At 35.8% G+C, this 72,089-nt stretch overlaps 2 protein-coding genes across 2 annotated transcripts; one reads left to right on the forward strand and one right to left on the reverse strand.

Moving 5' to 3' along the window:
- Positions 1 to 11,596: 11,596 nt before the first annotated feature.
- LOC121242222 lies at positions 11,597 to 13,809 on the reverse strand. Its single transcript, XM_041140113.1, has 4 exons — positions 13,547 to 13,809; positions 12,794 to 12,929; positions 11,905 to 12,082; positions 11,597 to 11,820 (listed from the first exon to the last, which is right to left on the reverse strand). The coding sequence occupies exons 1-4, from the start codon at positions 13,807 to 13,809 to the stop codon at positions 11,597 to 11,599; spliced, it is 801 nt and encodes a 266-aa protein (XP_040996047.1).
- Positions 13,810 to 57,523: 43,714 nt separating this feature from the next.
- Positions 57,524 to 59,622, forward strand: LOC121242932 (3-ketoacyl-CoA synthase 6). The gene has a single exon (XM_041140944.1). The coding sequence runs from the start codon at positions 57,637 to 57,639 to the stop codon at positions 59,125 to 59,127; it is 1,491 nt and encodes a 496-aa protein (XP_040996878.1). The 5' UTR covers positions 57,524 to 57,636; the 3' UTR covers positions 59,128 to 59,622.
- Positions 59,623 to 72,089: the final 12,467 nt, after the last annotated feature.

Genomic DNA, 72,089 nt, shown 5'->3' on the forward strand with positions numbered 1-72,089 from the left:
ATTAACCCTCATCGCTTGGGAGGGCATCAAAGGAAATAACATGATCTTAGAGAATGACTCATTTGGCAAAGTATGTCAAATGACCGTTGCACACTCGACGAGTAAGAGTACCTACACCAATGAATCCAGCATTACACATGAAAAAAGCCTCCAAGTTGAAGGTTAAAGGTCATCCAACTGCAAGCCAACAAAAGATTTTCTATGTCCAAGCTGGAGCACCCTACTCTTAGGCTTTATTTGGATATAGAAACGATTTCATCTAATCTCATTACTATAATTTTTTCAAACTTTTATATAAAACCATCTCATTTCATTTAACTATTCAAACAGAATCTTACTCTGAGCAAAGAAGGTCAGACAAGACAAATACATCTATCTATCGATAAAGGGAAATGCAACCATAAATATAAGAGATTTTTTATTTATTTATTTTATTTTATTTAAACTGAAAGGAGCATGGACATAAGATAGGAGGGTCTTTTCCTTATTATTCAATCTATACCGGGATTAGCCCCCTTTCGAACCTCTTTTGGATGTAATTCTTGGTGACATGAATATTTCTTTCATTTATGCAGGTTTTTTTTTAGTTATGATTGTGTGATTCTTGCTCATCCACCATCTCTAGACCATTTGGTACCAACACACCCGAATTGATTTGGTTATACAGATGAGATAAAAGTTAAAAGTTGAATAAAATATTATTTTTTAATATTATTTTTGTTTTGAAATTTTAAAAATTTGAGTTGTTTATTATATTTTGTGTGTGGATTTGATAAATTATAATGATTATATGAGATGAGATGAGATTATAAGATAGTTTGTTAAAAACAAATGAGCCCTAAATTAAGTTGCCAAACAGGACTTCGTCAATTTGGCACAAAGCTATTTTTATTTTTATTTTTTTTTATAAGCGGCACAAAGCTTCTTCTACCAAACCAATAATGTAGCTTAATGAAGAAACATCCAACAAGACAACAACGATATAGCAAAAAATCCACATAAGGGTGGCGTGTTATTATGTTAAAAAAATTTCCAACTTATAACATGAACGTAAATAAAAGGAAAATAACAATCAAATTGGTTGTGCATATTCTGTTATTTTGGGCATCAGCCAAGAAAATTAATTTGAATGACCCTCCTGGACATTTCTTCATATACTCTTCGGATCATTAATTTAGAGAACACATAGCTGGACTAGCATGTAGTGTACATGATTGAGATTTGAATCCCTTAAAAGTTAGCAAATAATTTTTCTTTGAAGCTAGAAAAAAAGTGAGACCGGCCTGCCAAGGAAAACTGTTTTCTTCTTCTTCTTCTTCATCATCTTTTTTTTTTTTTTTTGAGAGTTATACTTTTGTTCAAATGGCTTGCCATTGCACGTCTAGGGTTTGCATCTAGAATTATCTCTCTTAAAGTTCTTATTTGAATTTTAGAGTCTAGAATGGAAAAAAAGATATACATATAAAGTGAGCTCGTAACATTTACTCAACAATGATTACTATTAGGGAAATTCATTCGTGCAGTTATATAATTATTGTCAAACTCATTTTCTGTGTATATTTCTCTCAAAGACTCAAACTCTAGATCCTAGAATTCATGTAAGAACTCAAAATGATAATTTGATTGGAAGCGGTTGAAGGCAAATGAAGCTTGCAAACTGGATGTACAATGGTGGGTTGTGAACCAAAGCTTGGAGGAAGCTTTGTAGGGTACTAATAATTAGCTAGCTAGGATAAAAACGGTAATACAAAAAACCATGCAATTGGCATGATACTAATCAATAGATTAGCGTTAGTTTCTTCCTTAATGAGCATTTTATCATTTTGTAATGATAATTAATTTGTCCCGATGTGATGCCCTAGATTTTTGCTAAGATTTCATTTGTAATTCTTGTGGATATTATTTATTTATTTATTTGGGTTATTGGCTAAGTGTTGGAAGAATTCTTTAGGCCACTTTCTATTTTTGTTGGATTGGATCTTGGAGTTCTAAGTTAAAAAGCCCACAAGAGAAAAATAGAAGACAAAAGCCCATAGGAATTCGGCCCATTAAGGACTTTGGCTTTGGCTTTGGAAGGCCCAAGTTTATCCTCTAGGCAAGGAGATGGCACCACTTGGCTTCAAGAATGAGTTTTTGGTCATTTTTGGAAAATCATTTCTCATTTAGAATTTTGAAAAAAGACAAGGATGACACTTGTCAAGTATGCATTGGATATCTAGAAGAAAAAGTGAAAGAAGTAAGGGAGAATTTGGTTTTCTAGAAGAGTTGGCCAAGTGTCATGCATGCAAATGAAATGTGAAGAGTTTTATCTTGGGAAATGGCAAAATCTTGCATTGGGAAGTGAAACCTAGGGAAGAAGTACATAGGTTAGGACATTGGTGCCACTTGACAAACATGCTTGAAAGTTTATAGAAGAAGCTAAGGAGATGGAGGAGGATGTAGGGTTCGGCACACACCTAGGGCACACGCCCATAACACCTACCCACATACCATATGTCTCGCATGCATACCTCACATTTAGATACATTGAACCTGGATGTAAAAGTGGATGAGGAAAATGAGAGGACATGGTTTCGGGAACCCCAATGGATTACACAAGCACCAACAAGATTTTTGTGAGTTCCAAGGAGTTGTGCACGCCACTCACCCTCCCAAGCACCTCCACTTCACGCCACTTGTTCTTAGTGAAGAGTTCCAAGAAGATTTTGCATAGGAAAGACAAACGTGAGATTTTCTAAAGGATTTACATTGGAACACTAAGAGACTTTTGGATCCCTAAGCCACACGCTCACTCAAGTTATTTTTTGACATTTTGCCATTTTTTATTCATGCATAAGTAGAGGAAAAAATTCAAGAAGGGAGTGGAAGAGACAATGCACGATAATTATACTTGTACCCCTAGGGTTTTGGCCACCACATTGCCACATGTCATGTTTTGAGTTCTTGAGAAGTATAAGAAAGTGGGAGAGCCACCTAAGGAACATGCATAGGAAGAAGAAGTTTCTTGCTTAGGGAAGAGTAAGGGACATGCATGGAAAAAAGGAAAAAACACATGAGAAAAAGAAAAGATACTTGGGAAAAGGAAGATGCGCATGAGAAAAAGGAAAAGACACATGGGAAAAGGAAGAGGTGCATGGGGAAAGGGAAGGACGCATGGGGAACATGCACCCACATCCTACATGCCTTTTGCCACTTGGAAAGCATGTACAAGTCTACAAGGTTTAAGCCTAGAGTTAGGATTTATCAAATGTCAATTTTTCCCTAGAGATTCATTCAATCTGGACCATATGGGGGAGCATAACCAAGGAGCCTATTAAGATTTCGAATTTTGACAAGATGCCACGCCACATGTCACTCATGCAGAGGATATTTTGGATTTCCCAAAGAGAGACAAATGAGGGGCTTTGACACATGGCGTCCATGCAAGGATATTCTTAGATTTCCTAGGAAAAGCAAGGATGAGGGATATTTCGAATTTCTAAGGAGCCACGTCACTTGGCAAGATTATTCTTTTCAAAAATATTTTTGTATTCCCTATAGCCTAGCAAAAGGCACCACTTGTTCTGCATGCATCAGAGAATGTGCCACTTGTCCTACATGCATCAGAAATGGCACCACTTGTCCTTCACACAATGGGTCACTAGCAACCAATGAGATTTTGTTGGAGAACTCTATATAAAGGAAGAGGAGTCACACGCCCAATGGGCTTTTCTCTTTTGCCATTCTCGGATTTTACATGCTTTCATTTTCTCCACACTCTCTTACACGACCACTTAGAGATTTCTTCCAGTTTCTCACACGTTCCTTCATACCAAACGAGGGAGGCTTGTTTCAAGAGAGGAATTTAGACGTTTACAAAGAGAAACCATGGTAAGAACTCAGTTTTCTTTTGTTTCTACACACACATATCACATATTCAACTCAAGAAGAGATTTGAACCTCAAGGGAATTTGAATATGGTGAAACACACACAATTTTCACACTTGTTCATGGGAAATGAATTAGGGTTTTCTATAAGTGTAGAAGACTGAAAGTTTGAAGGAACAAATCGTCTACACATTCAGCCATACTCATGTATTTTCGCACTTATTCGAGATTAGTTGAATATACAAGGAAGTTGAAGGGTTTCTTGATTCAAAACCCTAGAAGCCGATTGGTTTGGGACTTCTTAAGCCTTAGTGATAACCCTAGAAACCCTCACACACTCAAGAATACGGATTAGGGTTTTGGAACCCTTATTCTAACGAGTTATATTTCAATTTACAGCTTGCTATTTATTTCATTTCTTAGATTTTTGTAAGTGTACACTCAACTTACTCTTGGTTAATATTTGTATATGATTGTGTAAATCATTCCATGGTTTTTGATTGCTTTGTTTGCTATCTCTTGGTTGTTTGTTTGAATATGCTAATATGATCTTGAGTAACTCTAAGGAAGAAAATATATGTTTCGGATTTGTGATGAAAATGTCATGAAATGCTCCTATTAAGTTTCGGCTTTCACTTGATTGAGGTTGATGGTTTATGCAATATGATGTTTTGGTTTGAACATGGTTTGGAAGTTTCGGACCTTGGTCAAAAACCTATGATTTCATGTTTGTTTCACTATGTCTTAATTTCTATATTATATACTTGAAGTTTGGAAAATGTTTAAGTGATGAATCTTCATGTTTTTGTACCTATGAGTTTCGGCCTAAGCAAGTTCTCATGATTCCATGTATGTGTTATGATATCCCGCATGGTTTATGTTATCATGCTATGAAATAAAAATGTTATGCTTGGTTATTTCATGTACGACATTCCATATGTCATATGTCAAGTACAAGTATGCATGTTTAAGTCTCATGTCACATGCATTTAGGGATAAGTGTTTTCAAAGAAAATTTTTTCGAAAAATGTTTTCAAAGAAAATCTTTTATCATGACCCCAAGTGCTAGGGCGGGGGAATTTCCTAGTGGAACTCCTCTGTCCACTTTGGAGTGTTTAAAAATGGAGTGGTAACCCTTAGGTTGACGAAGTATAGACGAAGAGCCTCGAATGGATTCTTTTTAAAAGATACCAGAGTGAGGAAGCACCTAATGCTAGTGGGTGCAAAAGGCATGTAACCCGACGAAGTAAGGTCGATTTAATATGATTCTCTGTTTATGACGTATTCATCACGATCTATGGACCGTTGATGGTGTGGTAACTAGAAAGAACACGCGGAGCAAGGAGGGGAGCCGTATTGTGTCCACCCTATGAACAATAATAAGCGCTCATAAGATAATGATCACTTGATGAAAATCTCATGATATGATAAGGTTCACTCAATGCAAATCTTGTAATATGTTCTGATAAGACAAGTTCTAAATAAGTTCATGTGAATAAGAAAAAGTTATGAAGTCTTTATGAAAAGCTAAAGTCTCTGTTACAAGTCTAGTGCATAAGTCAAGTTCTAATCAAGTGTATAAGTCAAGTTCTGGTTAAGTGTATAAGTCAAGTACATGCCAATGCACACATTTCATGATATACCTCTTGTATGTTTGTGTTAATTATTGTATATTGCGTATTTACTTGCTGAGATTTCTTGAAATCTCACCGTAGTAGTTTTCACTACCATTCCTAACCCGGAATGGTAGAACCTTTAGTAGGACCAGGAGTAGTGAGTCAGAATAATGATGAAGGCAAATGATGAGCTCAACCTGGAGGAGAGAACGGATCTGGTCATGATCAATTTGGAGATAGCCTAGATTAGAAAGATGTTTTAATGATTTCCTTGTTAAGGCCTTTTTAGACAATACTTGTTTTGTTAAAGTGTAAACAAGGAATTTGATACTCCATTGCTAAGAAATGTGGTTTAAAGATATGAATGAAGAAGTTTGGATATTAGTTTATTCTGGTACAACATTTAAATGACTTATTTCGCTACGATTTATTGCATACAACTAGTAAACATAGATATATTGCTCTTATTTTTCATGTACGAGGGGTATGTAGTCTTGTGTTGCATGTCTCGACGTTTCAGTCACTTTCCAATCCCAAGCGGAGGCTAGGGGCTCCACAGAGTATGGTATTAGACCAATTATGTCTCTGGGTAAACCCACATATCACTAAGAAACTGTACCAGAATATAGGTTTGAATTATTAGAAGAAGTGGTTTTGAACTATTAAGTGTAGGCTTATACATGAGGTATTAAAGGCTCTTGGAAATTGATGTCTTAAAGCTAGGATGTATGACAATATCCATCATAGGATGGGGACGATATGGTTTAGTCATCCTGAATCATGGAACAGATGCAGAAGTTACAAATTTAGGAAGGTTACAATCTCAGATCAAGCTGTGAGGTTTAAGTCTTTTATGAATTTTGAACTTTAAGGTATGATTTCTATTAAGATTTGAGATTATAGGTTCGACAGACCTAGTTGGGAAGTCTCACTAAATCTAAAGTTATGGAATCTGCCACCATGAGTACATAAGTTTGATTGAATCTAAGTTATGAATTTGAAGACTTTAAGAGGTGAGTCATCTTTTTGAGATTTAAAGGTATCAACTTTGCAAATCATCAATAATAATTGCATAAAAGGTTATAGTACATGCGCCATTTGGAGAATGATCTCTATCTGAACTTGAGGTTATAGATTGCGCGAACTGCAGGGCATTACTTAAGGATATAGACATGACAAGCCTTTGGAGATGATATATTTATTTGATGATGTAGGATACAATCAAGCTTACTTGGGAGTACGATTGATTAGCATGGCCAAATTTCGAGTTGTTTCAATTATGGTCATGGTAAGTTTTAGTGGTCTCCAAAATTGGTATAGGTTACCACAAGCTTTGATGCTAGTTGGAATTAAGGCAATGAGTTTTTAGGAAAAATTTATCGAATGGAAGATTATAGTTACTAATATAGGCTAGTCGAGATAGTTTTGGATCTGCTAGAGAGCAGTACCTATTTTAGATAAGAGGCATGAACTCCTAGTTAGTGCATTAGTATTGGTCTATGCATATGCATATGCAAAATCACCTCTTTTGCATATTCACTTTGTCATTCAAGCAAAATTCTCACATTGGCTTATGCATATTTGAGACAAAATAATAATAAAATATTATTATTTTATTATTATTAATTTTTTGCTAAAATCAATTTTTTTTATATATTTTTTACAATTGGCATTCACTTCATACATTTGACATTAATAATACAAATGCAATAATAAAAAATATAATTTTTTATATATTATATTAAAAATATAATAAAATGAAAAAAAATATATATGATATATTATAATAATAAAATGAATGTGCAAGTAAAGGTTTGTTGTGTTGTTGAAGGAGGGAGAAAAGGAAAGGATTATGAGAGAGAGAGTGGGAGGAGAGAGAAATAATGATTAAAATATGATTTGTAGGGTGAATAGTGGTTATCAAAATTTGGATAAACACTGTTCATAGGTAGCTAAATATTTGGATATGCATAAGCCAATGTGGAGGATTTTAGAGTCATATTATGCAAATATGACTTTGCATATGCATATGCATAGACCAATGCTAATGCCCTTAGATAGGTATATTTGACGAAACCTAGGCAATAAGTACATATATATATATATACACTCTGTTTTGTCTACTTGCTTTCTTTACTTATCTTTCGGAGAGTCTACCGTCTTGTTCAACTCGATGAAGTCATTTCAACGATGCTAGTGGTATCTATACAAGGTATCTTAGAACTATTTCGATAAACAGTTAGAGTTATAACTATTTCGTTACGACCTCCACTCTTTCTGAAAAAGATCAGATTCCATATTAGTCCTTTGGTGAAGTACGCCTGTTGAGCTAGAATGTGATTCCATTCAGTAGGTTAGTTTTCTCCTATCGATAAGAAGTATATGAATAGATTCTAGTTCTTGATACTTTATTTTGGTCCCAAGTCATATCTATCGCATGGGTTTATTTTGGTATGGGGACTTAGAATAGGCTTGGAAATGATTTGTTTGGTTTTATGAGGAAATCAAGGTCCAAGAATTTCATAAGTTCAAAACTATCAAAATGCATGTCTCGGGTTTTCTCTCTATATGTATGTCAATTTATGTGGAAGTTGATATCCTAGGATGTGATCTTATCACAACCATGTTTAGAAGAACTTGGCGCTTTAATCTTCTAAGGGCCACATGTACAAAAGAAGCAAGATACCTTGAACAATGTCTCGGTTCTTATGGTTTGATGACCAAAACATGTGTGGGATGGTGATCTTTCTTAGATTTGGTCATATGTCAAAGGATCAAAATGATGAAGACCCTTTGGAGTTCTTTCCTAGATCTAGATCGAGTGCTTTATTTCGGGTAAGGTGATTTCAAGTATGACATTTGGCCAAGTGCAGTGAATGATTTTTGGTTTCGGATGACAAAGGCATTTAGTGTCATTAGACAAGTTTAAGCTTGACAAAAGTTAGATTTTTTTTTATCATTTCCATGGTGTATATAGTTCTTGTATAAGCTTGAAACAATGTTGTTGGTTGGATGAAGCTCTTGTACAAATTTGAGGTATTAGGATGTATAATGCCATCTAGAGTCAACAATACATGTCATGGTTAGTATTTTGATGATTGACTATAAATTTAAGGATGATCTCCTAATGATTAGATTTTATAGATAATGTGATACTTGGGGACTTCTAAAATATTGGACCACCCTCTTAACAACAAGCTTTAGCCCCTGTTGTATTGATGATGTTGTTTGATGTATAGGGGTGGTTAGTACTAAGTTTCAAGGAATCAAGAATTTTGACTAGCGATACATGCGACAATTGGGGAATGCGTGTGAAAGCTCATGGTTTTGGGAGACGATCTGTGTACTACCAAGGAATGGTAAGAGTCGACTTGGTAAGTGTGGGGTTGATTTAGAGAATGATGTCTATATGGAAACTTTAGCTCTAGACATGTTGATAAGGTCACTAGAGTTCGTAACAGAAATGTTGCACTTTGTAATATGATGATTTGGGAATTTGTTTTAATGGATATTGAGGAAGCTGCTTGCGATTTGGAGACCCTCTAGGAATAATTATTACCACTCCAATCTTCCATGGGGAGATTGTTATATCATAGGATGCATCGATGATTATTAAAAGGTTGAGGTCATAGGAGCTTGCAGGTAAGCAAAAGCAAGTGTGATAATGGTTTGGATGCTAGTTTTTAGGCATCAATCATGATTAGTATGATGAGAACTATGAGGTACTATTTCATAGCATCCTTGGATGTTGTAGAATTAATTTGGTGGAATTGAAAGTTCTAATAATATCTTTGGGGTTGTAGATGACGTATGGTACTAGAGGAATTGATCATGGACTTGTCATGGGCTTAGTGATATAAGAACAATCACATTATGAACTCTTGTGTGTGATTTTGTTTGATCTCATTGTGACTTTGTATGCATCTACCATACCCTGGAAACAGAACGTGGCATGACATAGAAAAACCCCGCATATGTCTGTGTCCTTAGTGGCATAGATGAGAGAAAGGAGAGAGAGCATAGTCGCAAGAACCATTGCAGGTGAAGAGATCAGATGATGCTACTCACTTGCAACAGATGGAGAAGTTTGAGCACCATCGCACTTGTGTAAGGGACATAGACTCTCGAGGAAATATTTTTCTATGTCAAGCGTTACAATTTCTACACTAAATCATCAAACACAGAATCTTGAAAAGTCTCCACAACCAGAATTGATTTGTGAATAACCAAACTAGGTCCATCAAATCTGTCTTCAAACATGAACTTGTTTCTTCTTTCTCATATATCTGCCAAGATCACAACCTTCTCTTCTAATTTATGTTGGCTAAGTTTCTGCTGCATCATTTCCCATAACTGAAAAAAGTTACCCCTCACAACTCCATTTCTGCAGTCCACTTCTAACTTCAGCCCATACATCTCTTGTTGTTGGATAGGACCACAGAACATGCATAATAGTTTCTTCTTCAACACCACATATTGGACAAGTTGCTTCTTTTGCTATCTTCCTCTTATAATGTTTATTTGAGGAATATTCAATTTCCACACCCCCTTCCACAACAATCTTTCTTTTTGTTTATTGGAGCTTTCTCCCTCAATTTTCTCCCCTTTAGACTTTTCCACATAATAAGCACTTTTCACTGAAAAGTTTTCATTTTTTTAAACCTCCACATTGCCTTATCCTCACTCCCAAATTTGACCAAAGGAATGCTACATTTTTGTACTACTTCATCTTTTTCAAAAATTTCCTCAACTAGCTTATTGTTCCAACATTTAAGATCCCCAAAGATTAGCTCCTCCAATTTAACATTCTTTGACAACTTCCTAATAGGTGACCTTATCTTGGCAGCTGCTGTAGATGGTAACCACTTATCATACCAGATTGAAATTTGTTTCCCATTTCCCACCTTCCAAGCCAATCCATCTTTAATTAACTCTTGAACCCCCATCAAGCTTCTCCACATATATTAAGGATTAGACCCCAACTGTGCCTCAATAAATTGAATCTCCTTGAAGTATTTTCCTTTAAAAATCTTTGCCACAAGAGAGGTTGGATCCTGATGTAATTCTATGCCTGTTGAGCCAACATTGCTTTGTTAAAGTTTCCAAGATCTCTAAACCCCATACCACCATCCCCTTTACTATCTCCATCCTCTCCCACTTCCTCCAATAAATGACCCTCCCTTCTCCTTTATTTTTCCACCAGAACTTGGCTATAATAGCATTAATCTCATTGCAAAGTTTACCAGGTAGCATAAACACATTCATTGTATAAGTAGGCACTGATTGAAGCACAACTTTAATTAATACCTCTTTCCCAACAGTAAACAGGTAGCAATTCTTCCAACTACTCACCATTTTCCAAATCATTTCTTTAATTACCTTAAACGTATTGTATTTAGCCCTACCTATCATAGTTGGCAGGCCTAAATACCTACCATAATTACCACAAACCACTGTCCCAGCCTCTTATAGAATTTCGTTTTTGACATCTCCCTTAGTATTTGAATTGAACAATATTGAGGTTTTTTGTCTATTCAAAGCTTGGCTAGAAGCTTTCTCATACACCCCCAACACCTCCTGAAGTTGCTTCCAATTCTCACTTATTGCTTTACCAAAAATGACATAGTCATCTACTTTTGCAGATGACTAACTCTTGTCCCTCCCATCCCCACTGCTGCCACACCACTCAACTGACTAGTTTGCTTAGCATTACTTTTTGCTACTTAAACCCTTTGCACAAAGAATAAAGAGATAAGGTGATAATAGATCTCCTTGTCTCAATGCCCTTTTAGGTTTGAAACACTCCCCTGGCCTGCCGTTAACCATCATTGCATATGAGACAGATTCAACACAAGTCATAACCAACCTAATCCATTGTTCATCAAAACCAAGCCTTCTCATCATGCTTTTCAAAAAAATTCACTCAATTCTGTCTTAAGCCTTTGAAATGTCCAATTAAAGTGCTAAATTTCCCACACTGCCTCTTCCCCTTTTCTTCATTGAATGCAGTATTTCAAAAGCCACCATCACATTATCTGTTATGGATCTACCAGGCACAAATGCACTTTGATTGCTAGAGATTATATGAGGTAGAACAATCTTGAGTCTATTTGCTAAAGTTTTAGCAATGATCTTATAGAAGACATTACATAAAGCAAAGGTCGATACTCATGAACAATAGTAGGATTATTGTTCTTTAGTATTAAAGCAATCAAAGTATGGTTAACATTTTCAGGCATGTTACCCCCACTTAAAAGGTCAAGAATTGCTAAACTTGCCTTTCCCCGCACTGCACTCCAATGTTCTTGGTAGAAACCAGTTCCAAAACCATCCGGACCTGGTGATTTTCAAGGACTCATTTGTTTTAGGGCCACCAAGATTTCTGCAATAGTAAAAGTTGTCACTAGACCTTCATTCATACCATCTGTCACTTTTCTCTCCATTGTCTGAAAACACCTTTCTAATTCCTGACCACTTGGATTTGAAGAAGAATAGATGCTTTGAAAATGATCCATAAACGCACTAGCAATGGCCTTGTCACCTTCTCTAATAACCCCGACTGCATCTTTGACACTGCATAACTTATTATGTTTCCTTCTCTGTGTAGTAGATGCAGGAAAAAATTTTGAATTTTTGTCCCCATGCTAATACTAGTGTACTTTAGCCCTCTGTCTCCACCTCATACTTTTCTTGGCCAGTAGCAATCCTAACTCCGATCCTTTTGCAATTGCACCATTCTCTCAACATTATTTGTCCTTTCATCATCTTGTATATTTTTAAGTAATGCAATTTTATCTTTTATTTCCTTCTCAATATCAGTACCCTTATACCTTATCCACTTCGAAATAGTAGACCTGCTCCTGTTAATATACCCTCCCACTTCTTTTAAGGTAACATTCTTATCCTCTCCTTTCCCCCATTCCTCTTTTATTTTTTGCTTGCATTCTTCCTCACCCCCCAAGCCATCTCGTCTCTAAACATTCCGCAAAGATTCTTTATTCTTTCAGCTTCTTGCCCCCATAACAGGAGCAATGACCTATGGTCAGAACATCTTGCCGCTAAGACTTCCACTTGGACATCTTTAAATCTATTAATCCAATCCATGTTTGCTACCCTTCTATCCAATCTCTCTTTTGTGTAAGATGCATCATAGTGTCTATTACTCCAGGTAAATTTTGATCCTTTCTGCCTCAAATCAAACAGCTCACATCCATCTAACGCCGCCTTGAATCTTTCCATTTGTACTTTACTACACAAATCCCCCCCCCCCTCTCATTTCGATCCACAACCTCATTGAAATCTCCACAGACCATCCAAGCCAAATGATCCATTGGCTTCAAATTAAGAAGCAAACCCCAAACAAGCTGCCTTTTGCTTGCATCAAGATGCCCATACACCCCTGTGAAATACCAATCATCTCCTTCTCCTTGATCCTTAACCAGAGCACTAATGTGATGTTTTGAGTAAGACATGATTGACAAGTTAGAATCCAATTTCCAAAGCAAAGCTAATCCCCCACTTCTACCTATTGGATCCACTGCCAAACAACCATCGTACTTTAGTTTTGTTTTCAGCCAGTCCCATTTCTTTGCTACTAACTTAGTTTACATTAAAAAAACTAAGTCGGGTTTCTTTTGCTCCACCATCAAATGTGATCATGAACTACTCAAGGGTTCCCAAGCCCTTAATAGTTCCAACTTAATGTTTTTATGGCTGTTAGACAGCACTACCAACATCCATGAAAACTACCAGGCACTGCCAACTTAGTAGTTTTATCATTTGCTACCAAACTATCCTCCCCTTTTTGTTTCATATTCCATACTACCATGTCCTCTTCACACTCCTCATCCACTAAACTTCTCTTTTTCATCCCCTGTAGACCCCTATTTTCATCTCTCACACCAACCTCTCGAGCGCTTCTCTTTCAGCTTCCCCTTCCCCACCTCCACAACCTTTCCCACCATTCACACTAACAACAACCCCTGCTATCTTTTTTTTTTCAACTGAATTTTGAAAAATATCTTCCTAGTTTTTTTGTTACCATTTTATCATTTTCAACTAACCCCCTCTCCTCATTCGAAGCTCCCCCCTCTTGGTTTTCCTCCAAGTAGTTATTAGCGACATATAGAACATTACTACCAACCCAAACACCCTCCCCTTCTTCATTCTCCGTACCCACCTTATCCCTAACAACTTGAACATGCTCTTTATCATGATCCAAATCTAAATTTGAATTGAAATTGAAATTTGAAATAGACTCATCTTTACTAATATCGCCATTCAATCCGCCATTCCCCAACTGCTTCTCTCCACCGCAATCCTCCATCTTCCTTCCATTGTCATTGTCGCCATGGCCCTTATTCTTATGATTTACTACATCTACCTTCCTCCATGTTGGAAGCTAATCAATATTATCAGGAAACCTCTTCATGTTGTTATTTTCAGCTCTCAACCAAACTCCAAATTGCTGATCCTGAGTCACTCCCTTCATCAAGCAACCCTCTTCCCCATGGATCAAGCACCCACAGTCAAAGCACAGGTTAGGCAATTTCTCATATTTGAAAGAAATCCAAACATTATCACCTTTCACTCTAACTATTTTTCCTCTCGCTACCACTTTATTCAATGAGACTTCAATTTTAACTCGAAGCTATTTCCCCAACCAACACCATCATCCTGCACATCCACCACCATAACTTTACCAATGGAATTACCAATATGTAACCACATGTTCTATTCATATAGACTAATGGCAAATTGTGAAATTGTACCCAGAAGACTTCTTTGTCAAAAGGAATTTTACACAGTGGAGAAAACCCATCAAATTCCTTAAGCACGAAAATGCTACTGTCAAATAGCCAAGGCCTTCTTTCCATGAGTCTCATCTTATCAGAGCATGAGTAGCAAATGTAACAGTGAACATATTCGACCCATACTCCTTAAATTCTGTTGGCTTACTAATTCTCCAGATTTTTGCCATTGTAGCCTCAATTACGCCTTTTCCAATAACTTTGTCCATCCACAACATATCCATCACACTTTGATCACCTTTCAACTTCACTTCGTCCAGCCCCTCCTCATCCAGAACCAACACAGACGCCTTCTCCTTAGTCAACTTCTAGTTCTTCCACTTTCTTTTGGGTGCCTTCATTAGAAACCCAGCAATCACTCCTAATAAAACTCAATACATGCAAGAGACTTTCTTTAAACTCCACCTCTGTTTCTTTTGAGAGAACCAGAGAAGAGACTATCAAACTTGACTTAAGTTAAGGTATGTATTCACAACTTAACATAACGCAAATTTGACCGCAAACACAAATTACCACTCTCTAAAACAATATTATTTCGTCAGTTTTCACCACAAATTTCCTAAAATACTCTCACTTAATTTTAGTAAAAGTAACCAAAAAAAAAAAAAAAAAAAAGCAAAACTGGAGTGGCCAGTGGCCACCATGGAGGTGGCCAAGTAAAAGGAATCAAATGATTACTACGTGGAGACAAGCCTACGTAAGTACTCCTCGGGCAAGGTTGGCCTGTCCTCCCCTAAATAACTCTCTTGGGCTCAATTTGCACCAAGATCTACAATTTTGACGAATGAAACTGCAGGTGGGATCACTACTGTGAGATTTAAGAAATTTCAGTAATTTAAAATACATGATAGTACTAACAATGAGAGACAATAAAAATAATTATGTTAGAAGATCTTCCCATTAGTCGGTTTAAATATTTTACTCCACACACCCTAAGTGGTAAATCGGGTTCACTAACAAATAAAAAATCGAACTAATTCTACCCCAAAATCATCTCTCTCGCCCTAAGACTCCAATCCTACGCTCTTCTTTGTGAAATGATTCTACCACAAAATCATCTCTTACCCAAAGGATTCCTCTCTTCCCCTCTTCTTTGTGAAACGATTCTGCCCCAAAATCGATTCAGGCCTGAAACTTGCATGTAGCCTCATTTTCGAAATTTCCCCCCCCACCTCGTCCGATTTCCCACCTTGTCCGTGTTCTCCTCTCTGCCTAGAATCTCTTTGCAACATCGTCTTCCTCTTATTCTTGGTTGGGCGCCCTCTGATTTTTTGTCCACAGGTAAATTTCCAGATCTTCTTTTTTTCTTTACGACATTTTTTGTTAGGTATGACCATGTCGAAGGGAGGCTTGGGGTTTTATGATTCTGTGACATGAGTATTGAAAATTTTAGGGCTTAGGCTTGGGGATTTGTGATTCTATGAGGTTGTTATTGAAGAATGAGTGGCAATAAGTTCTACAAGCTATAACGTACCTATGCAAGCTCTGTATATGAAATTCAACCCTAATGGTTTGGGTTTTTAATAAAGAGTTGTACTAGCCATGTCTTTTTCAGACCATCAAGCTTTTGACCATTTTGTGGCATGTAATTTTTATTTTAAAATTGTTATAACCTTTTGTCACGTTTCTCCTATCTTCAAAACTTTTTGTATTACTTTTGGTGCTATTTGGACACAGATACAACCTTTTTTGTTCTTATTTGTTGCAAGCCTTTTGGTTATTTGTTCTAAGCATGAACAACCCATTAACAAATTTGTTGACGTTTTTAGCTCCAACAAATTGCATTCTCTTCTCAATGATGGTGCAGTGGACCCACAGATCTAGCATTAGTTACTGTGCACGATAATCAAGATAACACTTAAGATAAGTATACAATAATCGAGATAGCACTAAAGAGGAAGACAAAGCTGAGCAGAGGGGAGAATGCAGGTTGGAGCTAGATAGAGGGGCGAACGCGGGGGAGGTGGGGAATTTTGAAATGGGGCTAAACGTAAAATGCACGTATCAGCAAGTAAAGAAAAAAAAAGCCACACCAGATGTGTGGTGTTAGAGTGAACAGTGATTGACTAATAGAATTCCTTTAATTATGGATGCACCAGTTCGTGTAAAATAAAGTTGAGAACACACATAGTGATGCATAGTGAGGAATTACCATCCGGGCAAAACATATGTATTATTAGTCATGGCAAGGAATCACATTTTAAGCAAATCAAAAGTACATAAGTATGGCGAAAAATCACCATCTTGGAAAATCATATAGATGTATATTCATTATCATGACGAGGAATCACTCTCTTATCAAAATACATAAAATCACAAGATCTCATCATGTACATACCAACGGGAATCGCTCTGCTCATTCAACAAGGTGAATCTCTGAACCCAATCATCGTGTGAACTTATTCACCAAAACTGATGGGGAATCATTCCACCCATCCGACATGGTGAATCTCTCTACCTGGTCAACACATAAAAAAGGATACCGTGCATGATCAACCTACGCACTCTCTCTACCCATGTTATCAAGTGAGACCAATATGAAGACATTCCACCCCTATCATCATGGGAATCTCTCTACCCATATGAAACTCATAGGAATCACACGAGTACTCCTCAACTCATCCATGACTATTAGACACATTGTAAGACACAACACTTGGAATCATATTATCTCAAATCACAATGTAAAGACAACCAATAGATATGATGGGGGAAAGAATGCACTTTTATCTAAGAAAGAAGTGAGGTACAGAATATGCAAACCTTAAACATACTTGCAAACATTTACCCACATTCTCATTAAGGTCGTAGAAGCTAATCTACTTGAATAGTATCTCTAATACTAAAGTTGGGTTGGTGTCGATCCTTCCATCATGAAGCTTTGAAGCCACTTACTTTCTTGACGACTTTGATTAGAAGAACGAGTTAACAGTTTACAATCTCAAAAGGGAGATATTGACTCTTATCCAAAGCCTTTTTATATGATGGGACTATCAATCACAGTCCTAACGTTTTTCTGACTGACAGTCCTAACATTTTTCTGACTGACAATCCTAACGTTCTTCTGACTCCTGATATGCTTGAATAAGAGACATTCAATCTCAACTGTCTATTCGCCCTCTAAACTTGAAAAATTGTAGAGATGAGTGACTGATAGGACAAGGCCTTCATGTCCTTACAGCTTGGGATGGGTCCTCATGATCCTTCCCCAAGTAAAGGGTCTCCCACGTGGCACTAGATCATATATTTGAAATCAGACAATATGACGTACATGTTCATAGCATGTTTTCTCCAGGTTTACTCCAGATGTGACATCTTTGATGGAGCATGTGCCTTTGGTGCGACACCTGTTTCCCTCTAAGCAACTTTGGCTTATATCGTAAAGCTCCCATGACTCTATATCGACCTTGTCCTTGCCCATTGCTTGTCCTTGTAAGATCAACATGTTCTTTGTTCACTTCGTGTCGGGCGAACCATTGCTTGTCACCCGGTGCTGTCCAGCGTCTTCCAGATTCTCTACAACGTGCTACTGGCCTTACTCCTTGTCCGTATGCCCATTGCTCGACCAGTTGCTTCCTTACCACCAATATTTTACCTGCAGGAGGGGATATCTTTCCTCGGTTTGGTGCGGTCCTCATAGGGGGTATCCATTTACACCCTTAGATCCCATCTCTACCCGTAGTCATTTAAATTTTATCATGAACCATGCATTTCTTCACCAAAATTAAGAGAAGTATCGTCCCCTATTAGTGGAGTTAATTATGAGAAACCATAAATTTGTAGTTGTACCCATTTTATCAAGTATCATTAATAAGTGATATTTAAAGTATTAAGCATGTTTAAAGTTTTATAAGTTTTGATTTTTTTTTTTCTTTTATCATCGTAGGTAAAAAAATATTGGTCGAGTTTATTATGAGACCCAATTTTGTAGTTGAGCATAAAGAAAATTAAAATCAATTATGCAAATCCTTTTAAAAAAATAAACCACTAAAAAAAATAATGTTCTCACAATATATAAATTACTGATCATGAAAAGTAGTCCAAAATTGTTAAAGAAAATTATCTTAACTCTTAAAGTATCATAATTAGCCATTCACTCACTAGTCCAATTAAAAAAACATAATCCTATCCAAAGTGAATGAACATTAACCAACAAAGCCAACATAGAAATCATTGCGGCATATTGTTAATTTGACTTGTCTATAAATTCTAGGCTTTGTTAAGATTGGTTAATCTTTTCCATGGAGAAGACCCTTCACTCACAAAAATAGTGTACTTTTCACTTCTTTTTTTGTCCTTTGCGTTTCCCATGGTGTGGTTTTTCGACTTTCTATTATTGAAAATTCTGAAATCGAAATCTTTTCTTTGTTTTCTTTTCGTTTTTCTTTTTTTTTTTTTTTGGCATCCGAGAAGAACATTATGGTTACTTCCGAATAAAACATTATTTATTTATAGTTTATTCTATATTGGTATTTTCGAATTAAATATTTAAAGAAAAAAATAATTTCTAATTTTTCAACTTATAACCGATAATTATAATGGTGTATCTATATTGATAATTGATAGAAAATTTTGCATCACAACAAATCTAAAAAAAATTTTGTAACTAAAATTAAGAATGGTCTAATTTTTTTTATAGAACCTACTCAAAATTTATAATATTTGAATGAAATAAATTCGGAAAAAATAATGTATGGAATTTTTTAATCTCTAATTGATAATTAGAATGATGCATATTATAATAATTGATATTTTTGCGAACTATTGAATAATCAAAATTCCGGAAAAATTAATCTTATTAATTTTGTGATTTTAATTTGTTTATGCGTATTTAATTTCTTAATTGATATTAGTTAATAGAAAATATATTTATAAATAATAATTAATCATTACAAATACTATCCAATAATTGGTGGGACCCATCACTTAATTTATCAAATTCTAAAAAATGTTAAGACCATCTCATCTCATTTCTACATCCAAATAAACAAACTTTTAAAAACCAACTTATCTCATCTCATATCTTCTCATCTCAACTCAAATATCTCACTACTTAGCCATTTCATTTGTTCTCATCTCACTATCCAAATTAGGCCTTAATTAGTCAATGTCTAAAAATTGAAACTATGAATATATGAGTAACGCTATTTGTTGATGTAATGTTTCGCACACCCTTGGGCTAGGCTCGAACAACTAAGGTCTTCACAGAGGGCCCTGTAAAGAGAGAAGTGTACGCAGCTTTGAGAAAGCGGTCTAGAGGCCGGGGGAGCCTCTTATGCCAAAGTCAGTAAATGTTCTTTGAGTGTAGTAATAAGTGGGAAAGCTTAAAAGTTAGAGAGAGTATCCTCGTACCTGAGATCGGTTATTTATACTAGAAGTTCGGTGAGCGGATTAAGTTTTTCTCTATGATATCTGGAGTCTTCGTACTGCTCATTTGTTAGAATCTTTAAATATGGCGTGGTCCTACGACGATTCCATTAATGTGGCAAGCCGCTCGTGCAGCAGAGCCATTAAATGCGGCGTGGTTCTCCAGCTTCTCCCCTTGGTCTGCTTCTCCCCTGGTCTGTTCATGCTTCCTCTGTCAGCAGATCGACAATCCAATGCACGCTACACCTGCTATGTGGGAGGGCACTCGATGACTGGACATCATCCGAGGAACCTTAGACCAACGATCCCGATGAGTCCCATCTCCTGCTGCACTATCACTTCTACAGGTCGTGTGCAAGGGATCCTCTTAGTGGGTCAGGTCTATGTCTTTTCGTGTACAGGTAGGGGGAAAATTCGCCACACAGTTACCCCACTATTTCTCAACGGACGAGTACGGTGGGAATTCTATCACAAATCACCCCACCCTTCTCTCGAGGCCGGGTGATGTTTTAGATTTTCCTTTGTCTAGGATCTTATGTGGGTCGGTTGCTTCTGACAGCATCTTCTCATGATGGGCTTATCTTTTCATTACATCTTTTCAAACTTATTAGTGAAGAGTTGTTAGGCGGTTCTCCATTTTGATGTCGCTTCATAAACTACATTTCTAGAAATCAAAACAGCACGTAACCTGGCTGTGATGAATTATGGAAGTCTGCCCGTTACCTTCTTTTATAAAAAGTAGGAGTGGGCGCCGGCTTGCCCTCATTACTCTACGATTGTCCCACCATTCTTGTCCTTTCGATTCTCCTTCTTTCCAACCAGTTTCTCTGTTACTTCGCACTCCTGCAGTGATGGCCTCTAAAAAATCCTTTCAACCCAATGTTTCTGCCGACGTCGGTCTAGTGTTTCTAGGCAGTGGGTGGCATTTGTCTACAGATAAATCCACATTGGCCTCCCTAGCCCATACGTATTGAGTGCCAGCATCCGTTGCCTTCGAGGTCTTGGGTCTTGTCGAGGGTGCTGTTGACTTAGAGGGCCACTCTAGCAAAGTAGCCCTATATCCTTCCATGTTTTCATGCGGTTTGAGACTGCCATTTCCTCACCCCATCCGTGAACTCCTAGACTGCCTCGGTTTGGATCCTTTACAACTGCATCTGAACGCCTGGAGGTTACTGATCTTCTGTAGCATTATTTGGCTGGCTCTGTTGGAATCCTACCCGGAAGATGCTGACCTTACTGGTCGCGGACTCCTTCTTTCACACAGGGTGCTTCGCTTGAAAGGGAACGTGTGCAGCTTCAAGGCATCACACACCTTAGTTACCTTAGAGCAGCAGTATCGCACGGTAAAAGATTGGTCTTCCAAATTTTTCTTTGTCTTGGGCCACAATTGGGTGTTTCCAGTGGGCTAAGTGGGCTGTCGGGAGTTCCCCTTATGGACAAATTGGGGAACAGTTCTAGAGGATAAGGCCGTGCATCCAGTAACCACCCCCTATGAATCAACACGCCTCGTAATCATGTAGGAGTGGATGCAGAAACATCCTGATGGTGTTCATTCCGAGGTTCTCCTTTCTGAAGAAATTTTGGGAAGTTCTCTGCCTCCCTTAGGGCACCTCTCTTCTGGTGACAGATCGGTTGCGCGACCACAAGTCGCTCTGCCCCGTAAATATTCCTCGGACCTTCCTATTCTAGATAAAGGGAAGAAGTCTCGTAAGAAGAAGTTCTCGGCTAAGGGCAGGCCTTTTCTCAGGGTTCAGGACCCCTTGAAGCGGCATGTGGCTGCTTTGGAAATTAGTCATTTGATTACCAACGCGGCCTCTGCACTTGTTGTAGTGGGCGGACAGGCATATAGTCTTTCCACAGTGCCTCCTCTCGTGATGATTGGTAAGGTGCAGATTGAGGTTGACATGGGCAATCTCCTCTAGAGTATTTTCACGTCCCCCCTCCCATGGGGGGGGGGGGGGGAGGGACAACATTCTTCTTCTTGGATCTCTCCCCCTTCCTCATCTTGCTCTACTGTCGAGAATCACTCGCTTGAGGAGGCCGACGAGGGAGGGGGAGCTTCCTCCAGCCAACACGTGGATACAATAGGTTGCTGGGAGGTCAGTCTTCTCCCCTTGTTGAGATTCTCGAGAGTCTGATGTGTTCCGTTGCAAATTCTTTGGTCCAAGCTGATGATGGTCCGAGGATCCCTATTTCCCCTACGGTGCCTCTCCTAAGTGGCGACCCTTTCCCGGATGGTACTGTTGGCCCTCTCATGGGGCGCTTAAGTGAGGACCCGATCGCTCCTTCCGAGGTTCCCAAGGAGCTTCCCGAATTTGCTGATCTTGTGGAGGCCCTTCCTTCCTTATTCCAACTGGCCATGGAAGGGAGCTGAGATGAAGTTGTTGGGCAGGTTGTTGAGTGCCTATCGTCTTTCTTCCGCGAGGTTTGATTGCTCCTTTCCCACCTTTCTTTTGTCTCCGTTCTTCCTCCTTTCTTAGTATTGTTTTTGCATCATCGGGGCACTTCTTACCTGGCAAACTTTATTGTGGATGATCAGGAGGCGGCTGCTCTGGAGAGTTTGGATTGTGCTCATGGCGACAAGGAAGAGAATGAATGACTGAAATCCGAGCTTGAGGAGCTGAGGCAAGACTTGTTGAGTGAGTGCAAGAGGCTGAAAAAGTCGAAGTCTTGTCTTCGGAAGCATAAGCAACAGTGGGAGGAGAAAAAGGCCCAACTGGAGCGGCTCAATCAAAGTCTCTAGGCCGACCTGGGAGCAGGTGGAGAAAAAGCAGCTGTAGAAAGAGGTTGATCGACTAGAGTAGTTGTGCATGACCCTACAGGGTGCCAACCTTTCCTTACAGAAGTAGTTAAGGTGGTTCTCGGCCCTTTGTGGCAAGGCGTGGGGGCAAGGGATTAATGGGGGCCATAAATCGATGCAATCATTGCTTCTTCAAAGCTCGGAGCTACATTCAAGACCCTTTGCCAAGTACCTCTAGCGACTTGAGCCTGGCGACATCCCCACGAACGAGGCATCATTAAAATCCAACCGCAATCTAGGGACAAATGAGATGTCAACTACTTTCGTACCTTTGCCAGTGTCAAAGGACCTGGTTGACCTCGTCCCCAGTGTCGTTGAGTTGGGCGACCTTGGTTCTGCCACTGTTAAGGCCAAGGCTTCTGGAGTTGAAACATAGGTTTCTTTTTCTTTTTTTTTTTTTTTTTTTTTGAACCTGTATCTGCATTTTGTTGTTTGGCGGCTTGTACATTGAGACATACTAGTTAATGCACACATTTTTGCTCCATTTTGCCTTTGCCTTTGCCTTTGTTTCTTTTTCCTTTCTTCCTTTTGCCCCCACCTACCCTGTTAGTCGGTCATGCTAAGCTTGTTTTTCTTCTACAGATGGTAGCTCTTGGAACGTAGCTATTGTTGTGGTTGTTATTACGGTAGCCACTTTGGAGGTGCCTTTACTTTCTTCCTGGCCTACCCTGTTGCCATCTTCCACTTTGCTAGGGAAGATTTTGTTGGTGGAGGCTTTGATTTACCTACGGCCAGGGGCCAGTTCATATTCTCCTGTAAGCTGGACAAGACAACCTTATAGGTATACCCTCCCTTTTAGTTTTACGAGGGGGGAAGTCGTTGACGAGATTCCCACTTAGTGGAGTTGACTTTATTGATTAGCACCAATTGATTTTCATACCGCAGCAAATAGTTGCATTAGTGAAATAGAATTCATATAAGTCTTAAGGGAACCAACTAGAGTATTTAACTGATGCGGTTGGCGTGGGTTGTTGGTTGACTTTTGGGTGATCTGCCTTGTTGGTTATTCATCGTTCTTAGGCCAGGCTACACTTAAATAGGAGCGAATTCTTCTTAGCATGGTTACCCTGCTAGTTCTTCCCAGACGTGTCAAGGAAGAATTCTTCTCATGCCCCGTTAACTTTCTGGCCTATGTGACTGCGCGTTGGTGACAATTTTTTTTTTTTTTTTTTTTTTTTTTTTTTTTTTTTTTTTTTTTTTTTTTTTACGTACGTGGCGATACAACACCAGTTATGTTTCCTCACCAAACAAAATCACTTTGATTTCTGCATTTTGGCTCCATTCATTATTGGCATTAATTCCATCTATCACATCAACAGATACGTGCTACGACAGTTGCAATAATCGAGGGATTTTGGTTCTTGGGGAGGGGACACGTGGCGCCCAATATTGACTCATGGAATTATGACGCTTGAGTAGGTCAAGCGTCCACCCCACTTATATAAGGACGCTTTCTCCAGTTAGAATTCACATCATACTTACGTTTGTCTTTCTTGCCTTCAAAGTTCTTTGCATTGTTTTTCCATCCCCTGTTACTTTGATCTATTCTTCACATCCTAGTAGGCTACAAATGCTTTGGTGGCAATTAGGCCGCTACTAGTTGTGGTGGTGCTTGTGTCAGAGTGTGGGGCCATCCATTTTCATTGGTGGAGCTTTGGACCCTTCGTTCTTGTTCTTGCCCTTTTACTTATTGTGCTTCTTCATTCTTGCCCTTTTGCTTACGGGGCTCCACTTCAATAGCTTCTCTGCAATCGAACTCGATGCCTTGTTGTTCGCAGTGGAGAAGTGCTTTTATTGCAGTGGTGAATGGCTTGGTTGTCGTGGTGGCCATTTCCATATTCAATTTTGCATCTCTTGATATCAGAATCTCTTTGATTCGGTCGAATTATTTTGTCAAGGCTAGCCCCGAGGTGTCCCAATTCATGGCGCTGTCTTCACCACCGTTCACAACACAGACGATCGCAACTTACTGTCTGGTTTCCTTGCACCCGATCCCACAGACATGCCAATATTGATGTCATGTTTCGCACACTCTTGGCCTAGGCTCTTACAACTTAGGCCTTTACAACCGGACCCTCAAATAGAGAAGTGTATGTGGCTTTAAGAGGGCAGCCTGGGGGCCGGGTAGTCTCCGATACCAAAGTCTGTAAATGTTCTTGGAGTGTAGTAAATAAGTAGGAAAGCATAAAAGTCAGAAAGAGTATTCTCGTACCTAGGATTGGCTATTTATACTAGAAGTTCGGTGAACAGATCAAGACTATCGCTATGATATATGGAGTCTTTGTACTGTTCATTTGCCAGAATCTTTAAATGTGGTGTGGTCCTGTGACGATTCCATTAATGTGGCGTGCTGCCTGGGGGTAGGGCTATTAAATACAACGTGGTTTTCCAGCATTCTCCCCTTGGTCTGCTTTTTCCCTAGTCCGTTCATGTTTCCTTTGTCAGCAGATTGACGATCCTTCGCACGCTGCACCTGTTATGTGGGAGGGCACTCGATGATTGGACATTATCCGAGGAACTTTAGACCAACGAGTCTCAACTCCTGTTGCACCGTCACTCCCATAGGTCGTGTACAGGGGGTTCTCTTAGTGGCTGGATTTGTGTCCTTTTGTTCTGGGCTAGGCTTGACTGGGTCTCGGGCTTGACTGGGTCTCGGGTAGGGGAAAATTCCCACTACACTATTTATCATCCTAATTCTCATCATTCCGTGATATAGTAATAGATAATTGGAGACTATTTATTATATTTTATTTGTAAATCTATCATGTAATGTAACATCATAGAATGATAAAAGGATGATGAGGAAATTGATGATGAATAGATTTACTCATGTGACTAATTCATGCATGCATGTAGAAATATGATGTGTTTAAGTAGGGTTTAGAAAATGATCGGGCTGAAAAGACAAACCGGATCATAATAGTTTTTTCAGTTCAATCCTGTCCAGCCAATAGATTGATATTTAAAAAATAAATTAATTTTTGATCCAGTCTTAAGGTGTGTTTTTTTCACAACGGACTGATCGAAAATTAATATATGAGTTTTTTTAAAATAATTTTATATAATATATTATATGTTTTGAGAATTTCTTTCCAATGTAATAATGTCAATTGTAATAAAATAATTATGTAAGTTATTTCATAACCAAATTATTATCTATGCATACTTAGATATTAATATGTGAAATTTTAAGAAAGGCTATTAACTATGAACTAATATGTTATATATATATATATATGTGATGCCTATTATTGGGCATTGATAATACACATGCTGTTAACATCATTATTAAAATATTAAATATGTAAGTATGTACTTGGGTAGAAACTTTGTTTTTTTTTTGTTTTTTTTTAATCAAGAAAACGTCACCTTTCATATATCAGTAAAATAGTCATAACAACTCGTATCTTGTAGGACAACCAAAAAAAACCCCCTCAGGGCCATCGTCTATCCAGATCAGCTCGTCACTAAAATTTACAAGAAACTGTGCAAGAAAGTGAGCTACTCTATTCCCTTCTCTATATGTGTATTTAAGTATCCAACTTGTATGTGTATAAAGAATCCCTTTAATGTCTTCTATAACTTGTCCATGCCATTCCAAGCATTCCTCTTTATTATTTATAGCTTTAATCACCTCCAACAAGTCACCTTCAAGTATAACCTTTTGTATATTAAGTTCTGCACATAAACATAGAGCCCTCCATAAGGCAACAACTTTAGCAATCACAACAGATAGAATACAATCTCTTGGCAAACACGGCGACAACTGCACATTGCCTTCCTCATCTCTAATAACCACTCCAACCCCCATCCTTCTTTGGTTTGTCTTAAAAAGCAGCATCCCAATTTACCTTTACATAGCCTTCTCTTAGAGCTTCCTATTTAACCAACCTCCTCTCTACTGCAGCAAGTTCAACTCTATCTAACCCCCTCTATTGCGCTTGTTGAAAGTCATTGAGGTTTGCTTTTGCTTGCTGAAAGATCATTCTAGGACTATTGAACTTTCCTTAAAATATCCACCCATTCCTTCTAAGCCATATATGTCACATAACAGATACCACTAACTCCACCTTTTCTAGAGGCAGTTCAGCTAATAATTTCCTCCATTATATAGCCAAATCCATCTCAAATGACATCCACTTTTGCACTAGGCTCTCTCTCTCTCAACCCATACATCCATAGCTGCAGGGTAGCTCCATAAAGCATGGCAAGCAATTTCATCTTCCCTCAAGCATATAGGACATAATAGGACATATTGGCTTCTCCACCACCTTCCTTCTGTAAAGGTTCTTTTTAGTGGGAAGGCAATTGTTAAGAGCCTTCCATACAAAATTTTTAACAACACCCGAGGTATTAAGCTAGCACAATTCTCTCCAACCCTCTTTAACCTTTCTCCCATCAGATGATTCTCCTTTCCAATTCTTCTTTCTGCTTAAATCAAGGTGATAGGCACTCTTTACACTAAAATACCCATTCTTAGAGTAGGCGAAATTCTTTTATCCTCCAAACCAGTATAGCTCAAAGGAATATTGCAAGTTACTTTAGCTTCCTCTTCATTAAATGTAGCCCTTACTACCTCAATATCCCAACTCCCACCATTCCCTAACAACTCTACCACCTTTGCTTCAACATTCAAATGCTTAATAGGAGACTGCACTCAATGAGAAGGCTTACTAGGGAGCCATTTATCATTCCACACTTCAATGTTCAAGCCATTGCCCACTCTCCATACAAGCCCTTCCTTAAGCAGTTTCAAAGATCCCCATACGCTTCTCTAAATCATGGAAGGACCATAGCCCAGCTTAGAACTCATCACATTAGAATTCTTTCATAATTTCTTGTAATACTTAACCTTTAACACCATAGCAGCAATAGAGTCTGACTTAGTGACAAGTCTCCAACACTTCTTAGCTAATAGAGCAGTATTGAAACTTTCCACTCTCAAAAATCAAGACCCCCAACCATCTTTACACTACCCAACTTCTCCCAACTGGCCCATTGAATTTTTTTCTCATTGTTTTTATAACCCCACCAAAATCTAGCCATAATACCAGATATTTCCCTACACAACCTCTTAGGCAACCTGAACACACTCATATGGTAGGTAGGTATGGACTGAATAACTGCTTTGAGTAACACTTCTTTGCCAGTAGGGGATAGGAATTGATTTTTCCAATTGTTAACCTTGTGTCAAACTTTGTCCTTGATCCCCCTGAAGGTGTCATAACAAGCTCTTCCAGCCATAATAGCAACACCAAATATTTTTCACAGCTACTTTGCACCTTTGCCCCAAGATCTTGCACAATCCTTTCCTTTTCTTCCTGTCTTACCCGAGAGCTAAACATCGCAGTGGTTTTTGCAAATTCATACACTGACCAGAAGCTGCTTCATATACCCTTAGGATTTCCTTCACCGTCAATCACTCAAGCCACTTAGCTCTTGCAAAGATAGTACAATCATCAGCAAATAGGAGATGAGAGACCCTTATACCTCCTTTTGCAACAACCATTCCTCTTCACCCTTATCCTCAACTGCATTAATAAGACTGCTCAACCCCTCAGCACAAAACAAAAATAGGTAGGGGATATTGGATCCCCTGCCTAATACCTCATGAGGGATATATAACATCACCTGGCCTACCATTCACCAACACAACATAAGATACAGAAGTTTTTTTTTTCCTTTTATAAAGAGTCGAGAATCACCTGTCCACGAGTGACCCCGTCTCGATATTATTAATAAACCCTCACTTATAGAGGAGGAAAACCGTGGTTATAGACCAATACCTGGAGATACAATATAAAGTTCCGAAACCGGGTATCAAAGTAGCTTAGTTTTTGCTATCCAAAAAACAAAAAGACAAAAAAAAAAAAAAAAGCAACAAAGCCCCACCTGCAAAAAAAAAAAAAAAAAGTTAGCACAACAAAAATAGACAATAAAATCTTACCAAACCAACACAACAACCAAACAGCACATGAGGGTTAACTCCGACATCAACGCGAAGATAGTAAACCAAGTTTATCCAATCGAATTAATCATCGAAGGGTCCTAGGCAAGTCCCCAATAATATTCCATTCTGTATTTAGAACAGCCACCCCACTCCAAGCCAACCAGTCAACAACTTTATTACATTTCCTATAAACGTGCCGAACTACGCAAACCATCGAGTCCATAAGAACAAGTATATCCTCCCAAAAATCCTCCGAATACCATACTCCACATTTCCGTCTATTCCACCAGGAGATTACCACTTGAGAATCTAATTCTATTTTCACAAAATTAATCCCTAGATTTTTACAAGCTTTAAGACCCTACATCAAACCTAACAACTCAGCTCTATTATTTGAACTGAAGCCAATATAAGAATTAAAAGCATGAACCAAGTGGCTTTGATCATTTCTAATAATACCACCCACCCCTGTAGAACCTGGGTTTTGTAGACTACTACCATCTATATTCAATTTAAACCACACTTGAGCAGGTTTTTGCCAAGCCATAATCTTTAAATATTGCCTCACGGGGACTGTAGGCGTAATTTGCAAGGCATGTAAAATCTGCAATTCATACGTCGAACATTTCTTAACCCTTTTCATGTCTTGACTTATTGAGCCCATCCAATTCTTAATAGTATGCCAAACAGCACTAATAGATTGAGTGCGCCCCTCCATACGGGTAATGCGTCTTCTACACCAAAGATGCCAACTAATAATCGACGGAAGTAGCCCCACAAAAATCCCCACTTGAGAGTCGGTTGACGCATGTCTAAACTAGGCCGTCACCGTCACCGTCTCCATCCAATCCATTATCAACCCAATCCATCTCTCCCTAAACCCCATTTTCTGCATGACAACTTTTAAAAATGCCCATTCAACCCTATCATATGCCTTTGAGATACCCATTTTCAGTGCCATACTTCCTCATTTCCTCTTAGATCTAGTCTTCATCGAGTGTAGTGTTACATAACCTGCTATTACATTATCCAAGATCAATCTACCAAGGATGAAGGCGCTCCGATTCTTAGCAATGATCTTATCGATCACCAGTTTAAGTCTGTTTGCAAGAGTCTTCGAAATTTGCTTATACAAAACATTGCACAAGCTAATTGGTCTGTAATCACCAACCTTCTTAGGCTCAGGCACTTTTTGAACAAGGCCTACAAAAGTAAAATTGATGGACTTTTCAAGCACGCCTCCATTTAAGAAACTTAGCACTACAGCACACACCTTATCCCCTACTATATGCCAAAAGGTTTGAGAAAAGCATGCCCCAAACCTTTCAGGGCCAGGGTCTTTCAAGGGACCCATCTGGGCTGCCACAACTTAATCCCTTGTGAAAGGCTTTTCCAATTCCTCATTCATCTGCTCAGTGACTCGCACCCCATTGACTTGTATCCCCTCCGTCACCTAATTACAAGAAGGAGCTGCTGTTTTATAAACCTAAGTGTAGCATTGCCTGAAAGCCTCCACAACCTCCTCATTCCATTCTTTCAATTCTGAAGTAGCATCCACAACTGAAGAGATTTGGTTTTTTTTTCTTCTCTCCTTAATACAAGCATAAAAAAACTTAGTGTTTTTATCTCATACGGAATACCAATTCCTTTTTGCCCTCTATCTCCACCTTATATCCTCATTCTCCAATAACAAACCCACCTCTTGTTCCAAGCTATGAAGTTCTACAGAATTATGAGGCCCCTCAGTATCTTGTAGCTCCTTTCTTCTTCTATTTAACTGTTCAATATCATTACATCTCTCGCCATCCCTTCTTCTAAATGCGCTACTCAGCTTCCCACTACACTCTCTCAACATTTTCTCAACACACACAAGAGGTTCCCTGCCAGCTTGAGGAGTATCAACCCAAACTGTTCTAATTAACTCTTCACATTCATCCTCCCTTATCCAACTTGCCTCAAACTTAAAAGAATAGTAGGTAGAAACTTAGATTAATTACTCATGACTTAGTTACTTTTAATCATTTTATACAAGTATTTTGCCAAAAACTTGAACAATGAAAAGAAAAAGAAAAAAGCTGTCTGGTGATCTGTTGTTAAGGCTTTAACATTAGTCTGGTCTATTCTCCATTAATATTGGTGGATCGAAAGAATCGGTCTGGTCTAAAAACTCGTTCCAATACCAATTAAATTGTACATGATATTACACCCTATGTTTAAGCTTGAATCTTGAGGTAATAGTACTGTACGTAGGTGTGGATGGACAAAATACTATAGCCCATAATTGAGCCCTACCCACCACTAGGGACAAGAAGATAAAAAAGAAAGAGAAAAGGAGGAAGATGAGAGCATACAAGTATAAGAGGGATTAGAGGGAAAGTATGAAGAGAAGGGATGTTGGCACACGCAAGGGAGACCAGCCATCTCATGGCAGGTTGGCATGTGCAGTAAAGGGTTAGACACGTAACTACCAACAGTTGCAGGAAGCTGATCATATAAAAGGAGATGCCCAGACAACTTCAACTGGGGCTAGATCAGATCATCTTCTTCTTTAGCAAACCTCTCGAGGAAGATAGTATCTCCAATGCGAAGAGCTCCAACCTTATTTGTACAGTGAGATATGAGGGGCCATGAGACTATAAACAAATAATTTATAGTAGAAACTCCCCTCCTTAAACCCTATGGACATAGGCCAATTGTCGAGTTACGTAACTCTTGGTGTCCATCTCTTTTTACTTTTTCTGTACTTATTTTTCATTCACTGCCATGTACATACGCATCGCTATTCTATAATCACACAAGAACATTGCCGGGGACTCCAAACAACACCAATCGAGGCCCAGTGAATTTAGTGGGCCGGTAATGGCTCTTTCTTTCCCTCCGGCCTGTTGTGTAATTTTTACCGCATCAACAGTAGGATTTGGTAAAATATGATTGGAATCTTTATGAATCACTCATAAGAATTTCAGTCACCCCATGTGTTAATTATAGTTAGAACATTCAAAATCGACATGCATGCATTGAATGGGATTTATAATCGTGTATGAATTAGTCTGTACAGAGAAATTAGAGCTTCAACACTTATATGTATATTGTAATAAGTTGGTGGGTCTATGTATATTAATTTGAACATAAAGGGAACACAATCCCATATATATTTGAACGTTACTTCTTATAAACTTTACTTACAACACATATTTGTATATAATTACTTAAAAAATCAATTTTTGTAGAAGATAATTTTCTTGAGTTTGTCTTAATATTAATGATTGAAGAAAGAAGTTTTTTTTTTTGGTTGTTGTTGTTGTTAAACCTTTATATGTCATATCAATTCTTTTATTTATTTATTTTAGTTAGATTTTTCATTCTTGAAAACAAAAGTTTGGGGATGTTTTGAAATTATTTCCATCTTATTCTTAAATATAACTCAGACATAAACACTTTCAAACTAATCATTACAATTTTTTCAAACAAATCATTACAATTTTTCTAAAGTTTTAAACAAAAAAATAATTCAACTTTTTCAATTCACAAAATAAAAATTATATTTTAATAATATTTTAACTTTATAAATTTTTTTATTTAATTTTTTCTTTCTTTTCTGAAAATTTAAAAAATATTTAATTTAAATTATCTCATTATTATTTATAAATCATCTTACTATTCATAAGATTCTCACTTTATCTATTTTTCAACACCTAACTCCAGTACTGTTAATGCAACCCACCAATTAACTAATTAGCTTCAATCACAATGACATCAGAAGCTGGTGGCAACTATTAATGTAATGCCGGTTTCAGAAAAACTGATGGTCAAGAAATTGACAGATAGATGCATATATAGGGTTTTCAATTAATGGTCAAAGCTTTATATATATATATATATATATATATATATATAGCAGGATAGAACTTAATACTTAATTAGTAGACTTTGCGACTCATTTCCACACTAAAAATATATTTGAGAATATATCTAAATAATAGTAAAATAATTTATAAATAGTAATTAAATAATTTAAGTTAAAATATTTTATTAAATTTTAAGAAATTAGAGAAAAAAAAATTAAATAAAGATATTATAAAATTAAAAATTATTTGAACATAATCTTTTGATATAATTTTTATTTTAAAATCCAAAAAATTTTAATAATTATGTAATTGTTAAATAAAAATTTCAAGATTTGAAATTAAAAATTATTTTAGATTTCATTTTTAGATAATGTTGGGAAAAAAAAAAGTATAATATTGAGAACAGCTTGTTACCATGGGTGCCATTTATTTAAGAAAAAAACGCTAAACACACGTCATTTGTTATAATACTTTACATAATAATATTTTAAAATGAGTGGTATTTTTGTAAAATACTTATAAAATTAATAATATTTTATAAAATTATTTTTATTTTATAATATCTGTTGTGAAATATATTATATGTATATCATTACTTTTATTTAGCTTCAGAGAATTAGATTTTCTAAGTGTCATTATGGAACGTAGAAAACAAGCATTATTTCAAACTGAGAGAGATTGAAGTGACTCTTTATATATTGCCGAATCCTGGATTGACAGTACTTGTGTAGTTTGGTCAAGAAGAAAGATATATAATATAATTCGATGATAAGCATAATGACCTTAATTAAAATTAAGATAGTCAATTTATTGGGCTCCACGAACTTAATATTTTGGTTTGAAATCTGATCAACTAGATATACCATATCAACTCTTTTATCCTCGTGTTTATAATTATTGCAACAAAAGGTACAAATATTTATACAGCCCTAACCTCTAACTGTCCCAACTAATTCCCTCCAATAAATACGGATATGTGGAGTAATATACACGACTTATAACTCTTTTTACAATTATATTTAAAAATAGAGTAAAGTTATATATCATATTTTCATTACATTATATAACACGTGACACATTTATTATTATTAGATAATTTTTTATTGGATGAAAGTGAGATGGCAGTGCATGAATGGAACTTTTTTTTTTTTTTTTTTAATATATGCATTTTTATAAAATAATGTTAATTTTATAAGTTATTATATAAAACTACTCATCATTCAAAACATACTTAGATAAAGAGTTCCGAAGATCTAGGGTTACTGCATGTGAAGCAGATCTTTGGTGTATGACTATGTATGTATGTGATATATTATATAAATATATATATATATATATATATATATTTATATATTCAAGCTGGATGAATGGACAAGAAAAGGGCACTCTAATTGGTATGAAATGCGTGGGTTCATAATTATGAATGTCTTGGATCTTTGATCAGCAGGTAAAGGTATTTTACCTTTTGAGATACTATGTTTCCTGTTTTAATAATTATATATATATATATATATATGTGTGTGTATAAATATGTGTCTGTGTGAAGATCATATAGATTTCTTTTCTTTCTTTTAATTCAAAATCAATACTGTTCTTATTGAATACCAAGAATCTCAGTCATTACAATATTTCTCTTTCAAAACTGTATTCAAAAGCTGCAATGGACATTCTTCAATCCAAATATTATTATTATTAGATTGGGAGCAAGCTAACTTGGCAAGTTGATGTGCTGCCATATTTGCTTCACGTACCATAATTAAAAGTAACCTTCCAACCCGGTTTTCCAGTGTCAATGATAATTCTCAAGTAACTAATAAGAACAAGCAATACTCATTCCTTCCGACAAAGATGCAACACAACAACTGATTTCTAGATAGACTTCCTGTAACACCTGCAACCAGAAGTTATATGGTTGGACTATAGAATTTTTTTATTTATTTATTTTTTAGAGCTTGATATTTTAGGTTATTTATTTTTTTAGTTTTTATGTTATGGATCGAGTAGTGATTTTTTTTTATTTGGAGATCTTGGCCGTCTGTTTAAATCTTGGAAAAAACTATCGGTTTATGAGAAGTTTCTCACCCGCACGACTCTTCTCCATCCGCATGCACGTTACTCTCTCATCTCTAGGGTTTTATTTTTGGCCATCCATTCATCTATATATTTGCACGTTCTTCATCCTCAACGAAAACCTAGAGTTGCCGCTTCTTCTTTTTCACGCCTCACCCTCCATCACCCACTAAACCCACTCTTTGCTGCCGCACAATTCATCCACTCTCCACTATGAACCTCAGTCCAGACCTCACCACCGTGCCCACTCCCCAGCCACATGAAGCTGCCGCCTAACGTCCCGTAGCCTCTACTGCAAGGTTCGGTTTCCTCTGTTTCAGTATCAAAAAACAGAGTAGCATTCAGCCACCATAAACCGCTGCAATACCCTCCACCGAGAGCCCCACCACGTTGTGACCCCATCTCACGAAAACCACCACGGTTAACACTACCGCGAGCCACCCCTCTGAAGGAAAATCCAGCCGTTTATTTCCCCTGTTTTTAGCCACCCGAAACAGAGGTCCACCCACTGAACCACTGCACCGCACCGCACCAGCCACTCCAATTCGTCGCCACCCACAAGGAAAAGGGCGTTGAAAACCCTCAGGCCACCTCAGCCCGTAGCACCCCCTCACGGTGAGTACCTCCCTCGGTTACTCCCTCCTTTCTCTTCGCCCTCTCTCACGCTCACCTCTTCCTCTCTTGTTTCTCTCTTGCTCAGCCTAGCTTGACGGCACCTCCGCCGCATTCCTTTGCACTCCACTTGCGCCACCGCAGTTCCTCCAGCCAGCCCGGTGCACCTTGCCCCTCCACGCATATATTCTCGATTTAGTCATAAGTTCCATCCGCTGCACCTCTTTTCTTTTGTTTTTTTCATGTTGCTGACTTAAGAGTTGGATATATATGTATATTATATGGATAAGTCTGTAACCTAATAGAATAGGAGTAATAACTGTTATGCCCTCTGATCATGTTTTGAAATGATGACGAATTTTGAAAACTATTGCATAGTTGATATAATAAATAAATAAATTTACATTATTACCTTTGAATTACAAGTTTCATTATTGTGTTTTAAACCTTTAATAAGTATTTGTAAACTTTAAAATTTTTCATGTTTACAGAAATGATTTTGATAAGTTGGTTTTTGTAAGAGACTGATATTTTAACGGAATATTTATATTATAAATACTGATGGATTTTTTGAAGTGATCGGTAAGTGCAAAATCTTATTTTGAATCCTTTTAAAAAAATATTTTTGATTTAAACAAAAGTATGATTATCTATTTATAATGACTTCAATATAGTTATGTTATTTTAGTTTTATAAATTATAGTAAGATCTCAATCGTAAATAAGTTAGAATTTAATGTTTTAGTCGGAGTTATTATGTTGGATATTGATAAGTTTAGAAAGCGATGTTGGTATTTTAGGAATAATGAGAATATTGGGTTTGAGGAATTAAAAATGGATTATTTTAGAAGTTTCAGGTTTGAATATCGAAATACGAGATTAATTAGAAATTTACGAGAATTACGTGATTATTTTATAGGTGACAATTAATTATTGTTCGACATTTTGAAGAAAATTTTGAAAAAAACTAAGTCCAGGTAAGCGGAGTTCCTATGCTAGACTTTGCATTAAAATAAAATGAGCTGAGGTTGACTTTTTGAAAAATATATATATTTGGTTATGAAAAGAAATTTGAACTACCTCAGTTATTTGTTTTGCATTATTCATGAGATTCTGTTTAAGAAGAAATTATTTTCCATCATGACTGGTGTAGACATGAGCTTATTTTTTACATTCTGTTTCTGAACTTTGAAAAGAGAGTGAATATGAAAATTTGTGCATAATTATGTAAATATGCTTTGGATCTGCTTTGATTACGAATATGATATGATTTTGTTCAGTACCTTGTTTGGATAAGATGTGATTTCTGAAAACCTTTGGCATGACTCTTTGATTCTGAATTTGATTATGTTTCCGCTCTGTTCAGTTACGGCCCTGCCACGGGTTATAATAGTGGATACAGCCCAACCACGGGTTGCAGCAGTGGATACGGCCCAACCACGGGTTATAGTAGTGGATATGGCCCTGCTACGGATTATAGTAGTGGTCTTTGTTTTGAGTGCACACTTTGGTGATAGAGTGATTTATGTTCTGTTTGGCTATTCGCAGACTGCACAACCCTACCACGGGGGTTATACATGGCTTCTGTTCTGATATGATGTTCTGATGATGATCATCATCATTTATGCTATGCCAAAGGATATTTTTTTGAATGAAATTATTTCAAAATCTTCGCTCTGATATTTTGATAATATGTTTTGCTTCCACACTCTGAAAATTAAAATGTTTTGTTCTGCATTTTGATATATACAAATACTCATGTTTACACATTGGTATATGTTCTCTGCTCTGAGTTGTTGATAACTCAGCCCTTATGTAACACCCGGAACCAGAAGTTGTATGGTTGGACTATGAAATTTTATTTATTTATTTATTTTATTAAGAATTTATGTATTGTCCTTATGAAGAACATAGATATTTGGTTTGAGTAAATGGATTAACATTTTATGAAATTTTTGAATTTTATAGTTGTGTTATTGAAGTTGATATTAATATTAAGAGCTAACTCTCTAGACCTCCGGGAACGGAGCGTTACAGTTGGTATCAGAGCCAAGTTTGAGATTCTGCATACTACAATGAGGAGATTGATGAGAGTTAAGGTTTTAGAATTTTGTAGGCACTGGATCGTGACGTTGAGGAAATAATTTTCAGAGTTGTGGTGTAGACATTTGTGGGCTATAGGAGGTGATTTTTATGGGTACTTAGGGTATTAGAAGTTTCAGGCGTTAGGCAAGATATCTTATGGAATTTGAAGGGTAGGATTTTTATAGATATTCTGAGATGTTCATGTTGATTGAGATTCCTTTCGGTTTTGTAGACTGCATATAAGGCTTTTGACGGGATGGAAGGTTTAGAATCTGAAGTTATATTGAGTTACTATTGTTGCGTGTACAATTTTTATATGTATTTATGTTTGTTTTACTATTTTCACCATTTGCTTGTTTTGTATGAACCCTTTATACTTGTAATGATTTTTTTTTATAATTCCATTTGTCAGGATGCCACCTCGTCATCGGGAAAGAAGTATATCGGTTATGAATGCGACAAATGATGAGTGGGAATGCACCATAGAATAGTTTAATCGAATGCATCCTCCCACCTTCGATGGTCGGGGCGACGCAACCTTAGTAGAAGACTGGATCCAAGATATTGAGGAGATACTCCGCGTTATAAACTGCACGGACGAACAGAAGGTTCTATACTCTGCTTTCAAACTAACAGGAGAAGTAAAAAGATGGTGGATTTCTAAAAGAACCATCAGAGAAGCAGAAGTGACGGAAATAGTCCGTTGGCTGCACTTCAAGCAGATCTTTCTGGAACGCTTTTTCCCAACCTCAATCCGAGATGACAAGGCTATGGAATTCACTAATTTGGTACAGGGAGCTATGATAGTACACTAGTATGCAGCTAAATTTATCGAGTTATCACGTTTTGCTGCATATTTGATCCCTGATGAGGAGAAGAAGGCTCGTAAGTTTGAACAAGGGCTAAATGAAAAGATTTATGAACGAATTGTGGGCTTTCAAATTAGGAACTTCTCAGAGTTGGTGAATAAGGCCACAGTATTTGAGCGGAGCCTTCAAAGAAGAGCAACACTATTGGAACAGAGGAAGAGGACTGCGCCACAGGGGGTCTCAATCTGTGATGGATCAAGGGCCATGGAAGAAGAGAAATGATGGGAGCAGATCGGGGCAAAAGCAAGTGCAGGGATATCAATCAAATAGCCCCTGCAAGTTTTGTAACCACGTACACACTGGGGAGTGTAGAGAGGAAAATGGGTCATGTTTTCGCTGTGGAAAGACTGACCATTTTATCAGAGAATGCCCATTACTGTCAGATGACAAGAATAAGTCCAATACACCCCCAGGTCCCAGACAAGTGACACAGGGAAACAATCAACGTAGAATGGGACCGGCCTGAGTGTTTGCACTGACATCTGAAGATGCTGTGAACGACAATAATGAGATCACAGGTAACTCACTCTATTTCTCCTTGAAATCTTTTTATTTGAGTCGAGGTTAGTCACGCTTGCATGGTGCTATTTTAATCGTATAGATTAGAATATTGAAGTTTGGTTGAGAGTAGATTTTCTAAGGATTTGAAATTTGTGAATTGAGGTTATTCAGGACTTAAGCTTGGAACTTTTGATTATACTATATTGTTTTAGGAGTTCTCTGTTAGTTAGTTGTAAAATAAATAAACAAGTAAATAAATAAATAAATATGTACTGGTTAAATGTGGAGGTTAGTTCTTTTCCGATGTATGAGATTCAATGTTTTTAGGACTATAAGTTGTTAGAGTGAGCAGCGGAAGCGTGATTTTTGTGAGTGATAATTTGAGAGTTTATTTTGTTATTCATTGAGGTTTTTTTATATTAGGTGGAGATTTTGGAATTTATTATTTGGTCTTCAATTGCATTAGGGAGGTTTATATTCTAGACTTGAAAAGGCAGTGTGTGTGAACGTGTATGGCTAGAGAAAATATGGGAGAATACGATCGATAATATGGGAGGGTTAAAATTTGGAATATTGGGTTCGACAATTGTGGAATATTAATTAAGTTCGATAATATGATTGACTTTTGCGGTACGCATGGAACGTTTGTAGCGGATAAATATTTAGGCTTTACTTGTGTTACTATCAAATTTCGAGGACGAAATTTTTTTAAGGGGGGAGAATGTAACATCCAAATCCAGAAGTTGTATGGTTGGAATATGGAATTTTATTTATTTATTTATTTTATTAAGAATTTATGTATTGTCCTTATGAAGAACATAGATATTTGGTTCGAGTAAATGGATTAACATTTTATGGAATTTCTGGATTTTATAGTTGTGTTATTGAGGTTGATATTAATATTAAGAGCTAACTCTTCGGACCTCCGAGAACGGGGCGTTACACTTCCAAACTTCTATTGTAATTAAACTTATATTTGTATTGTACTACGTATGTTTATAAATAAACAAGCCTGCACAATATTCTGTGAGGCAAACAATTCCAATTCACTTAGATATCTAACATGGTATCAAGAGCCAACTAGACTCATGTCAGATTCCCATGGTTGAATCCTCCTATGCTTCTGATATGTCCCCACCTTTTCTTTCCTGCACCTCTATTATACCACCACCTACGTCCACCTCTGTTACTCCTCTTCATAATCTCATTACCAGCTCTATTCAGGATCTCTATGGTCACTTGCTCACGAGCTTCGTTTAGAGCAGTATCAATCTATTGTGGATTTATCAATGGCTAGTGCCAATGTTCCGGTAAATTTGTCTCTCCTCGTCTAAGTCGTGGGGGGCATTCTCAATTCTTCTCTGGCCATCGAGATGCAACTAACACCAACTCTTATAGAGGCTCACGAGGCAGGGGTGTGGTCGCTCTCAGCCCCTCAAACTGGTTTGTCAAGTATGCAACAAAGTTGGTCAAACTATTTTTCATTGTTATCATAGGTACGATGACAACTATCAAAGTGAATCCTCCACCATGCAAGCCTATGTTGCATCCCCATCTCAAGGTTCTGATCCCTCTCGGTATCCCAACACTGGCGCAACACATCATATCATCTCTGACCTTGCCAATCCCAATGTCAAAGCTGAGGAATACATTGGGTTTGATAAGATACGAATGGGTAATGGTAATGAAATTCTTGTTCATCACTTGGGCATTACCCGAATCTCTACACCAGAATTTTCTTTCTTATTACGCAATGTTTTACATGTCCCCCACATCACCAAAAACCTTATTTCCATCCAAAAATTCATTGCAACTACTAACACCTATTTTGAATTTCATCCCACTTGTTTCTTTGTAAAGGACCAAGCAAGGGGGACAATTCTGTTGTGTGGGCCAAGTAAACATGGGCTATACCCACTCTCTTCCATTGTAAAGTCTCCTCCTACAACTCTCATCGGTGAACATACCTCCCTCTCACATTGGCACTCTCGCTTAGGTCACCCTGCTTTCAACATTGTTCATAGAGTCATCTCCAAGTTCAACCTTCTAGTGCTGCCCAATAAGTCAGAACTTACATGTTCTTCATGTTTAAGTTCCAAAAGTAAACAATTCCCTTTCTCTCAGTCTTTGAGTCATTCCTTGGGCCATCTTGAGTTAGTTTACAATGATATATGGGTCCCTCACCTATTTTTTCAAATAATGGAAATCGTTATTACAGTACCTTTTAAGATGTTTATAGCAAATACACATGGTTTTATCCAATTTCCTGCAAAAATGATGTTACAAGCATCTTCAATAAATTTCAACCATATGTTGAGCGCTTATTCAATTGCAAAATAAAATCCATTCAATCTATTTAGGGTGGTGAGTTTCACCCTCTATCCAAAATTTTGATAATCTCAGCATTGTTCATTGGCATTCTTGTCCTCACACGCACCAACAAATAGATGCCATTGAACGAAAGCACCGCCACATTATTGAAACTGGTCTTGCACTTCTCTAACACAGTCACATCCATTCAAACTATTGGGATGAAACCTTTCATACTGCATACTATCTGATAAATAGAATGCCCACCTCTCTGCTTCACCACAAGTCACCCTTTGAAACTCTCTTTCAACTCACTCCTGATTATAGCTTCCTTTGCATTTTTTGTTTTGCTTGTTGGCCAAATATTCAGCTGCCATAAGCTTCGACCTCGCTTAACTCACTGTGTTTTCCTTGACCGTGGTATTCATCATAAAGGTTACAAGTGTCTCAATCCCTCTACTGGAAAATACATAATCTCCAGCGATGTTGTTTTTGACAAATCTCAGTTCCCATTCTAGACCATATGCCAAGTTCCATCTCAGCCAACTAATTCCTCCCCTCATCAAACACTCTCTATCCCACATGTACAGCCCAAGTTTGATGATGCCCATCTAGTGGATTGCTCACCCGTGTGCACACCATCTAACCCTTCCCCAGCACCTAACCCAAGTCAAACTCTTCCAACCCCATCGGCAACTAATAAAATGTCAAAAACTACATGATTAAGCTGCTAAAATGAATGAATTGTTTAACCAAAAAATGAATTAAGCACTTAATTATGTAGTAGTTTTAGTACTTGACTCAATGTTAAATTCTAGTATCTTGCACATGAAAAGAGTTGTAATGCAGCTGGTCCACATCAAAATTAATATCCCAAAATTTTACTCCTTTCATATCTTACTTATGTTGCAGGGCATTATGGGAAAGATGTTAAAACACATGGGTATTCTTGGAAATACCCAACTGGCACGGTAACACCCAAAAGAAGGCTCTGGAAACTCATGCACGCGGGACCAGTAGGCTAGATCGTGGCCTCACAAACTGAGCTGGAGCAGCTCACGCATGATGCTAGTGGAAAGGAAAGTAGCTCACGCGGGCAAGGGCTGGCGCGTGGCTTCATAGGCAGACCAGCTCATGCACGACGCTAGTGAAAAGGAGAGCATCTCATGCGGGACACAAAACGTAGGGGCTGGAGATGCGCAACACAGGGGCTTGAATGAGTTCGCACATAGTATAAAAAGAAGCCATTTTTCCGTGCGGGGGCTGGTTCCTTTTGAGCAGTTTTGGGTTTTATTTTTTTGGATCTTCTTCGTTTATTTTTCTTTTGGGTTTTTGGTCCCAGACCTCTATTTTGGGGGCGATTATGGTTCTTTATTTTCTTTCGGTTAGATTCAAGAATGTGGATGAAGTATTTGGATTCTAAGATGTTAGAATAAATTTCTAAGCCTAGGTTGTGGGGAGTAATCCAGAAACAAATTGGCTTCACTTTGCTCATTTTCCCTTTGATTTTCATTTCACATCTTATTGAGTTGTAATACTGTTATATTTGGAAAAACTTGGAATTCTTCCTCATGCATTTTGATCTGTTGTAGACGCTAGGCACAACTGATGCTTGATCTGATTTAATATTTTGATAGTCTTCTTTTATTGTTCAACTGGCTTTACAAGTCAATAGGTAATTTGGGTCTAAGATATATATTGTGCTTGATTTATTACATTTTCCGATCATGATCCTTTGATATGGGTTAGTGGTTGAGTAGAAGAGGGATTTTAACATTTTTCATTGTCAATCTGTGAAAGGATGAAAACTGTAGCTTAGGTGTTTATTTTTCTTTAATTCCTAATTCCTTGCAACCATTTCTCTAACATTCATTTCTTTTCTCACTTCTTTCAATTTCTATTTCTTTCAAATTTACAAGCATTCAGAAAATTATTCAAAAAATAGGGAAAAGATCCAAACCATTCTTCATTAATACACTCCAAATCAGTACATAAATATACTTTTCTTGTTTCTTTTCTTGGTTGCGTAAATAGCCTTTTCACAAACAAGTTCTTTACATAAAATACGCTTCCTTATATGTTTGCTCAGCATGAATACTACTATCCCTGTGGAAATGACCATGGAACTCATCCATGTACTACTTTGCTAGCTTCTGCACTTGGAAGATAGATTTAGAGAGCCATCAGCAACCCCACCTACAAATATTCTTGCACCTGAACTTGCACCATCTTTTCCACCTGAACTTGTTTCCACCCATCCCATGATCACCTGTGCTCGCAACCAAATTTCTAAACTAAAAGTATACATTGATGGCACCACCCGCTAGCCAATCCCCAAAGCTCTCAATGCCGAAACTCACTCCTCTCTTGTTGAACCCACTTGCTATTCCTCTACTGTCCAACATTCCGAATGGCGTCAGGTCATGAACAATGAATTTGATGCTCGGTTACGTAACCATACATGGACCCTAGTTCCATCAAGTGAAGCTCATGATGTTATTGGTTCAAAGTGGGTGTTTCAGATCAAACAAAAAGCTGATGGCCAAATCGATCAGTACAAAGCGCGATTAGTCGCTAAAGGTTTTCATCAACAGTTTAGTATCGATTATTTGAAGCTTAATAGTCTTGTCATTAAGCTCACAATCGTGTGCACTGTTTTATCTCTAGCCTTCTTGGCAGGATGGGCCATCCGTCAAGTTGATGTTCACAATGCATTTTTGCATGGGGATCTCTCTGAGGAGGTGTTCATGTTGTAGCCTTTTGGTTTCTCCCATCCTGAATATCCACATCATATTTGCAAATTGCATAAGGCCATTTATGGCCTCAAACAAGTTTTAAGAGTCAGGTTCTCTAGACTGACAAACCGACTACTAGAACTTAGTTTTCGTGGCTGCCGGTCTAACACTTCTCTCTTCATACAGACCATTGATTTCTTCACGACATACATTTTGGTCTACGTCAATGACATCATAATCACTTGCTCCGAGCCCTCTGCCATTGATGACATACTCCTCTCTCTATATGCATCTTTTCCAATCAAAGACTTAGGAGGCTTAAACTTTTTCCTCGATATTGAAGTTGTCTGCGACAAAGAAGCCATCGTTCTATCACAGCACCGATACATTCTTGACTTGTTGAAAAGAACAAAGATGCTTGAGGCCAAGCCAAATGGATCCCCCATGGCAACAACTACATGTCTCTCGGCATTTGATGGTGAAACGTTTCAAGATCCCACTTTATATCGTAGCTCCATCGGTGCTCTACAATGTCTTTCCATCACTTGCCCTAACATTGCCTTCTCTGTCAACAAGCTATCACAGTTTATTCAGGACCCCAAGCTGCCTCGCTGGCAATCTGTCAAGCGTCTTCTTTGGTATCTCAAACAAACTCTCACATTTGGCCTTCGGATCTCAAAGTCCTCTAGCACTCAACTTCAAGCTTTCTCTGATGCAGACTGGGCAAGCTCGTGCGATGAGGGAATATCCACAGATGGCTTTTGCATTTTTCTTGGTAACAGCCTCAGTTCCTTAAGCTGTAAAAAGTAGGCAATGGTTGCTCCGTCTAGCACTGAGGCTGAATACAAAGTCTTGGCAAACAGCGTAAAACATTGACTTCCATTGGCTTAAATCTCTACTATTTGAGCTGGGTGTTCCTGAAACTAAGACACCAATATTTTGCGAGATGGAAAACTATATTAAGTATTTTTTATTTTGATATTGAACATATTAAAAGAGAATCTAATTCTCTTCCTAATTTTTTATCCCGAAAATTCTTATAGGAAAAATCTTGTCATTCTCAAAGTCAAAAGTAAAGTCTAAATATTCTTATGCTCGACCACCATCTCCTAACTATCCTTCACCTTTTCTTTTTGCAACTCTAAGACCATATACGGTATTAGAGACATTATCACAAAATGTTAGACCATCTTACTATTCATTCTCACCATTAACTTCTCCAAAATTAGCAACATACTCCAAAACTGTTTTCTCATCTTCCTCTTCTTCTTCTCAAATTGTTAATCCTCCATTACTATTTTAGCCTTCTAAAAGTAATTTTGGAGAATACCTGAGAAGTGTTGAGAATGTTTGTGAATAGTAGTGAAAAAATAATAATAGAATATTGAAATTGTAGTAAAAAATAGGTGAAAAGTAATGAATAGTAGTAAAAGTATGTGAAAAGTAATAATGAAATGAAGAATAATAGTGAGAGTGTTTGAGAGTACTTGAGGTACTCTTGGCTACCAAACCCCGCCCCTGCACCTAATCTTCCCATCAACACCTGTCTGACCTTAAAAAATTACTTGATGTCAGATTGACATTATGTCCCACAAAACATTAAGAAAACCTAATATTTTTATGAATTTATATTAGTAGACACCGATTCAATTATTCTTTCGAAGATCCTTTGTTCCCTTCAAACTCAACTTTCTCTACCTGTATTTCCAATTATTGCATTTCATAAAGTTACCATTAAATAGGTTTTCACTTTGGAACAATGGGGAAAAAATATCTATTTAACAAGAAAATTTTCTTATCCTTATGATCCACCGTATTATGATTATTACGATTATCAGCAGGCTTGGAGACTAAAATGTTTTTAAAACAAAACAAAAATTTGCGTCATTCATGGTTCCTTCACTTGATAAATTACAAGAAATCAAGACATTCCCAAAATAGTTTTTACTATGGTGGAATTATTATGGACCTGCATCTCTTCTCCTTCATCTCCCTCTCCAAGAAAGCTTTCAGATTTTTTACTCACAAAATGATTGTCCAATCTCATTAAAGCACTATCCACCACTTCTTCTTTTCTTGCTCAAGACAAAATTAAATTGGATTATGAAGTGAGAATACGTTATCAAACCGCATCCCTCTCTAAAAAACGTATGTTTTTACCTCGCCAAGTCTCTGTCAAATAGTGGAAAAAATACAATTATGCTAATGTTTTAAAAATGTTTTCAAAAATTACCAAAACTCCAAAAGTTCTAGTCTAGCGGAATAGATTTTAGGCACCATTAGCATCCATTACCAGTAAGAAAGATTTGAAAAAGATAGCTGAAGCAATATCATAAGTCTCTAGTAGCGATGATGAAGAAGATGCACATCAAACAATCAGATTATCTCCATTACAACAACCTGCATTATCATCGATCCATCGGGCCTCTCATTCTCAATAGGCCTCTCCTTCTCAAGGTTACTCACCCTACCATCCAGTATATCTAATGGATTCTCAAGACCCAATCGATTTGGAATTAGCAAATTATGACACTCAGATCATGTGATTCTAGAAGATTATTACTTTTAGTCAGCATAGCAGATGAAAGTTGTTAGAAATATTATCTCCTTAGAAGAATAAAGACAAATAAATTCATCTATATTATTCACGTCATATTATTGTCGCTGTCCCAGATTATTATCCAAGAAAATGACAAATGACTTTGTATATACTGTCCACCTTCACGTGTTAATAATTGACGTAAAAAGATAAGCATGTATTATTAGAATTATTGTTTTGTATTGTTCTAGTGTCTATATAAATGTGTCTGTAAAGAAGTAGGGATATTCAGAAACTCTCATCTGAAGCCTCCTCTCCTCTCTCCCAATGTTTTGTATTATGTCTTCCTTACTCTCCAAAATCTATTTTTTGTAAACCATCCTTCATTTATTCATGACTTTTGCTCCCAACTCTTCTGAGAATTAATCTTCTTGTAAGTATTATGTTTTTTTTATTATATGTCTTTTCTATCTGTTTTATTTACTCATGCATATGGTCAGTTATACCGCCTGTATTAATTGCTCTCATCTAAAAACCATTTTTTCTAAAAATAAAAATGATTTATTAGAATAAATCTCTAGTAAATTAGAAATATACATATATATATATATAAGTATATTATATATATAGTAGTATATAATTATATAGTTTTACATATAACTATAATATATTATAGTATATAAGTATTAGTATAAATATAAGTATATAATAATTAAGTACAAGTATTATATAAGTAGTATAAGTATATATGCTATATTATATAATAAATATAATAATTACTAATGCAATATTTTTTTTCATTAGAATGTTATTCATAAGACGTTCGAACGGATAAAATATTTGTGCAAAGCATTTGAACCTCATAACTAGCCATTGGAAACGTAAAAAGTAAATATTAGCCATCGTGTCCAGACCCTAGCGCCGTTAGAACGCAAAAATCGATTCCACTCCGCTGCACCTGTGCCAACAACTGCCAAACGTTGTTATCAAAGCCACCATCTACCACCACTCTTTTACCAGCAACTGGTATGCTCTCTCCCCATTGTTTTTACCGATTAATTTCTCCTAAAACATTTTTTTACCGATCAATCCCATCGTTGGCTATAAATGGAGGACGAGATGGCTTTATGGTCATCTTCGCCTCTCATTGTTGTTGTGGGAGGAGAAACGAACGTTTTAAACTAATTATTTATGATTTTGGCAATGGCTGAGTTGGCTCAACCATTGCCAAGCTCGATCCAGAAATATCCGTTCAAACGTGTGTTAGACGTTCGAACGGCAATGAATGGTGATCGTTCAAACAACAATTATAAGGTTCAAATGAAAATCTATTAGCGTTCGAACATATATTTATTACTGGTTGAATGTAATGTAATACCGTTGAAACGTGTTGTTAGTTATTCGAATGGTACATTTCTTATTTTAATTTTTTGTTAGATATAATTACCTTGATCTAATTATAATTATGATATTTTGTAATCATTTTCCTTAATTTTATAAATTAAATTTAGCATCATTCCAATGGCTTCTTGAGAAAAGAAGCGGGTCGTGTCAGGGCAATCATATAGCGAAGAAGTCCGAGAGAGGACTATTTTGTTGGAGCGCTAGGTGAAGATTGATGATTTTAGGGACCTTCTGTGGGGGTGACATTCTCTCGCATCTGTCTTTCTTAATCGTGGTTGGACACCGATCATCGATCAAAAGAACGAAGGGACGAATAGGATAATTTCCTACATCAATATTGTATTTGAGTTCTATAAAGAACTTGGTCATGCCAACCAGGAGGATGACACATACACATTCTCCGTTTGAGGTGTCTCAGTACAATTTTCAGTTGATGCAGTTGCTGATTTGCTTGGTATCCCTCCACTGCCCACTATATATCCTAACATGGTGCCTAGAGAGTCTACACCTATAGGCAATGGGGTGACTGCAGAGGAAGAGGATATTATGATGCCTGATGAGATCGATATCCTCGCTCATGAAGTTCGTCAGTTGGTTGTGGGTCCAGATACTCTTTCCTATGATGGGAGCAAGAGCATCAAACATGTGGACTTATTTAATTTTTTCAAGATCATGAACATTATAATAGCCAACAACAACGATCCGCGATTGCACAGTACCAAGGTGAGTATGGACTGAGCATGATTTATGTTACAGGTCGCTCGTGGGGTGCCTGTCGACCTAGCGAGATATATATTCGCTAGGATTCGATCAGAGGCCATCTATATTATGATAAAGTAGAGTTTTATTTTATTTAGTGTATTTGGTTACTCCTTTTGATATATATTATACTTTTATTTATAAAAAAAAAATTATGACAGATATATTACCGTTTGGAGTCCTGCTCACACGATTTCTTTTAGTGAAAGGAGTCAGGCTAGATGTGTTTAAGTGTGTTCGAGAACCGATTGGACTGATCAACTTAACGACCTTGTCTCATAGCACCGGACACTCCAGATTTCGTATTCGTGCACCCACTACAGGGGCGGTCAACACTTAGGGAGGTGCACATGGCGTATTTGGCGAGGCATTTACATAAGGTGCATCACGTAGTGCTACTCGTGAGGAGATTGTAGATATCATGCGTGCAGAGATACGCGCACATACATCAGAGATCATTGATGTAGTCTGGGTCGCCCTCGCATACGCATTGTTGTAGTCAAGGTAGTGCTACACGATTTGGCCCAGTAGTGTATATCTTTTATTTGCATTAAATGTATTTTTTTGTATTGACAATCATGACTATTTGTATTTTGTATAATTAATTTAAATATTCAAATAGTCATACATTATATTCCCGCCATACATTATATTTTTGGGATGCAATTAATGTATGGTTTTTATTTTTAGTGTTTGCTAACTTGTTTATTGTTAATTATGTTTTTTTTTATTTTACTAACCGTTCACGATAATATAAAAAATGACACTATATGCATGATCAATTATTGTCCTTATGCCATCATTGATTACGATGTGCATATATATATATATGTATATATGTAGTGAATATATAGTGGCGATAGAGGTGAACAGTAGAATTATCGTCCTCCGTGCATTTTGTCCCTTTTTTGGTATTTTGTCTTTCTTATCCTTTTATTTCTTCTTTTGTGTCCGTTTAAGTAAGGTTATTTTGGTCTTTTCAATCCCACTGTGTCAGAGGTTGCAACATTTATTCCCTTCCACTTTTTTATTTGCTTTCCGTCTTCTCTCTCTTTCTTTTATCTTCCCCTCTTCATATTTTCTCTGTCTCTCTCTTCCTTTTTTTTCTCGCACTGTTTCTCGCTCTCTCTCACTAATTTCTCTATTGGCCTTTTTCCTTCATCTTCTCTCTTCTCTTGCTGTGTCTTCAGGTTTGTTTTGTGTAGGGTTGGGGTTTTTTTTTTTTTTTTTTTTCCTGTGTCATTGGTTTGGAGATTTTGCATGTTCTGGGTTGTTCTTTGTTTTCGTCTTCGTTGTCTTGTTTTATTCCTTGCCATTAGTTTGGATTTTTGGTGAAAAGTTTGTATGATCTGTGTTTGTATATTGTCATTGTTCGTATTTTGTTTGTACATTTTGACAAAAAATAATTTTTTTGCACGGTGATGTTCTGGGTTGTTCTTTGTTTTCTTTCGGATTGTTCTGTGTTTTCTTCCCTATTGTTGGTTTGTATTTTTGGTGAAAAAATATATTTTTTCATGGGTTGGTAGGATCTGGGTTTGTGTATTGTCGGTTGTTTGTGCCTTTTTTTTCCCTTTTTTTACAACAAATAAATTTTTTTTGTGTGGTCATGTTTTGGGTTGTTCTGTGTTTTTGTTGGGGTTGTTCTATATTTTTTCCCTGCCGTTAGTTTCTATTTTTAGTGAAAAAATATATCTATTCATGGGTTTTTTTTATTATCAATTGTTCGTTATTTTTTGTATTGTTTTGTCAAAAAATACTTTATTTGCATGATCAAGTTGGTTTTTTCTCTTCAGATCTAGAGAGATGTTGTTCCTTTCTATGTTTCCAGCTTGTGTGTTGTGGATTGTTTGTATTTTTGGTGAAAAAATATATTTTTTCACGAGTTTGTATGGTCTGGGTTTCTGTGTTCTTAGTTTCTTGTATTTTTTGTGCATGATCAAGTTGGTTTTTTCTCTTCAGATTTGGAGAGATGTTGTTCCTTTCTATGTTTTGAGTTGTATGTTGTGGATTGTTTGTATTTTTGGAGAAAAATATATTTTTTTCATGAGTTTGTATAGTCTGAGTTTCTATGTTCTTAGTTTTTTTGTGTGGAAAATATCTTTTTTTGGGTTTTAGTTTTTTCACATTGGGGGCTTTTTCTCATACACTTAAGCATTTGTTAGTGTGTTCCAGATTTGCATGCTCTCGATTTTTTTTTTTTTCCTAGGTTTAGTACACCTTCTCGGTTATGGTTTTTTTTTTTTTTTTTTTTTTTTTTTTTTTTTTTTTTTTATGTGTAGTGATGGTTTCTTGATTTGCACAAGAGTGAAAAGTATGATATTTGTTTTTTTTGTTGTATGATTTTAAGGTTTGTGAATATATTTTTAGCTATTTGGTTTTTTTTCACTTCCAATTTTATTATCAGCCGCGTTTTAAATTTTCTGTTCTATAGAGTTTTAGTTCTGTGAATCTAACTTTTTAGGTATAATGCAGTGTTTTATTTTTGTTTTTATGATGTAATGTTGGCTTTTTGCTTTCATGTAATTGTAAAGCCTGTTTTTTGTTGTCATTTTTGGTGCCTTTTCTATTTTTTCCTTATTTCTTTATAATTAATATTTTCCCATGTGTAGTGTTGGGTTCTGTGATTTGCACATCTGTGAAAAATATAACTTTTTTGTTGTATGATTTTGAGGCTTCTGAATATTTTTTTAGCTGTTTTTTTTTTCTTTCAATTTTGTTTACTTTTTTATCAACTGGGTTTGACAAAATTCCTATTTATGTTTCATGTTTGTGAATTTTTCTTTTAATTTTTTTTTGTTTGGTATTATTTTTACATGAATTTTTTTATTTGATGTTGTTTTTCCATTTGAAACCAGCACCTATTATAATTCAATGTTGTTTTTTTATTTGTGGCAAGATTTGTTTCCCTGCCTTTTTGGGCATTTGAAGCACTTTGCTTGTAAAAAATTCCTATTTATGTTTGATGTTTGTGAACTGTACATTCGTCGAGCAGAGAGTATTATATAGCTTCTTGAAATTATTTCCAAAAGGAGTTCCTGAATAAATAATGTCATTTCCTGTTTTGAGATGAAGGATACATTCCTTAGAATTCTGATAGTTGCATCCTTCGACCATTTTCAAATATCAGAACGGAATGCCGCGTTATTCTTTCAGCAATTCTTTATGGATGTTGCTATTGGAATTGTGAGGAATGTGCCCTTAGTCAAGGATAACTATAGCAGGGTTCGACAAGGATTTTCAGTGAATTTAGCATGTGATCCAATTCCTATGGTTTTGTGTCTCAGACCAAAAGAATGTGATCAAAGCTTAAATTTGCTGAAAATAGTGTATTTTGTAGTTCAAAGTTTATAGTTTGAACTACAATGTATATAAATTTGTTGAATTCCTGATTTTATGTTATTGTTTCATTATTTATGTGTTGGTCAATCTTTCCCCAACTTTCGACATGTAAGTTTATAGTTTCAATTGTGCTATATATAATCTGTTGAATCTTTGATTTGATTTTACTGCTTCATTATCTTATGGGGCAAGATTTTTTACTTTTGGGCTTTTGCCTTTCAAGTTGGTGTTTTTGAACTTGCTCAATCTGTATAGGTATGCAGTTGCATAAATAGTTTTATATTTGTGTTTTGTGTGAATATCTACATTATTTTGTTATTTTTAATTGTGGTGGCTTTGGATTTCTATTTGTAGCAAATTTGGTTTTAAGTTTTTTTTTTTTTTTTTCCCTAGCTTTCTATTGTTCTGTTTGAATTTTTATTTATTAACTTCCTCCTTTTTTTCCCCATTCTACTTCATTCTTTGTGTAAGATGATTATTTTTGTTGTTTCTTTTATGCAGGAGGTTTCTAACACTGGCATTCACATTGGAGTCTTACATTGAGATTTGTCTTTCTCAAGTTTTTCGATTTGTAGTTATTACCAATTTTTCTTAATTTCTTTATAACATGTGATTGTAAATTTATTTGTAGTTTCAAGAGTGATCAAGAGTTTCATATTTGTGAATAAATGTATTTTATTCCAGTCCTTTTTTTAATCATCTCGGTTTTATTTTCTTTTCGTCCTGTTGTGACTTACACATGCAATTTTATTTTCTTTTTTTAGCACAATTGTGTAATGTAATAATCTTGAAATAAAAGAAGAAATTATTATAGTCTTATTCCATCATCTGTTGAAAATCCTCCTCATTTATCTTCTTTGCATTTGGATGAACAGTTATTATTTATGTTAAATAGTATTGTGTTTATTGAGAACATGCATTATATTGTAAATACAGTAATATGATATGCTTTTATGTAAATATAAAAGTATCAAAATTTTATGTATTTTGTTTGAAGGTTTTTTTTTGGAACTTTCCATTGTTTTGTTTGAGTTTTTTATTTTTTAACTTCCTTTTCTTTTTCCATGTTTTAGTTCATTCTTTGTGTAGCTTTCCATTGTTTTAGTTCCTAATTATATTTTTTTCCCATTGTCTTTCTCAAGTTTTTCGATTTCTTGTTAATACCAATGTTTTTTAATTTGTTTATAACATGTGATCATTAATTTATTTATAGTTAGAGGAGTGATCAAGAGTTTTAGATTTTTGAACAAATGTATTTTTTTCGGCCCTTTTTTTAATCATCTCGATTTTATTTTCTTTTGGTCCTATAACTTACACATGCAATTTTGTATTTGTATTTTTTTAGTGTAATGCTTATTTTTTGTTGGTATACATAGGATTTTTTCAAATCTGTTGTATAAAATTTGAGTTTTGTTATATTAATTTTTCAAGTGTAATGCTGTGTTTTATTTTTTTATTATTATGCAGTGTTGGCCTTTTTTATTCAGTGATATTTTTCCCTCTTCCTTCTTCTTGTAAAGTTTTTTTTTGTTGTATCATTTGTAGTTTCTTTTCTGTTTTTTGCTTTCTTATAATGCAGTATTTTTTGGTTATTTTTTCAAGGAAAATTTATCTGTGATCCCACTCTTTTGGTTTGGTGTCTCAAACCAAAAAAAATTGGATCAAAGTCCAAATTTGCTAAAAGAAATGTATTTAACAGTTTAAAGTTTTTATAGTTTGAACTGTATTGTATATAAATTTTTTTAATTTCTGATTTTTTTATTATTGTTTCATTATCTTATGGCACAGTATTTAAAGGAAGCAGTCAAAGCCCAAATTTGCTTTAAAAAGTATATAAATGTGAAATTGGATGGTGTGCAGTGTATTCTTTGGTTTGCATGTTATGATTGTCATGTGATGTATTCTAACATTGAAATAAAAAATAACATTTATTATTTTGTTTGTTCTAAAAAAAAGAATTTCGATGATGAGGGTTTTCATAAGATGATGAAATTTTATAGCACAATTGTATGTTATAATCTTTAAATAGAAGAGATTATTATGGTTTTATTTCATTATCGGATGAAAATCCTTCTTATTTATCTTCTTTGCATTGAGATCAACAGTTATTTTTTATGTTAAATAGTATTGTGTTTATTGAGAACATGCATAATAATGTAAACGCAATAATATGGTATGCACTTATGTAAATATAAAAGTATTAAAGTTTTATTGTATTTTGTTTGAGGGTTTTTTTTTTTTGTTTTTGTTTTTTTTTTGTTTTTGTTTTTAGTTTTCAATTGTTTTGTTTGAGCTTTTTATTTGTTAACTTCCTTTTTTTTCCCTGTTTTAGTTCATTCTTTGTGTAGGATTATTTTGTTCTTTGTTTTTTGTATTTTTTTTTTTCTTTTTGTTCTGGGTTTGCATCTCCTCGATTACTTTTTGGAAATGTTGTAATTCTTATTTCTCAATAGTTATTTTTCTTATTTGTAATTCTTATTCGTTGGTGACAATAATATTTAATGCTTACTTTTTTAGTTCTTTGATTTTGTATCTATATGTTGTATTATTTTGTTTTATAATTGCAGTTTTTATCTTTATAGTTTTTCCTAAAATTTTCTTTCTTATATAAACTCTATTTGTATGAATTTTAGTTTTCAGTATATATGCTTACATATTATCTCTTAGTGGCAAGAATACATGTTTTTAGATATTCATTCCAAATTCATTATGTTGATCATTCCTTAGTTCAGATTTATTTTTCCGGTGGTTTGTAACATTTGCATTCACACCGAAACTTTACTTTGATGTTTGTCTTTCTCAAATTTCTCAATCTATAGCTATTATCAATATTATAAAATTAAAATATTATCAAGGGTGAATTTAAAATATTAAAATATGTTTTTGCTTAAATTGCAAAATTTATTTGGTGAAAATTTTTTTCATAAAAAGTTAAAGGTTTTATAGTTTTAAAATGTTACTACATTATTCTTAAGAAAATAACATATTTGTTGTGATGGTAAATTTACAAAATATTCTTCCTTTTTCTAAAAATAAAAAATATAAATTCAAAAAATATTTTATAAAATAAGATTAAAATTACAAATCATAATTATTTTATTCAAGATTTTTTTATTTGTTTCTTTTTTTTTTTTTTTTGTTGGATAAGGGAGGAATGTTTTTCGTGTTTTAGATTTGTTGTTATGGTAAGTATTTATTATTCTTGAAAAATTTAAAAAGTATTAAAACTGTAGCTACCTTTTTTTTTAATGAAAAAAGCCTTGCAAAACATCATAATTGGAAATCAAAATAAATGCAATCTTTTATCAAAACCTACCATGTAATTATAATTGTTCTAATCTTTTAACCATGCTTTTAATAATAGTTGTCGAGCGTATGTTGAAGTTGATGATGTTACATGATAGCTAGCTATAGTAGTCTTAGGTGAAATTGCATAAAAAACATTGGGTTATTCATCAATTCATTTTATGAATCATACTGGTAACATAATATAATATTACATTTTTTTAATTCTTTCAATTCAAATAATAGAATTATAAATCAAAATATAAATTTTTATAATAAGTTTTTTATTCTTTTACAGGACTATCTACCACTTTGGAAAGCATGGCCAAAGAAATCTCACGAAAAGAATGGATAATCGAACTTAGACCAAATGAACCAACATCGCCACAAAAATTTTAATATTTTATCAATTAATTATGCAAAAGAAAAAGAAACATGCTGATCATGATTAGATGATAGTATGATATCATTTTCTAAACTTCATTTCCTCTTTAAAAGTTAAATCAAACTATATTTTGTAACTTTATATCAAACTTCTTTAGCATATATATTACTATCATTGTAGCATATATTTTTTGCTTTCTTTTCTTCGTAATTTATTATTCTTATTTCCTTCACATTTCATTTTTTTCCTAATTAAATTATGGTTTTTTTTTTTTACTATGTGATTTATAAATTTGTAAGAAAATATAATCTTATTTATAATGCAGTTGTGTTATTTATATTTTCATCTATATATATATATTTTATAAAAGGGATCACATTTCATTCATAAAGAACATAGAACTTTGATTTAAAAAAGTCAGTTACAAACGTTAATAGCTCCCCAGCACATTTTCATGTCTGACATGGTCTAGTCCAGACGACAGATCTCTAAAGACCAGGTCTAAAGAATCCGTCGTGCACAAACTCTGTCCCCAACAGAGAAATAGTAACCAAACGACAAAATCCATACCCCGACTACGCGGAGTAGGGTGCACTAACCCCATACACCGCCTAAGCAGAGAGGGGACATCATACCGTTCGGACCAAGGTTAGAAGGGACAATATTTTTAGATTTTTTATTTTTCAAAAAAAGAAAAATAGGACACAAAATAAAATACAATGGAAAACTACTGTAGCAAACAGAAAAGAACAATGCTCCACGCGGCTACGGTGGCGCGTGCCACCCTGGGAGAAAACTGCTGACTGATCTTGGAAGATCTGGACTCACAGATCCCAATGGAGCCGCGCGTGACGACGGCAGAGGGCCTCCTGGGTTCGTGGGAGAGCCACTCGCCGAACGTCTCCGAGATCTTTTAGCCGCGTGTGCGAGCAACTCACTGCTCCGATTGGCACCGCCTTTGGAAGTCTTGAAGATCGGCAGCTAGGCAACACCATGGAAATGTGTATGCTGATCTATAGTCGCTGGACATCTAAGATCCGTGATTCTCCCTTATTTAGCCTGTAAACACAACAAATACAAAATAAACGGAGCACTACACAACAGGGACAATGGAGTATGGGGGAGGGAAAAGGAGCCGAAGCTCCCACCCCCTCGAGACAGGTCTGTAATGAGGGTTCGAGAGGGATGAGGGTTTAGAGGGTTCGAGAGAGACGGGGTATGTGAGTGGGTGGAGGAACCATTGAGTCACGTAAATCTTCCATATATATATATATATATATATATATATATATATATATAATTAGCACATATATTTTCTCTCCACTGGGCAAAAGGGACCCTTGGACGTTTCATTGCTATTAGTATGTGTATATATACATACATATATACATATATATATGCGTGCTGTCTTGACAGGGATCGATCATGCAACATTAACCATATATATTAATTAGAGCATAAAACGAAATTTCTTGGAAATTAAATTTAACAAAAACAAAGCGGATTTAATTTATATATATGTATATATATATATTCTCCATAAAACTAATTTCACTACCCATTAATATTTATATATCTTCCAATGCAATGGATAAATCTGATCTTCCTTTCCGTCCAAGCAATCAATAAATTATTTATATATCTAAATAAATTATTACATTGATAATTAAGAAGATAATTCGTAAGATTTAATTTCATAACATGATAGAATTAATAGTATATAATTTATGAAGATAGATATTATAATATATATCTATATATGTACATGCATATATATATATATATATATATATATATCTTCATAATTTTTCGGAGAGAAATCCTTCCGGAAAAAAAACCATAGTTTGCAACTAGTAAATGATTGATAGAGCCTCATCTGTTTTAAACAGATGAGATGAGATGAAAAGATTAAATAATATAAAAATTAAAAATTTAATAAAATATTATTAAAATATAATTACCTACGGAGTATCATTATCATGCGTTATTATTATCTTTACATTAATAATGTCAGTCTTTCCCAGCACAGTAATTTATAAATATTCTATCGATCGGTCGTTCAATCATATATGGTGGCAGTGGGGGAAAGTGCAACCAAGAAACCCATTAATGGCCAATAAACGAGGAGAAAAGCAGAAATACATGCAATATCTATACTAAAAGGAGCAACAAGAAGTACGGCAGCAGCAGCTTAAACTAAGCAGGCCAGCCAGCTGCCTATAGATGGATTGGTTACGTGTGGAAAGTGGTAGTTATGATGATATTAAAAACAAGTTAAGTGAGCGTTGAGTGACGTGAAGTCCTTCATTAATCCCCTCATCTGCCTCCTTCATTGCCATGGTCCCCCTTTTGCCTTTATATCCTCCCAACTCCCCAGCACTCCTTAACCATATTTTCCCACGAATCCACCTCCATCCATATCCATAGGCGCTCAAGCTCTCTCTCTCTTTCTTTCTTTCTTTCTCTCGAAACAAACAGATTCTAACATGCCTCCAAGCTCACCCAACTTCTCCAGCTCTGTGAAGCTCAAGTATGTCAAGCTTGGGTATCAGTACCTTGTCAACCACATTTTAACACTGACGCTCATACCCATCATGGCTGGTGTATTGATAGAGGTTCTACGCATGGGGCCGGCGGAAATCTTGAACCTTTGGAGATCCCTCAACTTTGATCTCGTCCAAATCCTCTGCTGCTCTTTCCTCATCATCTTCGTCGCCACCGTTTACTTCATGTCAAAGCCACGGACAATCTTTCTCGTGGATTACGCCTGTTTCAAGCCCCCGATCACGTGTCGGGTGCCGTTTGCTACGTTCATGGAACATTCAAGGCTCATCCTCAAAGATAAACCTAAGAGCGTTGAGTTCCAAATGAGAATCCTTGAGCGGTCTGGCCTTGGCGAGGAAACTTGTTTGCCTCCCGCAATCCATTATATCCCGCCGACCCCAACCATGGAGGCCGCGAGAGGTGAGGCTGAGCTCGTTATTTTCTCGGCCATGGATTCCTTGCTCGAGAAGACGGGGCTCAAGCCTAAAGACATCGATATCCTCATCGTGAATTGCAGTCTTTTCTCTCCTACACCTTCGTTATCGGCCATGGTGATCAACAAGTATAAGCTGAGAAGCAATATTAAGAGCTTTAACCTCTCTGGGATGGGGTGCAGTGCTGGGCTTATCTCCGTCGATTTAGCTCGGGATCTTCTTCAGGTTCATCCCAATTCAAATGCTGTGATCGTGAGCACAGAGATCATTACGCCCAACTATTATCAAGGAAATGAGAGAGCTATGCTTCTTCCTAACTGTCTTTTCCGAATGGGCGGGGCTGCTATTCTTCTATCAAATCGGACGTCGGAACGGCGGCGTGCCAAGTACAGATTAGTACACGTCGTTCGAACCCACAAGGGAGCAGACGACAAAGCCTTCCGATGTGTCTTTGAAGAAGAAGACAAAGAAGGAAACGTAGGGATTTCACTGCAGAAAGATCTCATGGCCATAGCCGGCGAGGCCTTGAAATCAAACATCACAACCATTGGGCCTCTTGTCCTTCCTGCTTCCGAGCAACTCCTTTTCCTTCTCACCCTCATTGGCCGAAAAATCTTCAACCCTAAATGGAAACCCTACATCCCCGACTTCAAGCAGGCATTCGAGCACTTCTGCATCCACGCCGGTGGCCGTGCCGTCATCGATGAACTGCAGAAGAACCTTCAGCTCTCGGCGGAGCACGTGGAGGCCTCGAGGATGACACTCCACCGGTTCGGGAACACGTCGTCGTCGTCGCTGTGGTACGAGCTGAGCTACATAGAATCAAAGGCGAGGATGAGAAGGGGAGACAGGGTTTGGCAGATAGCGTTTGGGAGCGGATTCAAGTGTAACAGTGCAGTGTGGAAATGCAACAGAACCATCAAAACTCCGAGCGATGGTCCTTGGGCTGATTGCATTGATCGATACCCAGTTTATATTCCTGAGGTTGTGAAGCTCTAGGCTAGCTACGTACACAGATCGCGATGGACAATGGTGATGATTATTTGCGCATGATCTTCGATTCAAGTACTCATTCTGCATAACAGGGCTCTGGATTTTGCATTTAGATATGTATCCCATCAGTACTACAACTGGTTTCTCTGATCAGAACATGTCACTATATCTACTCCGCTCTCTTTTTCTTTTTTTCTTCTATATATACATATATATATATGTGTATGTATATATACATATATATATGTATGTATTTATTAATGTCTATTTGCATAGATACTCGATGTCTTGATCTACCATGTAAGGAAAATACATCGAAAAAATTAGAATATTGTCAATCCCGGGTTTGATACAAAAAAGGGGGTTTTTAGGTCTTGTAATAAGCATAAATTGATGATGGGAAATGCTGCAATTTAGCATGTGTAAGCTTTCCACTTTGATTGAAAAATAAAGTTCCACTTAATTAATTTCCCGTTTTCAGACTGTATAACAGGAAGAAAATGGTTCATGAATTTGTTGATCATCTGTGTTCTTTTTTATTTTTTATTTTTTTTAAACACCCAATATTATAGGAGAAATTATAGTTGCAATCATGAATGTGTAAGTGCTATACAATCATTTTAAAAAAATGAATAAATAGAAACTCACATAAAAAATAATAATTTTTTAATAGTAGACTCTACTTTTTTTCAAAACGACTGCAGACGCTTGTGTACTCTACGACTGCATATAGCATTATTCATATTATATATTATATTTTACGACTATTATATGTAGCATTACTCATATTATATATTGTATTCTAATAATATTTAATTTTATAGAAATAAAATTGACAAACTTGATTGGCCTTGGGTAATTAGTTGTAAAAATCTCAGGTTTTTTCCTTTAATATTTCCATTCACTTTGTGAGTGTTTTATAATTGGTTTTTAGTGATCAAAACCAAGTAATTACAATTTGCTATTTTGTCAAAGACCAAGCTAGCTAGCTAACAAATGTTTGCGAGGGTTATTGTGTCGACCGATAAAACATGATATCACAGGGACAGCTACCACCAAATTTTGAAAAAGAACAAAACACTCCATCGCTCAACATGACCAGTACTACGGGCATCCTATCTGACTATATTAACTATATTTCTCGAACCACAATTGTACTATTCAATCAGTCTGTTTAGGATGTTTTAATTGTAACTAGTACTTATATTTATGACATGTGACCTATTAATACCCAAAGAGTTATCTATGTACATGAATTATTGTAATATATATATATTATATATGTATATATAAGCATTTGCAAAATTTGAAATTAAGTAATTATCATTTTTCGTAATTTCGTCTTTCTTTTTTCTTTTGTTCTTTTTTTTTTTTTTTTGTCACAATTGCATAAGTTGTGACAATTTTTACCTCACGTGATACTATTATTTTTAGCGATATCTTGAATATTTGAGGCCATATAAATTTTCATTTGAACAAGCTGCATGCATGTACTGATTTTGTTATATTTTATGTGGATCTCATATGTACTTATTTTTAAAAAAAAGAGTGGGCGGCATTTGCACAATTCATGATTATATTTATCATTATTCAAAAAACAAACATGACAGATTTTTGCAGCAAAAATCCAGACATTAACTCAATTATACAAAAACTGTGTGATTTCTAGGATGATATCAACTATATGTAAATAGATGCATTACTAATTGATCTAGGACTGCTACACTAATTATGTATACAGATCGATGCTTAAAGTTCATATAATTCAACTTGTTAGTTATGGATATATGATATATATAATATATCACTACAACAGAATGTGTATTTTGTGACAGAGAAAACTGTCACAAAAAAATGGCAAACTGTCACTAAAAATTTTTGGTGACGGTTTGAAACCGTCACCATGACCGTCACCTAAAGTGCGTCACAGAAAACATTTGGTGACGGTTTACTGTACAACCGTCACAAAAAATATTTTTAGTGACGGTTGGAAGTGTTCCGTTCGGTACAACGTTCGAACGTTCATTTTTTGGTGACTGTTATGAACTGTCACAGAAAATCACGTTCGAACGTAAAATAAAACGTTCGGACGTTATACCCGACCGATTGGCGTTCGAATGAGAGAAGTTGACGTTCGTTGGATATCGTGTTCGAACGTATAAATTTACGTTCGAATGTTAATGCGTCCGAACGTTAATTACATTAAACGTTCGAATATTTGTTCGAACGTAAACGTAAATGTTCAAACGTAGCGCGTTTAATGTTCGGACGTATACTCGAATGTAAACGAAGGAGCGTCCGAATGCAAGTTTTTTGTTCGAACGTTAGTCGCTTTACCGTTCGAACGGTTTGTTCGTTTTAGCGTGAGTACGTTCGAACGTATAGTTTAACGTTCGTACGATTCAATTGTATTTACGTTCGAACGTTTGTTACAGTGTGAACCAACGTTCGAACGATTTTTATTTACATTCGAACGTACAGATCAGAAATACTAATTTCATAAAATTTAAAAACATATATAATACCAATAGTATCATATTACATACCCAATTAAGAAGTAACAATGTCTTATAAAAGTACAAAATTAGATATTAAAACTAGTCAGAAATATTGATAAAATTTATTTCTTCTTTTTCCCTCTCCCACGGGGATTCTGTTGCAACGACATAACACGTTCCATTTGCACCATCATCTCCCGTTGCACTTGCTCTTGCACTTCATTGCGTATTCTTTCCTCCTGGTCTCTCTGTTGGTCCTGCAAACGCGTCTCTAAATGAGACTGTCGTTCTAAGAGAGACTCTAACTCTTGTTGCCTAGACCTCATATACTCATTCTCACGCCGTGCAGCTTCTAAATCTGCCGTAAGATTATTAATTTGTGAAGCCGATGAGGTTGAGGAGGATGAACATTTATGCTTGATAGATCGTCCCAAACCTCTTGCCATACTAGACTGCGGCCCGAGCACTTGCGTGAATATGTCTATGTCACTAGGAGATGATTCCTCAGAAGCCGACTGCATCTCCAACATTTTGCTCTGCAATTTAAAAGGTAATGATCGTAAATAATTAGTAACGTATTAAAAGAAATAGAAATAAGAAATAAACTATTAAAATATTATATAAATAATTTATTTAACAAAATTAACACTGCTTACATAATTATCTGCAGCGACAGGATCCATCCACTCACTATGCTCATTAGTGTGAGCAGCAGCATAGACATGAATGAGGGAAAAGTTTTCAGGATCATCACGTTTCTAACAAAGCGAGAATATTAGCAATTTTAAAAAGATAATATTAGTACTTATCAGAAATAATATCAGGAAAATAAATGAATTCTATAATTTTTTAATTACCATTTTTTCAGCAAGACGGTGGAATGACCTTGAACCGGCACGATGGTGGACAGTCATAACGGATCTATTCTGTGCATTTGTAGAACTCAAGTGCTACAAAATATATTAAAAATGTTAATTGTAATATGTATACATATAATATATAAAACGAATATGAATGTAAATAATTAAAAGAGATAAATGTAAAATACCTGATAATCTGGAGATGCGAAAAGATCACAACACTTTCTCCAATCATCTAACTTCATCTGCTGAAAAGGAGACTGCGCAGCCTCTTCCAACGTCTCAAACTTCTTGAAGTGGTCATGACATCGTCCTTTGTGACGTCGGAATAGTGTAGCCATCAACTCATTCACGGTTCTCAAATCCTCGCTACGGCCAAAGTCGAGGTCGAATTCATCCTAATAAGGGAATCAGGTAAAAAATATAATATATTAATCTAGGTGAAAAAAATGTACTGAAAAGTAAACTCACCAGCACACGACTTCGAATGTGCTCCTTAATCTCATTCGGAACATCTCGCCATGAGCGCACATAAAATGGAGCATAAGCTCGAACTAATGTGCCAATATAGGAGGAAAGCGCTGCTGCACTATCATCCACTCCTCCAGTGGAATTATCAGGAATTGTGATCTTCAGTTTACCATGCCTTCTATTTTTTTCAAGAGAGATTCCACGTGTATAGCCACGACCGCGACGTGCAGATGCATCAACTACATGATAATAGATATACTATAATTATAATTATATAGTTATTGAGAAAAAAGTATTAACTATATATATAATTATCAACGACAATATTTCCTTACTGGTAGGTGTCGACTGGCTGTTGTTCTCTTCTGTGTTAGCTTGATCTTCAGGAACGGATTCCTCGAGTGGGAAGTCCTCAATGGGTTCAGGACTTGGACTTGGCGGAGGCACATTTCTTCGTTGTCGTTTTGGCGGCATTCTTGAAAATAATTAATTATATCAAAGAAAATTAATTAGAAGAAATTATGAAAATTCAAGATATTTTATAGTCACCTATATGAATAAAATATTTAGTACTTTTATTCTTCAGATGAATTTTCCATGCTTGTTTCAGAATCTCCATTAATAACATCTTCATCATCATCATGCACCTCTTCTTCATCATCTTTATCCACCTCCTGCCCGGATTCTGATTCGTCTTCATCTTCTGACTCGTCTTCTTCTTCTTCCTCCTCACTGACTTGAATTGAATGATCATTTAATACAGACGGGTCGAGATGTACGGGTGGGACATCATCTCTACACAAGGGGAGCAACTCGAGTGCACCGAGGTCAACAAACAAGTTAATACCCTCTCCATCTTCCTGGTATGCCTCAACAATCGGAGTGTCATCTTCATCTCCACTATTCTCATAATCTGCACCCGTTCCTGCTTCATATATATTTCGAGGAACAAATTTTTATACGACTCGCCAAGTTATCTCCCCACTATCTTCATCAGCACTTTTCATTGGATCAATCAAGTAATAGACTTGGGTAGCTTGACAAGCCAATACGAATGGATCATCTTCGTACCATTTAGATGCAGTATTGACACTCGTAAAGTGATTATCCCTATGTATCGAAACCCGACCACCGCCTAGATCCCACCAATCACATTTAAAGACATATGTTACAGACCCACCCAGATATTTCAATCCGATAATATCACGTATGACACCATAATAGTCAATATCATCTGTTCCATGACTCCCCTCGACCAACACACCACAATTTTGAGTCTTTCTATTACGTTCACGGTCCAAAGTATGGAATCTATAACCTCGGACCGTGCATGCAGTATATCGAAGTGCTCTATTTGAGGGACCACGGGCCAATGCATACAATTCAGAAGAAATTGATGCGGGATCACGAGCACGTTGTTCCAAAATCTATAAATTGAAATAGATTATATTGATTATTTCATTATCCAGAGTTAAAAATTTCACAATATAACATATATATAATTTTAGTTCATACACGTTCTTCAAACCATCCGGGAAATTCTTCCTCGTGTCTTGCCTCTATATTTTCTACGCCTTCCGTCCTAAGTTTGTCCATGTGGTCACTGTTATAACATATTGCAAAAGAAGTATATTTTGAGCACAACAATTCTAATTAATTTAAAGAAAACTATAATTATTCAAAGAAATGAAATGACATACCTAAGATAATCATCAATCTCTCGGCAGTTATTTAGCACATACCACCGAACTTTACCCAACTCTCCATCAATTAAATCGTAACCTGTTTGTGCACCCAAGGGTCATACATTCTGGGAAAACACTGATAGCTCACGAGGAGGCGGAGTAGCAAGATCAGCATTTCGCTCTTGACGATTAAATCGTGTCTCAACACCACGAAGATATAGAGAGCAAAATGTTAACCATTCATCGTGTATATATGCCTCTGCTATTGAACCCTCAGCTTTGGCTTTATTCCCAACAGTGCGCTTCAATCGACCCAAATATCTTTCAACTGGATACATCCAACGGAACTGCACCGGTCCACCCAGAAGTACCTCTCGCGGTAAATGTATTGCTAAATGGACCATGACATCAAAAAATGATGGTGGAAAGATCTGCTCGAATTTACATAGTATAGTAGCAATGTCTTCTTCCAATTTCGACAACACATCTCGATTTACTACCCGAGCGCACAAATCCTTGAAAAACATACATAGTTCAGATATGGCCACACGTACATTAGATGTAAGCTTCCCACGAATTCCCACAGGTAATAACTTCTGCAAAAATACGTGACAATCATGACTTTTCAATCCATTGATTTTCCAATCATCAGGACTCACGCATCTACCAATATTTGAAGCATAACCATCTGGCAACTTCACACCTTGCAACCATTTGCAGAAATCCATCCTCTCCTCCCTCGTCATCGTAAAACATGCATGCGGCATGACCACCCTGTTGCCTTCCACCCGTAAATGCAGATTATGTTTAATTCTCATTCTCTCAAGATCTTTCCTCGTCTTGATCGTGTCTTTCGTCTTTTTGTTAATACTCATCAATGTACCCAGTATATTATCACAAATATTCTTCTCTATATGCATTACATCCAAACTATGTCGCAACTTGCATGACGACCAATACGGCAAGTCAAAAAAAATACTACGCTTTGTCCAATTCAATTCTGGTACGGCTCGTTTTCTCTTGTTCTTTCCCCGACCTTTGCCAAAATTGTTCGCTCTAACATGTTCCAGTTGTTCCACTATCTCTTCTCCAGATAACTCTTTTGGTGCAATCCTATCCTCTACTCTCCCATCAAACTTGGCACATTCTCTTCTCCATGCATGATTTGCTGGTAAATAACGTCGATGACCCATGAAACACAACTTCTGAGAAAATTTTAGCCACTCACTAGCAGTTTCTTTATTACACGTCGGACACGCTAACTTCCCTTTCGTACTCCAGCCGGAAAGATTCCCATACGCCGGAAAATCATTTATGGTCCACATTACCGCAGCATGCATCTGAAAAGATGTCGACTTAGATGCATCATAAGTTCTAACCCCTGTTTCCCATAACTCTTTCAGCTCTTCAATCAACGGCTGCATGAATACGTCAATATCATTCCCAGGTGATCTAGGGCCAGGGATGAGTAAAGTTAACAAAAAGTTTGGCGCCTTCATGCACCTCCATGGTGGAAGATTGTACGGAATCAATACCACGGGCCAAGTGCTATAACTTGTACTCATATTCCCAAAAGGGTTGAATCCATCGGTTGTGAGTCCCAGGCGCACGTTCCGAGCTTCTAACCCGAACTCTGGATACTGATTATCGAAAGACTGCCACGCAAGTGAATCAGCTGGATGCCTCATATACCCGTCATTCTTAACTCTTTTCTCCTCGTGCCACCTCATATCATGAGCTGTTTTCTTACACATATATAGTCTTTGCAACCTAGGTTTCAAGGGAAAATACCGCAACACCTTAACCGGAACGTTTTTCTTACCTTTCCACCTCGACTCTCCACATACAGGACATGCTTGTTTCTCCTCGTTCTCCTTCCAGAACAATACACAATCATTCTTGCATGCATGTATGGACTTGTACTCAAATCCTAATCCCTTTCTCAACTGCTTCGTTTCATAAAAGTTCTTAGGCAATGCAGACCCTTCGGGAAGCACCTCGTTAAATAAGTCCAATACCATGTTTATTGCTTTCGTCGACATCCCACACAATGATTTAATGTGAAGCAACCGCACAATAAACGACATTTTGGAATGTTTTGTACAACCTGGGTAAAGCTCGCGCTTTGCATCTTCTCACAGTGAAGGGAAATTTTCACAATCAGTCCCTGATCCACCAGTTGAGGCATTGTCGTTAACCTCATCCATAAACATCCCAGCTCCAATGTCACCCAACATCTCCTCCATCTCATCATGCTCATAATCATCATCCATGTGCCGCAAATAATTGTGATGATCGACCAATACATCTGCTGACCCTTCATACGGCTCACCATGCAGTACCCATCTCGTATACCCCAGATCCATACCATTCACAAATATATGACGCTCTACTTCATCCAATCCTATCGCACACAAATTTTTACACCCTCGACATGGACACTTAATGTAACCACGACTATCAGCAGAAGCCCGTGCAAAATCAATGAAAGTTCTTACTCCACATGCATAGGGTACGTAATCCTTTCCAAGTCTATCGTCCAGACGCATCCAATTTTTATCCATTTCTAAAAACATCTATATATTAATAACACGTACATTGAAAATTCACATGCATGTCATGCTCCAATTCTCATTACTTTGTTGATAAGGTAGTTGGTCCTATCCCATTCGAGATTATATTCTCCATATTGCACAAATCTCGTCACTCTACTAATTTCTACGTTAGTAGAAATTTCGGCAGCACCTCCCCATAATTCTCCAAGTATACATGTTCAAATATCGGGATTGTGACCCGACGAACAGTATACCCGAAGAACAATGAAGAAGACACCGAAACTTCATATTAAACGTGGAAAGTAGCGAGTAACAAAAATGTGCAATACAGATAATATAATCTCAAACTGTCCACACTGGACAATTCAGGAATCAGTGGACACATAAATGTACACTGATTCCCAAACGGGTCTAAGGGTATTTATGCAATGACACACGCATCTAGCAATATAATCATACAACAATATCTCCATATTTGTTAAACTAAAGAGGGATGGAAGATTATGTGACCCCCTGTTTCGTGTCTTGTACACAACGAGGGAGAATGATCTTGATGAAATGTTTAAATTTTGGTCTAATTACTTAACCGTCACAAACTGTCCGACCTCGACACTCCTCTCAAGGCCGAAGAGACTATGACAGTCAAGCAATTAGACTAAAATTTAGAGATTATAATTGTTATATATAATTTTAAATGTTATTATATAATTTCGACTTATTATCATTCTACAATTATAATCTTAATTCTTATACTTAATTTAGTGAGTTATTTACTTATATAGACAATAAGTATATAATTTTTATATAAGAATCTATTTGATCCTTATTTCCTTTCTCTTTAGTTTATAATAAATAAGTATATTTACATATTCAAACTCTACTTATTTAGTAGTTTCAAGACTTTTTTATTGAAGAGTATTTTAAAGGTTATATTATAATTTTAATTATTATCATTCTTAAAATATAATTTTAATTGTTATACTTACACTATCATTCTTAAATTTCAATGGTTATACAATAATTTTAATTATTATAATTCTTAAAGAGTTACTTTTATTTATTATTACTTAATTTAAAATATTATTATCACAATTTTTCAAATCCATATCACAAAAACACATTGTATAAATATCATAAAATTCAAATAAAGACAAGAAATAAAAATTTTTTCTTACCAAACTCAACTCTCTCTAACTCTCCAACTCAACTCTCTCTCTCTGTGTTGCGCGCACGGGAGAAGAAAAAATGTTCAATGGCGCTCCCGTGCGCGCACGGATTAAGTTCTAAAATTATTTGTTTAAACGTTCGAACGTTTAACTTGAACGTCCGAACGTTACCTTAAACGTTCGAACGTTTCAGTTGTACGTCCGAACGTTATTTAATAAAATTTCCTCTCCTCGTAGCGTTCGGACGTTTACAGTACACGTTCGAACGTACCCTTCTTATTTATATCATAAAATCTAGCGGCAAAGTTCCCGCACTTTCCTCATATATGTTCGAATGTATCACAAGTTTTCGTTCGGACGTTTGTAAATTTAGAGATTAACGTTCGAACATTTAACTTAAACGTCCGAACGTTTATTTCATCAAAGTGTTACCATATTTGAGAGTTAAATTTTCCGCACTAATTTAAGTAACGTTCGAACGCATAGTCTAAACGTTCGAACGGTACAATAATCACACAGAAACCTTGAGCGGGAAATTTCCCGCTCTTATTTTAACGTTCGAACGTTAACTTGAAACGTTCGAACGTACGATTCCTACTATACGAACTTATTACTTATTTGTAATAATGTAAATATATTCAAACGTCATTCACAAATAATAATTTAAGTATTTAAAGTTTATATCACAACATACTCGAAAAAACTCACAATATATTCACAAAATAACATGCCACATGTATTAACATATTTTTAAAGTTGAGTAAGTAATAAACATGTATTAACAAAGCCTAATGAAAACATATACCTAATAAGAAACACAATATTTCAAATTCATATCACAACATATTTACAAAAACTCACAAACTATTTACAAACTATACAAATAATAATCACAATATTTCAAGAGTAAGTATAAAATCACAACAATATATTAATAAAGTTTAGAAATATACCTAGCACTCACAATATCCTCTTACAAATCAAAATCTTCCAACTTCCCAAAACAAGCAATCCTTCAAAAAAATACAACACTAACTTATTAGAAATATTCTATAACAAAAACACATTCTATAAATATCATAAAATTCAAATAAAGATAAGAAATAAAAATATTTTCTTACCAAAACTCAACTCTCTCTAACTCTCTAACTCAACTCTCTCTCACACTAACACCCTCTCTCTCTCTCTCTCTCTCTCTCTGTCTCTCTCTCTCTCTCGCTCTCTCTCTCTCTGTCTGTTGCGCGCACGGGAGAAGAGAAATGATCCGCTTCCTCCCGTGCGCGTACTGATTAATACCGCAAATTATTAGTTTAAACGTTCGAACGTTTAAGTTGTACGTCCGAACGTTATATGCTAAAATTTCACCCGTTCATAACGTTCGGACGTTTACAGTACACGTTCGAACGTACCCTTCTTATTTATATCATAAAATCTAGCGGGAAAGTTCCCGCACTTTCCTCATATATGTTCGAATGTATCACAATTTATCGTTCGAACGTTTGTAAATTTACAGATAAACGTTCGAACATTTAACTTAAACGTCCGAACGTTTATTTCATCAAAGTGTTACCGTATTTGAGAGTTAAATTTTCTGCACTAATTCATCAAATAACGTTCGAACGCATAGTCTAAACGTCTGAATAATCACACATATACCTTAATCGAGCGGGAAATTTCCCGCTCTTATTTAACGTTCGAACGTTAACATGAAACGTTCGAACGTAATAGTCCTACTCTTATTTAACGTTCGAACGTAATATATAAACTATACCATATATATAAATGAATAATATATATTAAATTGTTATTTATTAAATTCTTTATTATATACTAACTTATACTATAATATGTATTCTACATTTTATATATCTATAACTATATACTACATTGTATAGTATGATAACATAATACTTTAGATGAGAACATAAATGTATATAATATATAAACTATACCATATATATAAATGAATAATATATATTAAATTGTTATTTATTAAATTCTTTAAAAAATACTAACTTATACTATAATATGTATTCTACATTTTATATATCTATAACTATATACTACATTGTATAGTATGATAGCATAATACTTTAAATGATAATATGTATGTATATAATATATAAACTATACCATATATATAAATGAATAATATATATTAAATTGTTATTTATTAAATTCTTTATTATATACTAACTTATACTATAATATGTATTCTACATTTTATATATGTATAACTATATACTACATTGTATAGTATGATAGCATAATACTTTAGATGAGAACATAAATGTATATAATATATAAACTTACCATATATATAAATGAATAATATATATTAAATTGTTATTTATTAAATTCTTTATTATATACTAACTTATACTATAATATGTATTCTACATTTTATATATGTATAACTATATACTACATTGTATAGTATGATAGCATAATACTTTAGATGAGAACATAAATGTATATAATATATAAACTTACCATATATATAAATGAATAATATATATTAAATTGTTATTTATTAAATTCTTTATTATATACTAACTTATACTATAATAGGTATTCTACATTTTATATATCTATAACTATATACTACATTGTATAGTATGATAGCATAATACTTTAGATGAGAACATAAATGTATATAATATATAAACTTACCATATATATAAATGAATAATATATATTAAATTGTTATTTATTAAATTCTTTATTATATACTAACTTATACTATAATATGTATTCTACATTTTATATATGTATAACTATATACTACATTGTATAGTATGATAGCATAATACTTTAGATGAGAACATAAATGTATATAATATATAAACTTACCATATATATAAATGAATAATATATATTAAATTGTTATTTATTAAATTCTTTATTATATACTAACTTATACTATAATATGTATTCTACATTTTATATATCTATAACTATATACTACATTGTATAGTATGATAGCATAATACTTTAAATGAGAACATAAATATATATAATATATAAATTATACCATATAATATATATTAAATTGTTACTTATTAAATTCTTTATTATATAAAAACTTATAATATAATATGTATTCTACATTTTATATATCTATTTATATCTATATACTACTTATTAAATAATCAATAAACACCATAAGCTCATAAACTATTCACAAAATTCACAAACAATAATCACAATTATTTCAAGAGTAAGCATAAAATCACAACAACATGTATAAACATATTGCTAAACTTTAGAAATATAACAAGCACTCGCAAAAAAACCAATAATCTAATTGTCAATAATATTATATAACATCGTAATCTATAACATAAACATTTATAATATAATATTAAATTGAAAAACGTTCGAACGTAATAATAATTACGTTCGAACGTTCTGTGTATATAAGGCCAAAACCGAACGTCGAAACGACATTTCTATTACGTTCATCGTCTACTCCGTTGCACGCCGCCACGCCTCCTTCGCCGCCGCCGTCAACTCCGCCACAACCGTCACTAAAGGTAGGCATTCATCTTTTATTCAAGTAACATGTATTTTATTGAAATTTGGATTGAGTTTTGTGTTAAACCGGATAAGTTATTTCAAGACTTTCAACTTCATTTTCCGGCCACCACGGCTAGTCATTTGCCGAATAGTCACCGTAGAAATGTTTCTTGAAGTGTATACTTCATTTCCACGGTGACATTTCGGTATTTAG

Source organism: Juglans microcarpa x Juglans regia, chromosome 8D, assembly GCF_004785595.1.
Source record: "Juglans microcarpa x Juglans regia isolate MS1-56 chromosome 8D, Jm3101_v1.0, whole genome shotgun sequence".
Lineage (NCBI taxonomy): Eukaryota > Viridiplantae > Streptophyta > Magnoliopsida > Fagales > Juglandaceae > Juglans > Juglans microcarpa x Juglans regia.

Coding starts and splice junctions, on each gene's coding strand:
- LOC121242932 (XM_041140944.1), top strand. CDS start 57,637: ATGCCTCCAAGCTCACCCAACTTCTCCAGCTCTGTGAAGCTCAAGTAT.
- LOC121242222 (XM_041140113.1), bottom strand. CDS start 13,809: ATGGAGGATTGCGGTGGAGAGAAGCAGTTGGGGAATGGCGGATTGAAT. Junction 12,930..13,546: donor GCTTCGAATGAGGAGAGGGG/GTTAGTTGAAAA, acceptor ACATCACATTAG/TGCTCTGGTTAAGGATCAAG. Junction 12,083..12,793: donor TGGATCATTTGGCTTGGATG/GTCTGTGGAGAT, acceptor TCTACTACACAG/AGAAGGAAACATAATAAGTT.